The sequence below is a fragment of the Xylocopa sonorina genome, unplaced genomic scaffold (genome assembly GCF_050948175.1).
Source record: "Xylocopa sonorina isolate GNS202 unplaced genomic scaffold, iyXylSono1_principal scaffold0234, whole genome shotgun sequence".
NCBI classification, from domain to species: domain Eukaryota; kingdom Metazoa; phylum Arthropoda; class Insecta; order Hymenoptera; family Apidae; genus Xylocopa; species Xylocopa sonorina.
In genome coordinates this window covers 92,044-164,132 of record NW_027490305.1, presented here as the reverse complement: position 1 = coordinate 164,132, position 72,089 = coordinate 92,044, and the positions used below count along the sequence as shown (strand labels likewise).

General features: G+C 38.1%; 1 protein-coding gene across 1 annotated transcript; it reads right to left on the bottom strand.

Annotated features, from left to right (window-relative positions):
* Nucleotides 1–21,834: 21,834 nt before the first annotated feature.
* Nucleotides 21,835–22,662, bottom strand: LOC143432436 (uncharacterized). Its single transcript, XM_076909110.1, has one exon. The coding sequence runs from the start codon at nucleotides 22,660–22,662 to the stop codon at nucleotides 21,835–21,837; it is 828 nt and encodes a 275-aa protein (XP_076765225.1).
* Between the last annotated feature and the right edge of the window lie 49,427 nt (nucleotides 22,663–72,089).

Below are 72,089 nucleotides of genomic sequence, written 5' to 3'. Positions count from 1 at the left end.
GCTTTATCCGTTTCTTCTAATTTTACACACGCTGCTAAGAGTTCTGTGATTATGTCGTTCAGTGTTGTAAAACATTTGATCAAGGGCTGCTCTCCCTGTAGTTAAACTTAATAATTTTTTTCCAACAGCCAATTGCGTGGCTAAACTCTCCCTTTCATATATGCCATCCAATTTTGTGCAAAATTTCAGCAGCAGTCTTCGCATTATTTGCGAAGCTCAAAAAGGAATCTGCCAAATTTTCAGCAATGACACCTTTTGCAATCCTCTCTGCTTTCTTCCAATCTGCAGTTATTCTTACTGGAATGGGTTCATCAATAATTATTCAATTAGCTTAACTGTGCACCAATTCTCAATTGCCACATACTGTAGCAATCACCATCAAATTGTTTAATGTTTCTCTTGGTCCTTGTACTTTTCATATTTCTCCTTTTTTTTCTTGAAGAAAGGTTTATATTCACTAACAATGTTTCTTCTGCAATTTAATCACTTATTTATACTTCTGATATTACACATATAATCACATAGTCACATACACAAAAGTAATCACTGAAAAGAATATCTACTAAAGTGTTACTACTATTAAAATCCGTAAACTAGGCCCATAACCTATTGAATTATGGGTAAATATAAAAGAAAAGCTGTCCAAAGTTTTTTTATAGTCTGCAACTTTATTCTTAAGGTCTGAAGGTACATCTTTACGTTTTAAAAACTCTAATAATTGTGAGGACTCCACATAGGAAATATAGTGTCCCCCTAAAGAAATACACGACGCAAACTCTGCACGTGCTTTCCTTTCAGGCCACTAGGTATAAACAGTCGTGACCCCTACTCGAACCGACATAACTCTTTCACAGTTTATATACTGGATTCTATTTCCTAACTCAAGATTCATTTTTGTTTCTCCGTTGACATGTGAAACAATCCAACAGCAGTAAGCTGTTATGGATAGCATTATACTCATCTGCCACTACACTTCAAAAGAATGTTAATTCTATATGTTCATGCAACAAGATGGCCCTTCATACAGCCTGCCTGTTGGACCAACAGAGTCTTAATGCTACATAACATGCGGTGACGAATCTCACATCAATGTTTCCGAGTAAGTAAGCTGAAACATTCTATGCATAGGATTACGCTTATCTGCGTATGCACTTCATAAGAATGTGAATTCTACAGTTCCATGCAACAGGAAGGAGCTTCATAATGTCTACGTGTCAAAGCAATGGAGTTCTAATACCCCATTCAATACCGGGGCGAATCTGATTCCAACGTTTCACTCTAAGTAAATTGCAATCCTCCATGCATAGCATTATGCTTATCTGCTTCTATACTTCAAAAGAAAGTGAATTCTACAGTTCTAAGCAACGGGATGGCGCTTCACAGTGTCTACGTGTCAAATGAGGAGAGTCCTAACGCTCCATGCAATGCGATGTCGCACCTCATGTCAACGTTTTAAAGTAAGGTGTAATCGTGTATGCATAGCATTATGCTCATTCTGCTTCTACACTTCATAAGGTTGTGAATTCTACACTTCCATGCAACAGGGTGGCGTTTTATAGTGTCTACTTGTCAAAGCAATGGAGTTCTAATGCTCCATGCAATGCGACTGTGCATTTCATTTGTACGTATCGAATTTAGTAAGCTGCAATCTTTTGTGCATAACGTAGGAAACTCATTAATCAAAGACAATTACGAGGTTTTGTAAATCATTAAATAGTTCCTTTCAACTGAGATATTACACCATAGACTGCTAATGAACAACTGTTTCATCGTTTTAAAACGTACACACGAAATCTCATTTTTTCCGCACATTCGCTCTCGCTCGCATTCTAGAATATTCCACGCACTTAACATTTAAAACTTGAATTATTGATTAGCTTTTAAATTAAGATAATTTCGTTATCCTTCACTTGGCATGCCTATCCTGCATGAACATTCGTCCCGAATGTCTTCATTCATATCGTCTCTGATTTGAGATAAATGTCATAGATTTCTTCGATCCACGATTTCATAGAATCTGCTGACGTAGATGTTTGTAGGGGTCCTTTTCCTTCCCCTACCGTTCGAACTACAAATCGTTGATTGCTTAAAACTCGTGTAACTTCATACGATTCAAAATATTTATGAGCTATTTTTAGACCAGGACTCTGTTGTACATGTTTAATTGCTACTAGATCTCCTTCACGATAAATTCTAGCTTTTCGTCTACTCTTGTTAAAAGTTCGCCTATTCTCTCGTTGGATTCTGGATATATTTTTGCGTGCTTGAGTCGTACTTCATCTCGTTTATCTTGAAAACGTGCGATCCATTCCTTTTCAAGTATGTCTCGGATGCCAAGATGACATTAAGACGTGAATGTGTCCCAGAGAGAAGATGAAATGGTGACGTGCCAATACTTCGATGTATTGTTCATTTCAAACATTTTTGACCTACTTCTAAGTACTTACATCATTCACAGGGCTTAGGTGCAGCTAATTTTGCTGACAACAGTATGAATGTTCTATTATGATGTTCAACTTGACCACTAGCTCTAGGAATTCCTGTTGTAGTTGAAACACGTTTTATATTCTTTTCTTGACAATATTGCTTGAAACCATTTGCTGTGAAAGCCGTACCCCTATCAGAAATTATTCGACGCGGATTACAAAAAATATTCGCTAGCTTTTTTAGGCGTGACAAAACTTAAGCTGTAGTAGTAGGTTTTGTAGTATAAAGCCATGTAAATTTTGCAAAAGCAATTACCACTACAAATATGAACTGATACGTTTTCTTTGCTGATGGCAGCGGTCCAAGATAATCGATATGAAATGTATTAAAAGGAATACTCCCGTTTTCAATCGGATTTAAATGACACTCCTGCTTCCCCTGCATCTTTTCGGCTAAGATGCATGTAACACAATTCTTTACCACCTTTTCCACTTGCTGCCCAAGATTTGGAATCCAATAATCTTTACGTACGATAGCCTCAGTCTTGACTATAGACAAATGTCCACACTCATAAGCTTGCCTTATTTCTTGCTCTGTACAGAAAATTTCCCCGTAGATCATAATCATTCGTCTTGTTTTGAAGTACCTAATCTCGAAGTTTCATAACAGTCTCATCATCTTCCTGTGCTTTCTGCAAACGTTCTGTAAGGCTTGCATCAGATTCATCGATTAAGAAAATCGCAGGAGGTGCATTTCTACTAAGCGCAGCAACATGTATCATGTCCTTCTCTGGACGATGCTGTATCCGGTAATCAAATTCTTCTAACGATAATGTCCATCACGCAACTCACAAACAAAGATCTATCTTATTCATTGTAAGAGTAAAATTTCGGCAATAAGTAACAATAACAAATGAAATACCTAGTAAATAAACTCCTAATTTCTTCAAAGCTTTTACTATTGCTAAAACCTCAAACTCATAGCTACTGCATTTAGATTCAAGAGAAGCTGTCTTACCACTAAAAAATAATATTCGTGGTGAAAAGGTTGATCTTTGTTATTTGTTTGAAATAAAAGTGCTCCGTACCCTAACGCAGGAGCATCTGTATGCAACTCCATCTCTACTTCTACTTGATACAAATTCACTATTCGGTTCTCACTCAGTAAAAATTTAAGTCGTATGAATGCTTCCTTTTCAGTCACTCTAAAACAAAATTTAGTATTCGCTTGCAGAAGGTTAGACAAATGTCGCGTAATTACTGGGTATTCACGTGTAAATTTACGAAAATTCCCGATTAGTCTAAGAAAACTTTGTATGTGTTTAACATTGGAAGTCATCGGATTGCATCAGTTTTAGCGAGGGGCGAACATAACCATTGCTATATATATACATTATATATATAACCATACATGCCCGAGAAATTTGACAGAAGTTTGCACAAAACAATACTTTTCCCAACTGAATATTAAACCGGCTCCGCTTGCTATAATTCAAACTCTTTCAAGATTTTTGATCCTACTTTTAATATCATGTGATGAAGTAATCGAATAATCTATGTATGCTAAAACTATTCTCTCTCGAATAAGATCTCTAAATATAGTATTTATAAACCTTTGAAAAACTGCTGGTGAATTACATAGACCAAAAGGGATTCGTAAGACTTCATAATGACCATCTGATACAATAAATGCTGTATACTTTCGACCTGACTTATCCTGTCACATGTGAAAGAAACCGTTTCTCAAGTCAAGAGTAATAAAAATGCGCGTGCCTTGAAACAAATCTAATTGATCTTCGATCAATTGTAACGGATATCTATCTTTAATAATTTTCTTATTAATTTGTCGATAATCCACACATAATCCAAACGAAACATTTTTCTTCCGAACGAGGAAAACCGGAATCGCATAATCAGAAGTAGGCAACTAGGCGACTCCAGCCACAATCCACTGTTCTATCTGCGCATTAACAATCTCTTTTTGCAACGCTGACAATTGTCTCGCTGATTGATATACAGACTCTTCGCCTTTCAGTATTAATTTCAATGGAATTTCACGTTTAAAGGTTTTACTTGGCTTGTAACTACTAACAAGATTTTCTATCGTCACTCGCTAATTAGGATCTAATACACCAGACACATCAACTTGATTTTCTTCTAACACGTCACTCGTTACATCTATTTAAAATATTTCCGGTACTATATTTTCTCTTTCAACAATTTCGCGCGTTACTTTCGATAATGGACGAATGATTACTTTACCATCTCTAATGCTGACATCGGTTACATTTAAGAAATTCGTTCCTATTAACAGCTTGTGTCGCACAATGGTATCAGAGATTACTTGTATTCAAATCAATATGAGTGCCCATCTACGGAAATTTCTGCTTGAAACTCACCTAATGTTGTACTATTCCTTGAACCTTCGAAATGTAATTCATTGCGTCGTAATTGCGGAGAACCAAGCTTAATGTACTCGTCTGTGCGAATTAAACTAAAATCAGTTCCTGAATCCATTAATGCTTTGATCTCGCATCCGTTAAGTAAAACATTTTTGAGATACTTTCGGTACGATACTCCTAATGTCGCGCAGCTCTCTTCACTCGCTTTAAATTTCTTGGAACGTTTCGACGCAATATGTCCACGTTCTTCACATATAAAAAATTTTACACCGCGATCTTTCGTTGGACAATTCACGCTAATATGATCGTGCTCACCACAATTATAACATCGTACAATATTACCGATAAATTCTTTTATCTCATCCACATTGACAATCTCTTTTCTTTCATTTCTAACGAAACTGTCATTACATATCTCAAACTTTGTTGACCTCTGCACACTCGACATACCTCGATCTCGAAGAATTACCTTTTCAAACGCTTTCGAAAGTTGATTGGTTGTTGTAAACTGTAGAATACGCGCGTGGTTCCGGAGCATTTCATCGGGAATGCCGTCAATCAGATATTCAAGTATTTCATGGTCGTTGATTGGTACTCGATTTCCAAGAATGTTCTTCTCGTGCAAATATTCATGAAGCGTCTCGTTCCTGTTCCATAACCGCACTTCAAATTTCTTCTTCGTTTCAATTTTGCTTTGCGGATGATAAAACAACTCATAATTCTTCCAGCAGTCGGTTGAATGCCATAGTTGTATATTCTGGTTTAGAAAGAAATCATTCAAGTGCTTTTCCCTTCAGTAGCATACCGATAAGTATTCGTGCAACGTCATCTTCCAATTTATATGTCGTCTTGAATAATTTGGTCTGCTTCTCCCAAATTTTATAATCACCAGATTTACTTTAGACTATTAAGAAATTGTCACCGCTACTAACAACATTAAATAGTTCGCCTTCAAAATTACGCATCGATCTTCGTTGCTCATTTTTCGAATTTTACTCAACCTGTAATTTTTGTCGCACCGGATCTAACTCAAGGCGCAACACGGCTAACTCACGTTCTGCTAATACACCAGCACACGACTCCTCATTATCTTCATGAACTTCACGTTCCGTCTGGGTCAACTTCCATCAAACGGGAAATTAATTCAGCTTTCGAACCAGCAGTAAGTAGTTTATGCTCTATTAATACCTCTCTTAGCGCTGTAACTGTAATTAATAAAAATAATTTTACTCAAATCGATCATTGTGAAAATTATTACTCGACACTTGCGTTTAAACTCGAATTGTCTCCACACGAATAATTAATTTTCGTTCTCGCACTATCTCTAAAAACTACACTCGCATCGCTTGAGTATCTTCTCGAACGTTCTAGACCGTCAAGGAATTATCTTGAACGCTCTGTCTTCAAATATTCGATAATACTTCAATCTTTAGAACGTATCCGATTTAATTCTTGAATGTCTTCTTGATAATTACTACGCCCGAGACCCCAAAATTGTAGGAAACTTATTAATAAAAGACAATTATAAGATTTTTTATATCATTAAATAGTTCTTTTCAACTGAGATATTACTCCAAAGACTGCTAATGAACAACTGCTTCATTATTTTAAAACACTCACACGAAAAACTCATTTGCTTCGCACATTCGCTCTCACTCGCATTCTAGAATATTCCACGTACGTAAGATGGACATTAAACCTGAGTTATTGATTAACATTTAAATTAAGATTATTTCATTATCCTTCAATAACATTATGCTTGCCTGCTACTACACATTAAAGGAATGTATACTCTGCAGTTCCTTGAAACGGGATGGTGCTTCACAGTATCTGCGTGTGAAAACCATGAAGTTCTAATGTTCCACACAACGCGATAATACATTTCATTTCAGCTTTTCAAAGTAAGTAACCTGTAATCTTTTAAGCATATCATTATGCTGATCTGCTTATACACTTCTAACGAATGTGAATTCTATAGTTCCATTCATTGGGTTGCGGCATTATAGTGTTCACGTATTATAGCAGCAGAGTTCTACTGCTGCATGCAATGCGATGGCGCATCACATTTCATTATTTCGATGTAAGATGTAACTTTCTATGCTCACGATTATGTTTGCCTGCTCCTACGCTTTAAAAGAATGTAAATTCCACAGTTTCTTGCAAGGAGATGATACTTCATAGTGTCTGTGCATCAATGCAGTAGATTTCTAATGCTACATGCAATGCGATGGAGCATCTCATTTCAACGCTTCGATGTAATTAAGTTGTACTCCTCTATACGTAGCGTTACGCCTTCCTGCTTTTGCACTTCATAAGAATGTGAATACTACAGATCCATGCAATTTCATGGAGCATAAAAGAGTTTAAGTGTCAAAGCAGTAGAGCTCTATTAATCTATACAATGTGATAGCACATCCCATTTCTACCTTTCAAAATAAATAAGCTGTAATCATCTGTACACATCGCTATACTTATTTGTTCCTACATTTCCGAAGAATGGAAATTCTTTAATTCCATGCAACGAAATGGCGCTTCATGATGCTTGCGTGCCAATGCAATGCAGTTCTCATGCTCCATGCATCCTCATTTCACAAATTCTGCAAAATCCCTATTAAACACATAGTAGCAATAAACTCGTAAAGCAACAAGATGTCGTCTCATCGTAAATTTCAAAATCAAGCCTTCGTAGTGATTCTTCAAATTGTGTATACCATGCAGCTGGCCGTTTTATTGTCTTATTTCCCGCTTCTCGCAATTGTCGCAACCAACCTACAACCGTTGATCCCACTCTTCGCGCCTTCTTGTCTCCTCCCAGTTCCAGAGAAAGAAGCAAATCTACAGATTTTCCACCAATAACGTCTCATTGATTTGCCACACCCTTGACCACCCTTCCATACAAATTCACATTAAAACACTCTGACTTCATGACTGATGAGTTTAGTAGAAATTCAGATTCAGACATATCCGAGAACATGAAAAACACTAAAACCTTTTAATTCATTTTAAGTTAAGTATAATTGTTTGTTAAGGAATCGTATCAATTCCAATTATATCTATCTACTTCCCTATTACTGTAACAGGTATTAGAGCGCACGTTGCAACTGTAACGAAAAGATACGTAATGAAGATTTACGTCCTTCGTAGGCTTATCAACCGAAAATGAGCTTCGTCGACTGCGAGTTATAAAAACGAACAGTTAAAATCAGTGACGTGAGTGCCCGAACTACAGTGTCAATCAATCAACATTCAGTGATCGAAGAATCATGCCAGTAATCAAGCCAACGCTCCAGGACAAATTGAGATTCTCAGCAGCAACAAGTCGGACATACCAGGGAATCCAGACATCATGACGGAGCTTAACAAACCTGATATCTTCACATTGAAAAGGTAGACTCGTTTATTCGTCCATTCCTTTCTTATTCATGTTCCACGATGACAACCCGATCGCTCGAAAAAGCTCAGTCCATTCCCCATGAAATTATTCTCAGTTCACAGCGGCGTAAACGTGGTACCACATTCGGTCAAATCACTACCTTCACGCGACTCCTTAACACAGGCAAAACATCAGAACAACCGGATATACGTTTACTACAAACCCATCTTTACGCGTTAACTGAAACGTGGAAACGATTCGATGGCATCCAATTTGACCTCGAAGAATAAAACGAAACAGAAACGTCACGTCTTTACAAAATTCAAAACGACTACTTCTCTATCACAACTCGCTCTGATTCGATATCATAACTCAACGCGATTGAGTTATTGAAAGGTAAATACGACTGTATAAGTCGGGCTGCCACTAAATATTGTGATGCAATCTGGAATATTCTTAAACCGCCAAGGAACACTGCAGAAACACTGGGCAATATCGTCGACACCGTCAACCAACTTCTGCGCGCACTGAAAAATTCCAAAGAAAACATCTCGCAATGGAACACTTCTGCTTTCCATCATTCGAGGAAAGATAAATGCTAATACGTTATTCCAATGGGACTCACAGTAAAGACAACAAGGTGCCGTCTTACACGGATCTTCTAGAGTTTTTGGAGAAACAGGCCAACTGTGTACCAGAGATGAACGCAAGGGCAAGCTCAACCGCAAGTCGGGTCGACGGGAGACTATCGGACCATTCACGTTCCACGAATCAACGTACTACGGAGAAATCAGGTGACATTCTGATGACGATTACACCGAAAGCAGAACAAGCAGGACAACCATAAGAACCCAAAAGTATTCAGTATGCCACGGAGGGCACCGCATCTACACATGTGAAGATTTTCTCTAAGTCTCAACTTATCAAAGTAATTGACATCTAATGCTCCATGCAACATTTCTTTTCAACGATACAAAGTAAGTAAGTTGTAATGTTCCATGCATAGCATAATGCTTATCCACTTCTGCACTTCAGAAGAATATGAATTCCACAATTCCTTACAAGGGGATTGCGCTTCACAGTGTCTAGTTGTCAAGGCAATAAAGTTCTGCGGCTACTTGCAATGTGTTGGCGCATCTCCTTCTTACGTTTTAATGCATGTAAGCTGTAACGTTCTATACATTGCGTTATGCTTATCTGCTTCTGGACTTCAAAGTGATGTGAATTCTACAGTTCCTTGTAGCGTGATGGCTTCTCCTTTCAACGTAAGTAAGTAGTAAGCTTCAATACAAGCCACTATGCATACTTGGTTCTACAATACAATTACATGCAATTTCTACATATCCATGTTACTCTATAGCTCTCCTAAATACCAGCTTGTCAATGTAATTAGCATCCAATGTTCCATGCAACGCGATGGAAATTCTTAGTTCTATGTGTCAAAGTAAGTAAGTTGTAAGGTTCTACACAATACAATCGTGCTTACTAGTTTCTACACTACTGTGTATGTTATTTCTATAGTTCCATGTTACTGTATAGAGCTTCATAATGTCTACTTGTCAAAGTAGTTGAGTTCCAAACGTCCATGCAACGCGATAGTGTTTCTCAGTTCTACAATTAAATGTCTCTGTTGAATTCACACTTCATGATGTTCAAAGTAAAAATTTCAAATTAGTATATATATTCACACTTATCATATATTTTAGTCAAGAGTAAATAGGTAATCCGTCCAATTGCTCCAGTACAATTAAATTCCATATAATTTTGTATCATTTCAGGATGTTTTAAATAAACATTTCTAATTAGTATATATACTTACACTCTCCGCTAAATCTAAGCAGAATAGACACTATAAAAACTCCAGTAGCTGTAATCTTCTATGCACTGCTTCATTCTTATCTGCTTCTACACATTAAACGAATCTGAGCTTCACAGTTCCTTCCAACTGGATTACGCATCATTATGCCTACGTGTCAAAGCAATAGAGTTCTAACACTCCATTCAATGCGGTGACACATCTCATTAAATGTTATAAAGTTAGTAAGTTCTAATGTTCTATACAATGTATTGATTTCATCTCCCTCTATACGTCAAAAGTATATGAAGAACATAGTTACTTGCAACGGGATAGCGCATCATAGTGTCTGCGTGTAAAAGCAATAAAGATGTAATGCTCCTTGCAATGCGGAAGCGCATCCCGTTGCAACGGTTCGAAGAAAGTAAGTTGCAATCTTCTACTCGCAGAAATATTGTTTTCTGCTCCTATACTTCAGAACATTACTATACCTAGAACATTACAACCTACTTACTTTGAAGCGCTGAAATGATATGCGCCCTCGCGATGCACAAAGTAATCTATTGGTTTGAAAAGCAGATACTATGAATTGCCATCCCGATGCAAGCGACTGTAAGATAATCATTCTTTTGAAGCGTAGTAGCAGTTAGGCATAATGTGATACATAAGACATTACAACCTAATTACCTTGAAGCGTTGAAATTATATGCGTCATCGCAATGCATAGTGTATTAGAACTCTATTCGTTCAAAACGCAGACACTGAAACACCATCCCGTTGCAAGGAACTGTAGATTTCACTTTCTTTTGAAATATAGAAGCAGATCGGCATATTGCTGTGCATAGAAGATTGCAACCTACTTATTTCGGAACATTGAAATGAGATGCGCCATTGCATTCCATGGAGCATTAGAATTCTATTGCCTTAAAATGCAGACATTATGAAGCACCATCTCGTTGCTTGAAACTGTAAATTTCACAGTCGTTTGGAATGTAGGAGCAAATAAGCATAATGCAATGCATAGAATGTTACTGCTTACTTACTTTGTAACGTTGAAATAAGATGCGCCATGGTATTTAATGGGGCATAGGAACTCTATTGTTCTGAAACGTAGACACTATGAAGGGCCATTCCGTTGGAGGGAATTGTAGCATTCACATTATTCTGAAATGTAGAAGCAGGTAAGCACAATGCGATGCATAGAACATTACATACTTGCTTTGAAGTGTGAAACTGAGAAGCACCATCTTATAGCACAGAATATTTTTTTATTGCTTACGACGAATTATAGTACTGAGATGCTCCATCTTGTTGCAAGGAATCTTCAAAGCTGCTCATACTGACATGTAGACACTCAGATGCGACATCCCTTTTCGTGGAACTTTGGGAATTACTTTGAAACGCAGGACTGTGAAGCTGCATCGCGTTGTATGAAGATGTAGGAAGTGCTTACTATGAAACGTAGAAGTAAGAAGCGAAATCATGTTGCATAGAACTTTGCATCTTACGTACTCTGAAACGTATAAACTGATAGGGACAATCACTTTACATAGATATATAGAACACACAAAGTTTTAAGCGTTGAACTTAGAATTTGTGAACTTGCTTTGAAACGTTGATAGTGAGGAGCTCCATCGGCTTTCGTAGAACTTTAGAACTCACTTGCTATGTAACGTAGACAGATAAGGGCCATCGCGTTGCTTGAAACTTTAGAACTTGCTTACTTCAACAAAGATTTCTATTGGCTTCGTCCGTTCTTTTAGAAGAGTTCTTGATAAACCACTTAATTTTCACGTTTGCAATATTTTTATATATATGCCAGGTGTAATCGTTTAAGTTTAAAGATGATTATTTAGTGTTGATTATTATTTAGTAACTCGGTTATAAACGTGTCTGCATAAGGCTTAATCAGTATGTTCATAAGCCTAAAATTTATGCAGTTATTTGTTAGTCACTTATTGTTCAAACGGCAAAGATTCTGATCATTTGAAGATGGTTGACTTTCATCAATTTCATCAAAAATTGAAATACGGTCCAACTGCTTGTATTAAAGACTATAATTAAAGTTTTCCAAATATTTTTCCTTTCATAGATGTATCACGTCTGGGGTCGCGGAAAATTAACCGTATGGCGGAGCAGCACGCAGTCTCGAATGGTTCGACTCGCACAATTGGATGGAAGAGCGGGTTCTTTTTGGATCGCGAAACACTGCGCGAAAGTCACGGACGCGAGTATATAAAAAAGGGGACTTACCTTTCGAAGTCTTGGAAGCCGCTAATTACTAACGTCGTTCCAGGTATCGTCCTCGGCGAGGATCATCCTCTGGTATGGTTCCTGTATACGGGCTGTGAGGCGGAATCGACAATGGAACGAGCACCCAGGCAGGCTGATCTCTGGTGCGGATCGGCGACGAAGGCGGCGATGCGGAAAGGCTGTCCGGTCGGCAGACAGTAGGAGATGAGACGGAGCAGTGGTCGACGATGGAGTAGCTGCTTGTATCTACGTATTCGCGCACTGGAGAACGCAGGAAGTTCTTCCTTCCCACGCGTCGAGTTTCATTTATCCATTGCGGAAAGGCGCATTCAAATCGGATTCCAAAACACCAGATACGGATCCACTAGCGGAGAGGGCCGCACTAGTTTGCCGATCCAGAGATATGGAAAACGATGGATATCTTCTCCTTAGTCGAACTGTGGCTTGGTGCAGTTAAGCGGAGGGCCACTTTAACTGGTCGGTAACTAAGCGTGACTAATGGTCAGAACTCCTTGAATGATTTTGGAAGACGCGTGAAATCGTGAAAGACTTCGTATCGTAATGAATTTAATTTAATTTAAGGCAAGGAATGCTGTGGTAATAATGAGAGTTTGTAAATACTGGTAAAAATAAAATATATTCTAAGTAAAACCTAAGCTTACACTTTACTGCACTATGCTAAGAATGGCTAAGTACTAGAATCGTTGATTTAGAATAAAGTTAAAGTTAGAATTGGAAATAGCAACTTGAATTCTGAGTTAGAATAGTAACGAAATAGCAAACATCTTCAAGTGAGGTGGAGCAAGGCCCGGAGGCATGATAGGTACGGTCGCGATGAGCGCTTGGATCGATTTGTACTCATCGAGCGCTGGGCTTGATCTCTTCGTTGACTCGCGGATCCGCGACCTCCTCGGATCGCGCGGGAACGCTAGGACCTGGAATGGGGAGGACTCTCGACACTCGTGGTGGTGCGGACGGTCGTGGTGAAGTGTGCGCGGCCGGCGTGAACTGGCACGGCTCTAATTATGAATAATACGCTTTCTAAAATTATGATTACACATGAAATGACTTATGCTATACTTGTGTGTTGCGTCCTGTTTGTACATAGAGTGCCGTATGCTTAAATACTAGAATTCGCTTGGTTATAGACATGAGCATAATACGAATATGTGTGCGTAACTGCGGGCGACCCTCGTGGTGCGTGAAATGGTCCTCGTGCGGAGGCTGTGGTTGGTGTCTGCTCCAACTGTCTGACGTATGCGCGTCGAGGCGCGATCGTGTGGTTCAACTCCTTGGTGCGAGGGACATACTGTGTTACCGTGTGTCGGTATGCTCGTCTCTGCATTTCTCTGCATCACAGTTGTATTCTGGAATTGAAATTAAATGTTTGATTTTTCTATTTACTGATTAGAACATCTTTCTGTTGGAATGTTCAAGAATTTTTCATATTCTTAATTACTGAAAACGTATTGCTTGGTTCGCTAGCTTAATATTTAAAATTTGCTGAGATATTCTTATCTAATTCTTGTAAATAATTTTTTATCTTAGCGAAGTGTGTATCCATTCTTGTAGTTTTGTAAAGAGTATTTTACTTTACTATTTAAAATGGAATATTAAGATTTGTTTACAATCTAATGGAATTTAATTACCTTTTGATTCAATTTCACAATGATAATCTTTCATAGTTCAACAATTTTGTGAGCTGTCCTGAGGAATCCGCAGCTCAGTACTTATAAAATGGGCGACACAAAGAACAGCCTAACCAAACGTAATCGAACCGATATTTCAATACTAATTTTATCATGTTTAACTTATCCTGCAAATTATTAAAATGCCCTTCGAAAAGTATTTATTGACAGTGAAGTAAACGGTAAACATTACACATTCCACCACTGTTTACAATACGCATGTCTCATTTACTATCAAAGCCGTAAGTATCATCGCCTTACTTTACTTTTTGTAACCTTCAATGGCTTCATGTTGCAGGTCGTTGAACTCGTTTTAAAATGCTCTATCATATTAGGGAAGAATGAACATACCAATTCATTTTAAAAAATGAAAGTAACCGGTCATAGGTTTGCAAACAACCTATGTTTGGCAAACAACGAGCAACGAACGACGCTCGTACCACGGCATTATTAATGCATCGCGATATAGCACACGGGCTACACGGCCGTGTCAATCATACTATCAGCTCACCATAGCTACGCGCGTGGTAGTGGCGCAGGCTGACATTTACTAATGGAGAAGCTATTTCCATAAAAATTATGAACGAATATGAAAAATGACTACACTAAGCAATTTATTTATTTTGATTCCAAAAGAGATACACCGGCACGAAACAAAGATATAAGAACTCGATTTTATTATATTCTATAAACTAGCTCGATACGTCGATTTTTTCCATAAAGTCATTAATTACTTTATTATAAAAATGTATACATTTACTTTATATATATTTTCTTCAATTTATTGTTACAAATTCATGTAATTGAAGGTTATATTAAATACGATGACAGCATGTTATTTAAGAAATTACACAAGGCGAAGTTAGGGACGCAACAGCATGAATTTTTATTTTCTTAGTAATATTTTTTTATAAATAATATTTTTAGTTTATGACGGGTTGAAAGAAATATGTACGACTCTCTCAATAACTATAAATATAGGAAAATGACTATGACACTTCTCAGAAGTGGCAATATAGTGCTGGTATGGTGTCGCCACCATCTTGCAGTTTGTTATCTGGGACGCTTTCTAGAGCATTATTCGGAATTGAATTTGAACACATAGCTACTTAATCGCGAATTTGTATGTACATAATTATACATGACTGCATAAAGGCAATTTCATACACTTTTATAATCAATGCGATATAAGAATATAAGACGAAGAACTATCCACTCGTATCAGGAGCAAAAACAGTGTTTAGTGTGCAAGGTTCGTTGCAAAATACAATTAAGCAGTTAATATATCAAGAGACAACACATAATATATTACTGAAAATATAATGATATGAATAGCAAGAAAAACATATTTATTTGTTAGATGTTTATAAATTCAAATTTAAAAGACCAAGTTACATTTAATATATTATTGTTTAACAAGATGATATAATGTTGTTTCAGATAGGCGTGGAGAACTAGCTGGTACTTCTGTCAATGTAATTTCATTTCTTCTGGATACAGTAAATATACATTTGCAATCTAAGCATGTTTCATTAGATCTGGTGTAATCTCCAAATTTTAAAAAGGGATGATGGCAGTAGTAGTTGGTTCAGCATCAGGTGATAAACATATGCAACAAGCAAAGCGACGTAAACGGATTTAAAATGTTCAAGATTATATAAATTAAACTATTACACTTTTTTAATCCATGTAGCGTTTCTGTCCTTTGTAACTTGCAAAGAGTCTTAAGAATATAACGCAATGTAAAGAAGTTTCGAAACAAAGAAGGCTGGTCTTAATCTCAGATAAAGGAACCTTGGATCTACTGGATATCGTGGTTAACGGCCTGCTGTGTCAAGGGACATGTCATTCAGTTTTAGTGTTCTAAACGAGAACAATTCAAATAAACCTGGAGTCAACACATCCGAAGAAAAATTCTTCCAGTGAAGAATGCTGTCTGCTGTGCAATAGCAGCTTTATATCCACTTGATATTCTACAGAAAATCTTATGCCATTTTTTTAACTATGAAACCTATTATGTGGTATTTCAGCAACTGCTACAGAAATTTAAATACGTCAAAATTGCAGCACGCAGGTGTGTAAATATCACTTCGTGATCTCATTTCATTTTGGCAGTTATACTTGTATGTAAGCAACCATCCAGGCATAAAGCTTGATAATCTTTCAACTATAAGATAATTATGATACATTAGACTTTTTGCTGGAGTTGGTCTATTTTATCATTTTCGGAACTTGTGGAAATGTTGAATATGAATAACTACGTTCATTTTATTATAAATGTATGAGTAAAGTTCAATCTACATAAATAAATATTTTCATACGTAACTTATTTAATTTTTATCATTTAGCGTTACAAAATATATTACAAAAATATATAAAAATATATTTTACTTCAGTTTTTTTTAATATTTTAAATAATTTATATTATCGTATTAAGCTTTTACAAAAAGTAACAAAACTTTTATAAGTAGGAATAATTTTTCCTTAATTAGTTAATATGTCGGTTCTTTTTAAGAAAACGCTATTTAATTTTTCAAAGTAAGTTTCGACTTTAAATTGACCATTAATTTCACTAATTTTATTGCTTTTCGTAGATCACCGCTAATTTTCAACTTTCCCATTACGGCTTTGTCGATGCAAATTTTAATTCTCCGAAAAATATATAATATTATGTTATAAGTAAAATTATTTTGCATTTCTAATTGATTGAACGAAAAAAATATATTTTTTTCATGAGAAAGTATTGCGAGAAAATTTTGAAAATCCATTGTTAATGTTGTACCTAGTGGTTGACTAGGTTCTCCTCTCCCTGCCGCACATTTCCACCATTTTTAAGATCCAAGAATCGTGTAGCTGCTTCGTCACTATTAATGTTTACGAAATTTACATATTGTAAATTTCTGCAAAAGTGACATTAATTAAATCTTTAATTATGTTTGTTCGGGCAATTAATCAGACTGATCTATGATGTGCTGTAATGTACGAGATCTAATAAATTTTTTTTTAACATATAATTTTTTAACAATATAATATTTGAGCTTACAGTCTTGTTAACGAACTCGCTGTTTAAATTAGTTTGGATGACAATTAATATTTGCATGATCTTTTCCTCTGATTTATCTGTATAATTTGTTCGTTCTTTTCAATTGTCTTATTTAATAATCCAAATATATATCGGAAGGTATCAGGCAACAATTTATCTTATCAATAATATTTATATTCTGCAAAATAAATTGATTTGTTTACTAAAATATAAATTATACATTCATGTATTAATTCTAAACCTTCAGTTAATTATTCACACCTGGATTATACGCATAATGGGTAAAATCAGACATTCCTTCAGCTTTTTAATATTGCCTCATCGATTAAAGACTGATTAGTAATAAATTTACTGTCTTTGTAAAATAAAAGCGTACATTGCATCACCCATTATTTCCAGCTTCCCACTATAATTTTGTGATTCTGAACCAACAAACATCTCTATCGCAGCCATATGTATACCTGAAACAACGCGTGCGTAAGGCAATCTCAAAATGAGAGAATTATTTTTCTTAACAATGAAATTAGAAATATATATAATTTACTGCTGTCTTTGACAAGACTGCATTCACAGCAATACCATAATTTTCATATTCATCGGCCCTTTCAAGAGCACACATTAACATTCTAAACTTGGATATTATATAATCGACACAAGTTTGAAACCATATTCGTTTATGTTTTATAATTAGTGGTGGACTGATATTCATTATATGAGGATTTGCACCTTTCTTTAAATATGGTAAGCATACCTTGGACCTGAAAATAAGTATTGTGCCATATTAGTGAATTTTATTTCTACAACTAAAACCTGTTCCTCTAGAATTGATATTATTCACAAGATTATAATTTTTCATACCTATGGATTCCATGCCTGGTTAAAGTAACAGGGCTAGCATTATTAACACTTTCAGGACTGAGTTGTGTGGCAAATGGTTTTGTGAGAACCCATATGTGGCGTTCGTTATTGTGTGGATTAGTCGTTGGCCACAATATTTTCTTCTAATTAACTTTCACGTTGGATGGCTTTTATACAACAATTTTATTTAACAACAACAAGTCTTTACAATTAAGGTAAACTGAAGTAGAAGCTAAGAAATACAAATCTAGATTTGGCAAAGGCAAATTGTGATGTGTACTGTTTGATGGCGAAGAAATAAGTGAATAATTAATTTGAAAAGCGTAGAAATTTGAAAGACGTCGCAAACGAGAGTCTTTTTTTTATAGATGGCGTGCATTAATTTTGAAACAATTTCCTAACGAAAATGTACCCTCCGAGGAGCGGAAGTAGATGGCTGTGAATGTGTCTGCTTAGATGCGGAAGTCGGTAACGTCGGTAACGCCACAATTGTCAGGCCGGTGGAGCCATCTCTGTGAAAATTGCTCAACCTGTTCGCAATTCTGTTTCAGCATTGTTTGAAGAGATGGCGAAACGAGTCAATATATTGTGGCGGTTCGTCAAGTGTGGGAGAGCTTGTATAACAAGGAAACCACGTGTATTTCGCGAGAACAACTTTTATTCGTTTTTTACGTTACGTCTACACACCCCTAAGGCTCCAAACGGAATAGGCCGCTGCTTTTTATATTTTTTCTTACATCGTACTTAGACTAAGTTCTACCAACTATCTTATTCTAGAGTTACTAGCTAAGGACTAGATTTTTCTTATTCTAATACTATGCTATCTTAAAAACTATCCTTAAGTTATCTTACTCTAGTTTACTTATTCTAACTTAGTCTAGATGTCACCCTATGTGACTTCCGTTTGCTGGTTGCCACATCACTCCCCTCCGAGTGAGCTTGTTTACAAGCTCGCGAATCTGACTGTCTTTTTATTAATATATGTTTTCGGCGTTCCTTGGGTTTCTTGGCTTTGTTCGTGCTCCTGGAACGCTGGTTTTAACCGTTCTGTAGAAGTATTTACTAATCTTCCATTGTGGTTAATTTTGTAGACTTTGTCTGATGTTCGTTCTATTATCTCGAAGGGTCCTTCATAGGGCGGCTCCAATGGCTTCTTGGTGGAGTCGATCCGGACAAATACATGTGTACATGTGTGTAATGTCTTGTGTACGAATGTTCTGTGTTTACTGTGGTGTGCTATTGGTTGTGGCTTAATATGTCTAATGTGTTCTCGAAATTTATTTAGGAAATGGTGTGTATCTGTGGAGTCTTCGGTGTTTGTGAAGAATTCTCCAGGTAACCGTAAGGCTGTACCGTACACCATCTCTGCAGCTGAGGCCTTGATGTCTTCTTTGTAACTGGTTCGGAGTCCCAGCAATACTGTGGGTAGAATCTCAACCCAGTTTTTGTTCTGATGACACATTATTGAAGTTTTAAGTGTGCGATGCCATCTCTCAATGATACCATTTGACTGCGGGTGATAACCAGTGGTTCGGGTTTTTTCTGCTCCTACTATTGTGGTCAACGTCTTAAATAGTTGTGACTCAAACTGTGGTCCTTGATCTGTGGTCACAGTTGCTGGAGCTCCGAACCTAGCTATCCACCCTGAATATAACGCGTTTGCGACTTTTTCTGCAGAGATGTCTGTGAGCGGCACTGCTTCTGGCCACCTGGAGAACCTATCTATTATTGTTAGGCAGTACCTGTAATTATTTACTGTTGGTAGTGGTCCGATGATGTCTACATGTATGTGTTCGAACCGACCCTGTGGTACTACTATTTTCTCCGGGGCTGGCTTGTTGTGACGATTTATCTTGCCACGCTGACAAGCAAGGCAAGTGCGAGCCCACTCGGTGACATCTCTATTCATAAACGGCCAGACAAAGCTTTTGCTTATCAACTTCCTAGTTACTCTTCCACTAGGATGTGATAGGCCGTGTACTTTATTGAAGATCTGTCTTCTTATGATTTGTGGCACGTATGGCCTGAATCTACCTTTTAACATGTCTCCAAATAGGTATTTATCTGAACTGTCCAAAAATTTCTTTTGAAAGTTCCACCTGTTGGAGTTTTCTGTTAATATTTTCTCCAGCTCTTCATCGTTTTTCTGCGCTGTCACTAACTCGTCTGTCGAGATAATGACAGGCATTTCGATGGGCTCTATTCTCGAAAATGCGTCTGCTATAGTATTATCTTTTCCTTCTATGTATCTAATTTTTGTAGAAAATTGGCTGATATAATCTAATTGTCTCAACTGTCGCGGGCTGGCTTTGTCAGCTTTTTGCAGGAATGCATATACCAAAGGCTTGTGATCCGTTTGGATAAGCAATTCCCTGCCTTCTACAAAATGTCTAAAGAATTTGAGACTTTTGTAGATGGCCAAAAGCTCTCTATCGTACACACTGTACCTTGTCTGGGCCTTTTCTAATTTCCTAGAGAAGAAACCGAGTGGTTCCCACTTACCTTGGTGCAGTTGTTCCAAAACGGCTCCGATTGCTACATCAGAGGCGTCTGTACGAAGAGCTAGTGGCGCATTCTCTCTTGGATGACAGAGGAGCGCAGCTGCTGCTATTTGCTTCTTCGCTTCGTCAAAAGCGTGGTTTGACTCCTCGTCCCAACTTACCAGCCTCTTGTCTTTTTTCCTAGCCCCTTTTGTGAGGTTGTTCAATGGGGCAAGCCAATGCGCTGCCCTTGGGAGGAATCTTCTATAAAAACCTAAAATTCCCAAGAAACGCCGAAGTTCGCTTATTGTTTTGGGTTTTGGATATTCCTGTAAGGCGGTTATCCTCTCCTTGATTGGTGAAATACCTGTCTCTGTAACCAGATAACCTAAATATTGCACTTTCTGTTTCGCAAAAACGCATTTTTCTGTATTTATTTTTATTCCGTTTTCTGCTAGTTTCTGTAGGACGGTGCGCAGGTGCTTCTGGTGTGACTCCATATCGGGGGATGCTACAATGATGTCATCTACGTAGCAGTAACAAAAGTCTAATCCCCTCAATATGGAGTCCATGAGCCTCTGGAATGTTTGGGCTGCGTTACACAGACCGAATGGCATAACCAGAAACTCGAATAACCCAAATGGTGTTATTACAGCAGTTTTAGGGATGTCGGGCTCCGCCATGGGGATTTGGTGATATGCTCTGTGCAGATCTAAGACTGAGAATACCCGACATCCATCAAATTGATGTGCCACATCATGGATGTGTGGCACTGGGTACTTATCTGGTTTGGTGATACCATTTAGCCTGCGATAATCTCCACATCGTCTCCAACCACCCGTTTTCTTGGGTACCATGTGGAGAGGACTGGCCCATTGGCTCTTTGATGGGCGACAAATGTTTTCCCTTATCATCTGTTCAAATTCTGCCCGGGCCAGCTTTAGCTTTTCTGGAGGTAGGCGGCGTGCCCTCTCTGCTATTGGAGGGCCTGTGGTCTGGATTTGATGTTCGATTGAGTATTGAATGTTCTTCCTGGCGGTTGGATTTGTCACGTCTTTGAACTCTGTTAGTAAGTCCTTGAATTCGCTGTTTATGTCTATTGTCGTGACTGTCGGCATGTCTATGTCTTTACTTACTGTCGTGCTTTTATATATTAACGTATTTCCGTCCAATAGTCTTTTATGTCTTAAATCTACGATTAAATTGAAAAAGTGGAGGAAATCTGCGCCTATTATCGGTCTAGATACGTCCGCTATGATAAACCGCCAGGAGAATTCGCGACGTAAGCCTAGATTGAGCCCGATTAATTTTGTACCGTATGTATTAATTTGTTGCCCGTTCGCGGTATATAATTTCGGTGCGCCTACCTCCAGGTTCTTACCTTCCAGAGACCGTGGCACCACGGAAACATCTGCGCCCGTATCTATTAAATATTCTATGCCTGTTCGCATGTCCCTGATATTGAGGCGATGCTTCCGGGGCGCGTCCTCGATTGCCTCTGCTCGTGACGCGGCTCTTAGTTTTCCGGAGTCCTTTTGTCCGGCGCGGTCCATGTGCAGGGCGGTCGGCATCTATTGCTATTTCCTTTGAATCTATTATGGTAATAACAAAAACCATTTTTCCTCTCCTGTGACCTGGAGTTGCTTCTCTGCCTGTACCATCGCCGTGCATGCTCGTATCGCTGTGGGCTGCGGTGTCGTCTCGCTAATTGAGTCTCGATCCGCGCCAAACGTTTTGTAATGGCGGCGAGGTCGCCATCTTGCGCGCTGGGGGTAGCTTCCTTCCGGGGTTGCGTGGCGTCGGAAATGGCGGCCACTTGTGGTGGCTCCGACCATTCTCTTGATTTGTCAGCGATTTTCGCCATCTTTTCCAGCGGAGTCTCTTCTAACAAAGCTAGAATTTCTTGTGTCCTTGTGGGTAATCGTTGTATCCACATGGTCCGCATTGCGCTCTCTGTTACGCTTTTCCCGGCTAGCTGTTTCATTTCCCTTAACAGCTCCGATGGCTTCCTATTTCCTAGCTCTATGCCAGAGAGGAGTTTCCGTAGATTGGCTTCTTCCGACCTGGCCATCCGCTCTATCAGAGCCTGCTTGATGTCCTCGTACGTTGATTGTTCCGGGGGTGCTTCTATCACGTCTAATATAATTTTCATTGTGGCCTGATCCAGGTTCCTCACTACCGCTGAACTCTTTACCGCGTCCGCTTTTATATTGTATGCGGCAAATTCCCGCTCTAGCATGGTAAACCATAGTCGCGGTTCTTCCTTCCAAAATGTGGGTAGTTTTACGTTCCTAAATTCACTTGCCTGAATCTCTTGCGTTGCTTCTGCTACTTTCTTAGCCATATTTCTTCTTTTTCTTTATAACACGGGTTTCGGCACCAAAATGTGGCGGTTCGTCAAGTGTGGGAGAGCTTGTATAACAAGGAAACCACGTGTATTTCGCGAGAACAACTTTTATTCGTTTTTTACGTTACGTCTACACACCCCTAAGGCTCCAAACGGAATAGGCCGCTGCTTTTTATATTTTTTCTTACATCGTACTTAGACTAAGTTCTACCAACTATCTTATTCTAGAGTTACTAGCTAAGGACTAGATTTTTCTTATTCTAATACTATGCTATCTTAAAAACTATCCTTAAGTTATCTTACTCTAGTTTACTTATTCTAACTTAGTCTAGATGTCACCCTATGTGACTTCCGTTTGCTGGTTGCCACAATATGCCTACGGATGGATGTTCCCATTAAGAATAACTTATAAGTTACCGATGGATGGTGCTGTTGGCGGTCGGTTACTCACATCCGACCGACGGCTGGTGCTACTTGTGCTTAATAATCTATAAATTATCGACGACTGATGTGACCATCAACCGATAAAGCATGTTTTCAGATACAGCTGGTGCAACCAATAGTAGGTAATTCAAAATTTATCAACAACTGGTGTTGCCTGCGGTCCGTAACTCACGATATAACGACAGTAGGTAATCCCCGCGGTAGATAACTTATGATATAATAACGGCTAGTATGCGAATAGTCTGGAATTCAAGATCAACGGATGGCATTGCCAGCGATCGGTAATACATCTCTTATGTGGCTTAATTTAATCTAACATCCTCTAAACTTAATTTAAACCTAGCTAACATCAGTTACACATAATCTGACTTAACCTGCCTTCACTCAATTCTAACCCAATCTAACACAATGTAACATTACCTTTCTTAAACATTAAGAAATCAAAACTACGCTTTCTTAAATCTAACACAACATAATATTATAATCGACGGGTTCAAACAGAGTGGGGCCGCATTGAATACAGTAGCGCCTTCGGTTAAATGAAAACGAACAGTCGGAGAAGAATAAAACATTACTAACAAATCGTATGGAAATCAGATATTTCGACGCGTGTCCAATATACATCTAACTAAACCGTAATTCGAAGAATACAGAGGATAAGTGGAAATATTCTCCAATATGTGACATATACAAATCAGCGGATGCAAGGGAGAACACTCGATCTCGGAGTAGCGAGACCGGGGCGCCATCATGAAGTAATCGTATAACGCTGGTTCCGGGATGGCGCAGGGAGGAAATGTGGAGGATAGAAAGCATAAAATAACAACAACATAACTAAAGAGGAAGAAAAAGAAAATCTGTGGAAACATTGCATTTATTAAGGGGAAATCCTACAAATATCAAACAACTGATTATATACCATACCGTCAAGCAAGGTACAACGAAATAGACCATATCGTGAGATAAAATAACAAAATCGAGAAACTTAAAAAGAAAATAATACTTCAGACTGAACGAATCACTGATTCTGGCAAGCTTAATGGAAACCACGACTACGAATCGGTTATAGTATAAGATAGATGTTGGTCGCGGTTTAAGTGGACCGGGGGGTCCCTCGCCCGCATCAGGGCAGGAAGTAGGATGCTGGAGGGCTTGCAGACCCCCACCCCCCTCCAACCATCACCGCCAGCGTGAGCGAGGCTGCTATGCATATGCTGCTGAAAGGTGCTGCTGGCTCGCGATTCGGAATCAGCCTCATCGAGTCCTCGCAGAAGATTAAAGGTTGGGCGGGCGGTTTGGAGCCCCCTGTCGATGACACAAAAGGATAGGAAAATAGAGAAGAATACGAAATGCGTATATAAAGAAGAAGAAGAAAGCCTCGGGTAGCACAGACATAAAAAGAGAAGCATTAGGAGCCGAAGTAAGGGAACCAAAAAGAAGAGCAGGATAATGGAAAAGCTACTGATAAGAATAACGTCCTCACTTTCAAATAGAAGAGTAGGCAGCCACATATCAGACGTAATGATAGATATTATGAGCGAGAATACGACGAAGGTAATGACATATTAGAAAACGTTAATGGGAGACATGAGGCATATAAAAAGAACTGGGATCGAACACTTGATGGAACTAGTGGCGAACGGTACAGAGAAAAATGAAGCAATTAAAGGAGCAGTAAGCATTCGAGGACAAACAATGGGATGAGGAAAAGCAGGAGAAATGACAGAAATACGAAAAGATGACGCAAGAAAATCGAGAGCGGGAGATATAATCCTGGAATTTAACAAGAAAAAAGGTGTAGAAAACATAATAAAGGAGATAAAAGGAACTCTAACAAAAGAATTCGAAGAGAAACGTACGAGTGCGAGTATAATGCTCCAACTAAGGGACATATACCCGTTAGGTGACCAGAGAAGGAATGAATGATTACATAAAACGAACACTAAAAATAATCGAAGGAAAGGAGAGCGGTATAAACGTCAAGTTGTTGAAACAAATGTGGAGAGGCTACCGAGTCGCGTTAGTTGAATTTGGACAGGAATGCAGTAAAAAGCTGGAGAAGGTCCAACGACTCAGAATAGCATTAACACCTTGTCTCTGCAAAGTGCTACCGACAATAGAGAGATGCTTCAAATGTCATAAACTGGGACATATCGGCAGATATTGCGAAGAAGTCAAAGATAATAAGGGAATCTGCAGAAGATGCGGATCTGAGATTTATACGATGATCGGTTGCATCGCGAATAAACCGAAGTGTATCATGTGCAGCAAGGCAGGAAAAAGGAATCCGTACATTAGACACGTTATCGGACTTTTAATGGTCCGGCCTACAGAAAGGCGTTGATAGAAAAGAACGGGAAACGAATATGGAATTGAAAGTCCTACAAATCTATCTGAACCTATTCCGAATCTCGTAAAATATCATGCAGCAAATGCGAATGATTCAAGAGACAGACGTGGTAATAATATCGGAAGCACACAAGTTGGAAGAATACTGACTGCAAAAGGAGAACCGTGACGCTGCGACATGGATAACCGGTATTAATCGAAAATGTTTCACATATGGCACCACATATTCCTCGACCGGAATCGTTCATGCAATGGTCGAAGGAACAAAAGCTATAAGCTGCTACTTCTCACTGAACAGGAACAGAAAGAAATCGAAGAATATATAAATCAAGCTGGGGTTAACATAGAAAAGGGAGAGAAAGCAAACAGAATACTAATCGCGGGTGACCTGAACGAAAAATCAGTAATCTTGAGTAGTAAGGAGAACAACCATAGAGAGGAAAAGATCATCAAAATGGCTCCAAGAAACGATCTAATCGCGACCAATCCGAAAGAAGACTATACATACTTTAAGAACCGAAACAAATAAAAAATAGACATAATGTTGACAGGAAGTTGCATATACGCTAAGTTGAGTACAGCAGAAGTGTTTCAGATATTTTTAGCGTCGGACCATCAGTACGTACTACATACCTTCTAAAGTACGAATTACAGGAATAACAAAGAGGGATTTGCATACCTCGATGGAAAGAAAGCGAACTGTGACGATGCAAATAAATGATCGACTTATATAATATATAGATATTTATTTTTATTTAGAGGGGATGGTCTATTTTTAAGTAACTAAAATATATTATAAGTGTAATTATATAAACCAATTTCAAATATTTAATTAAAACATCATGAAATAATATGAAATTAGATACGATTTTAGATGTAATGGAGTATCTTAAGGAGATATTGTATTTAGAATTAACTAATATATCCAGCGAATGGGCGATTAACGGATCGTTGCGAGGAGCATGCGGTGCAGCGAGTGGGGACTCGCGTCTCATGGTGGTACCAGCGGCGCGTCTTTCGTGTTTAACTTATGAAATATTATAATGATGTAAGTATAGCATGAACTTACAATTACGCGTGTGTTGTTCGTGTCTTGGATTCTTAATGTGTATAACTTGGATTTATGGATTCTTATATGCAGCAGTACATTAGTCCGGATATAGTATATATATGTATGTAAGGATCTTAAAAGTAGAATACAGGTTCTGGTAAAGTCGGATCCCTGAATTGGAAGAATCCCCATTGCGGTGATGGGCTGCAACTGCGCACTTTAGCAGGACGAAATCACTGGTGCGAGGTAGACAAGGGTATTCGTCTTTGGTCCGAACGAGGCAGATATACTCGACAGTGGGAGCCAGACAGTAGTGCTCGCCGGTGGGACTGAAACAACGATGCCTGGTGTCATTTACTGTTAATCCTATACCATAATCCTATACCTCGCCCGAGCGGGCATATGCCAATAGGTTTGCCCTCTACGAACTAGTTCTTCTATGTCACTGAAAGGGGCGATGGAAAAATCCAGATGTACCGCGGCGCCTATCCAGCGGGTCAGTCCTTTAGCTACTCCGTCGGGGGGGACGAATTCCAACCGCTGGAGTACCCACGGAGAACCTCGGGGAGGCGAACTCAATACGTGTACGCGAACACGCTCACTCTATCCCTTTTTGAATTAGGATGGATTAGTTTGGTCAAATTTTTGATGTTCCAGACTACCAGCCTCAGTCTTATTCAATTTTGCTCTACGAAAGTGTCTCAGACTAGCTTGGGCAAATTAATAATGCACCAAACCTCCGAGTCCCAGTTTAATTCGATAGCCCCGTTCCAGAGCCCCGTTAGCCATCGGGCAAGCCTGACGCCTACGTTCCATCACGAGGAGGTTGGGATGGGTACTTTCTGGACACCCAGGTTCTGGAACGCATGTCTGGTGTGAGTTATTGTCTGCCCTACACCAGAACGGTGGTCGGACGTGGTTCCTCACCCATACGGGTATACCCAGACGGATCTACCCATCTACCAACCAGTTACACCCACGTCACTGAAAGGGGCGATGGAAAAATCCAGATGTGCCGGGGCGCCTTTCCCACCGGGCGAGTCCTTCAGCTACTCCGTCGGAGAGGACGAATCCTAACCGCCGGAGTACCCACGGGGAACCTCGGGGAGGCGAACTCGCTACGTGTACGCGAACACGCTCACTCTGACCCTTTTTGAATTATTAAGCATCAGTTTGGCCAAATTTATAGATGCTCCAGACTGCCTGCTCAGTCATTCATGTTTGCTCTACGAAAGTGTCTCGGACTAGCTTGGGCAAATCGATAATGCACCAAACCTCCGAGTCCCAGTTTTATTCGATGAACCCCAGAGCCCCGTTAGCCACCGGGCAAGCCCGGCGCCCAGGTTCCACCACGAGGAGGTGGGGATGGGTACTTCCTGGACACCCAGGTTCTGGAACCCGCATGTCTGGTGTGAACGAGCCATGTACACCGGTCGGTTCGAGTGACATAGCGGTACTTGGTGCGTGTAAGCGCGTGCAGGTGTGCGCGCGCGAACGCTGCCGGTTGCCGGTGCTGTAGGCGAGCGCGGCAGATTGCCTGAGTCCAGGGGTTGATGATCGAAGTGCGAGAAGGCTCATGTGTGGAATGGGTGGCAGGCGCTACGCACGACGTTACTTGAATTTGTTGCATGAATTTGTAGAACTCACATTCCTTTCAAGAGCAGAAGCAGATAAGCAGAATGCAATGCAGAGAACATTACAAATAACTTACATTGAAACGTTAAAATGAGATGGGCTATCGGGTTGTATGAAGCATTAGAACTCTCATGCATTGGCACGTAGACACTATAAACCGCCATTACATTGCATGCAACCGTAGGATTCATAGAATTCGTAAGTATGGAAGAAATAGAGTTCTAACGTTTCATGTATCGCAATGACACATTTTATTCCAACGTTTCAAAGCAAGTAAGATTGCAATGTCCAATGCAATGCAATATGCTCGTCTGCTAGTCCTCTTCAGAAGAATCAGATTACGAGGAAAATGACAAAGGAAGTTACTACATACTGTAAAATGTACAAATCGCAGTCACATCTTTGTTTAAAATGTTTTAATAAACTTCATTAAATATTAGTATAAATTTGTTAATTGTCATTAATAATTTAACCCTTTACAATGCCAGTCTGATGCACCGATGTCGACCAAACAAGAAGTTCGCTGTCAGTCCCTAGAATCCACGTTATCCAAACGAAAAGTCGATTGTCAGTCCCTGGGGACTGACGCCGCTTGAACGGAAAGTTCACTGTTAGTTCCTGGGGACTGACGTAGCACTCAACGTGTTAAGCCCGGTAAAAATATTGTAATCGACGAAATCATGGTTCCATGACGAGGACGCTACAGTTTTTGTCAATATATCCCAGGAAAGCGGCATATACATGGTATAAAACATTGTAAACTGTGCCTTCCGGAAGGATACGCACATAATATTCTTATTTATGCCGGAAATAATGCAACCAGAATAGCGAAAGCACATGCGCATGCTGTAGTTATGACGTTGGAGGGTGAATTATTATTTGAAAGCCGCATATTACAGGAAAATAGTTTATATATTTGTGTCCCTTTGGCCGAGAAACTTCTGCAAAAAGTAACATTTATTTATGGTACAGTAAAAGTTAATACACAATTTCTTCCGCTGTAGGCTAAACGGAAATTGCAACGGGGTAGCTTCATGTATTTTCAAAATCGGAGCGGCTTTAAGTTTTTAAAGTGGACGTATAAGAAGCCGGTATGCATGCTAGCCACTTCTGAAAACCGCAAATGTGTTATTGTCCAGTGTAGAAATAATAAGTTAAAGCCGGATACAATGTTCCTTTATAACAATGCTAAGAAGTGATTTGACCATCCGACCAGATGTCTTCTTATCACAGTTGATTACGCAGAACAGTAAAGTGGTATAGGAAAATAGATATCGAATTAGTATGCGGGACTTCTCTCGTCAATGTCTATTATATGCATAGAAAATGGAGTACCAAAGGTATGAAAATATTAAACTTCCGCGAAAAAATTATTGATTATCTCCTCAGTACAGTGGATCATCACGGTGAACAAACGTCATCTGAAACTAAAGCAGTGCCCAAGAAGCGTACACATTTTCTGCGGTCATTCCAAGGACGCGCGAGAAAAACTAGACGTGTAAAGAATGTTATAAACGTATGTCTAGAATAAATGGTAAACAGTATGCCGCGAGTAAGGCGATAAACGTAAAAATCTGTTGTAACTGATGTAAGGGCCAACCGGAACTCTACCCAACATGATTTCAAAAATTAAATAATTAAGTTAGGTTTATAATATTAGTTTGTTATGTTTTAAATATAGAATGTCTGTTTATTATGCTGAGAATTGAAAAATAAACCTATTTTGTACTATCTACTTTGTGAAATATAAGTTCGACCCATCGTGATGCACGCCGGCCCACGAAATAGACGCGTGTGACCCACCGGAGATGTACACTGCCTCACGGAACAGACACGTGTGACTCACATGTGATGCACGCCGGCGTCAACGTGCTAAACGTAGAAATTAAATGTGCCATCGCATTGCGTGGAGCATTAGATCACTACAGCTTTGGCAAGCAGACAATACGAAACCCCAGCCCCGTGCAAGCAACAGTCGAATTTCCATTCGTTTGAAGTGTAGAGGTAGGTAAGGATAATGCGATACAGAGAACATTACAACATTCTTGCTTTCGAACGTTGAAATGAGACAGCCCACCACACAGCATGTAGCATTAGAACTCTATTGCTTATACATGTAGACACCATGAAACGGCATCCCGATGCATTTATCTGTAGAATTCGCATTCTTCTGAAATGTAGAAACAGATCAACAAAATGCAAAGCGTACAAAGTTACAGCTAACTTACTATGAATCGTTGAAATGATTTGCGCTATCGCATTGCATAAAGCATTAGAACTCTATTGCATTGACACGAAGACACAATCATGAATCGTACAGTCGCTTGTAACTACATTACGATTCACATTCATTTGACGCATAGAAGCTTATATGGATAATAAGATATATAGAACATTACACACATACTTTCGAACGTTGAAAAGAGATGAGCCAACACCATACATATAGCACTAGAACTGCATTGCTTTGACACGCCGAAGCTATGAAGCAGCTTCCCGTTACATGGAACTGTAGAAGTCATATTCTTTTGAAGTGTATAAACAGATAGGTATTAGAAGAAGCATTGAGAGTTACAGGTAACATACATTGAAATTTTGAAATGCGACGAACGCTCGTGATGCACATAAGATTTTGAACTCCATTGCTTTTACAGGTAGACAATATGAAGCACTAACCAGTGGCAAGGAAATTTGGAATTGCTATTATTTTTAAGTGTAAAAGCTGATAAGTATAATGCGATGTAGAGATCCTTAAAACTTACTTAGTTTGAATCGCTGAAATGAGTCGCGCCATTGAGACACATGGAGCATTTAGATCTCAATAGCTTTAACATGAAGACACAATGTAGCGAGATCCCATAGCAAGGAACTGTAGAGTTCACATTCTTTTCAAGTGTACAAACAGACAAGAATAATGCTACGCACAAAAGATTACAGTCTCGTTGGATTGAACCATTGAAATGAAAAGCGCCATCAGATTGCATGGATCATCAGGCATCAATTACTTTGACACGCAGGCAATACGAACCACCATCCCGTTGCTTGGAACTGAAGAATTCACATTCTTATGATGCGCTGAATCAGATAAACATAATGCTAATCATATAAATTAATAGCTTACTAACTTTGAAACGTTGAATTGAAATGCGCCATTGCATTACTTGGAGCAGTAGATCTCTATTGCAATGAGACACAGATATTATGAAGCGCCATCTGGTTGCAGCGAACTGCAAATTCATATTCTTCTGAATCGTACAAAGCGATAAGTTTCAGAGTATGAAAGCTGTACCGTTCTGTGCATCGCATTATACTTATCTGTTTCTGCACTTCAAAAGAATGTGAATTCTACAATTCCTTGAAACGAAATGGCGCTTTATAGTGTTTACGTGTCAGAGCAAGAGAGTTCCGATGCTCCATGCAATGCGTTGGCGCAACGCATTTCAACGTTTCAATGTAAGCAAGCTGTAATCCCCTATGCATAGCATTATGCTTAACTGCTTCTAGTCATCAAATGAATGTGAATTATACAGCTTCATGCAACGGGATGGCGCTTCGTATTGTCTACGTGTCAAAGCAGTATAGTGCTAGTTTTACATGCAATGCGATGGTATTTCTCATTTCAACGTTTTAAAGTGAGAAAGCTATAGCCTTCAATGCATAGCATTATGCTTATCTGCTGGAGCTCTTCAAAAGAATGAGAAATATACAATTCAAGATGGCGCTCCATATTATCTGCATGCCAATGAAATATACTTCTACTGCTCCATTCAACGCAATGTTGCGTCTCATTACAAAGTTTCATGGTAGGATGTAATTTCAATGCAACGCGTTATGTCTATCTGCTTCTAAACGTGAACAGAATGTGAATCCTAAACTGACCTTTAACGGAATAGCGTTTCTAGATGTCTACGTGTCGAAGCAATAGAGTTTAAATGCTTCATTCAACGCGATCTCGCATCTCACTTCGATGTTTCATAATAAGGTGTAATACTCAATGCATAGCGTTATGTTTATCTGCCACTACACTTCAAGAAAATGTGAATCCTACACTTCCTGGCAACGCGATAGCATTTCTAGATGTCTACTTGTCGAAGAAATGGAGTTCCAATACTTCATTCAACGCAATGTCGCATCTCATTTCAGTGATTCATGACAAGTTGTAATATTCAATGCAACGCATTATGTTTATCTGCTTTCAGACTTCAAAAGATTGTGGATCATAAACTGATTTGCAAAGGTATGGCATTTCTAGACGTCTACGTGTGGAAGCAATGGATTTCTAATACTTCATTCAAAGCGGTGTCGCAGCTCATTCCAATGTGTCATGATATGATGTAATATTCAGTGCAACGCGATATGTTTATTAGCTTCTACACTTCAAAAGAATGTGAATACATACTACATTACAATGTGTGTAATTTATACGGACTCGTGTATCTACATAGCGCTTATTGTGTCAAGTTGACACTTAGAAGCACTATACAGTTACATTGGTCTGTACAAATTACGTGCCTTATAACGTACAACCAAAATAAGCATATTTGCTTCGTATAAAACCTTTAAAATTACTTACCTTGTAACGTAAATCTAAGAAGAGTCATCGCGTTGCACGTAGCTTTGGAATTCAATTGCTTTGATAAGATGCCACTTAGAAACAATGTCCTGTTACATGGATCTGTAGAAATTGCATACTTTGTAACGTGAATCACAGTGTGCATAATTAAGTTGTATACAAACTAACAACTCATTTCCTTCAAACGCAGGACTGAGAAGCACCATTGCGTTGCATAAAATTTTGGAATTCAATTGCTTTGACATGTTCAAAAGAATGTACATTTTACAGTTCCATGCATTGGGATGACGCATCTCATATCAGCATTTCAAAGTAAGTAAGGTCCTAGCAACAGGATAACGCATATCATTTCATCGTTTCAAAGTATGTAGGTTGTAATGTTCTACTCATCACATTATTATGATCTGCTTCTAAGCTTGAAAAAAATGTTAATCCTACGTTTGCTTGCAACAAGATGGCGCTCCATTGTCTCTACATGTAAAAGCAATGGTTTTCTGATGCTACATGCAATGCGAAGGCGCACATCATTTCAACGTTTCAAAGTAAGTAAGCTGTAATGATCTACGCATAGCATTATGCTTATCTTCTTCCACATTTCTAAAGAATCTGAAATCTACAGTTCAATTCAACGAGATGGCGCTTAACAGTGTCTGCGTGGCAATACAGTTGAATCCTTCTGGTACATGCAATACGAAGTCACATCTCATTCTAACGCTTCAAATTAGATAAGCTGTAATCTTCTATACAAAGCATAATGTTTATCCTCTTCTACATTTCAAAAGTATGTGAATTCTACAGTACTATGCAACGAAATGTCTCCTCTGCAGTATATGCGTCAAAGCAGTAAAATTCTAATGCTCCGTGCAATGCGATGGCTCATTTCATTTCAATGTTTCCACGTAAGGATACTGTAATCATCAATGCACTGCATTTTGCTTATCTGCTTCAACTCTACAAAAAATGTGAATTATACGGTTCCATGCAGCAGGATAGTGTTTCATAGTGTCTGCGTGTCAAAACAAATTCCCAACGTTCAACGCAATGCGATGGCGCATACTATTTTAACATCTCAAAGTAAGTGAGCTGTAACCTTCTGTGCACAGCACTATACTTACCCGCAAGGAACTGTAAAATTCACATTCGTTTGAAGTGAATGAGCAGATGAGCATAATGATATGCTTAGAAGATTACAGGTTACTTACTCTGAAACGTTGAAATGAGATGTATTATTGCGTTGCGCGGAGCATTAGAACTTCATGGTTTTCACACGCAGATACTGTGAAGCACCATCCCGTTCCAAGGAACTGCAGAGTTTACATTCCTTTAAAGAAGTAAAAGAGATCTAATGCTTCTTGAAACGCGATATTGCATCTCATTTTTATGTTCCATGATAAGATATAATATTCATTGCGAAGTGTAATGTATAACTCGACTACACTTCAAAAGAATGTAAATGCGACACTTCCTTGCTAGGAAATAGCGTCTCCAGATATCTACGTATCGTAGCAATAAAGTACTAATGCTTCTTAAAGCGCGATATCGCGTCTCATTTCAATGTTTCATGATAAGATATAATATTCATTGCGAAGTTTCATTTATACCTCGCATATACCTCAAATGAATGTAAATGCGACACTTCCTTGCTAGGAAATAGCGTTTGCAGATCTCTACGCATCGAAGCAATAGAGTTCTAATGCTTCTTAGAACGGGATATCGCATCTCGTTTCTATGTCTCATGATAAGATATCATATTCATTGCGAAGTGTCATGTATACCTCGTATCCACTTCAAAAGAATGTAAATGCCACACTTGTTTGGTAGGAAATGAGTTTCCAAATATCTACAAATCGAAGTAATATAGTTCTAACGCTTCTTAGAACGGGATATCGCTTCTCATGTCTATGTTTCATGATATGATATATTATACATTGCGAAGTGTTATGTATGCCTCGACTACACTTCAAAAGAATGTAAATGCCACACTTCCTTGCTAGGAAATGCGTTTCCAGATGTCTACGTATCGAAGCAATATAGTTGTAATACTTCTTAAAATGCGATGTCGCACCTCATTTCTATGTTTCATGATAAGATATAATATTCATTGCGAAGTGTAATGATTACCACGTCTACACTTCAAAAGAATGTAAATGCCACTCTTCTTTGCTATGAAATAGCGTTTCCAGATGTCTACGTATCGAAGCTCTAGTGTTGTAATGCTTCTTAAAACGCGATATCGCAGCTCTTTTCTATGTTTGATGGTAAGATATAATATTCATTACGAAGTGTTATGTATACCTCTTCTACACTTCAAAAGAATGTAAATGCCACACTTCCTTGCGACGGACTATCGTTTCTAGATCTGAAGGTTTAGAAGCAATAGAGTTCTAATGCTTCGTAAAACGCAGCTGCGCATCTTACTTCTATATTTCATGATAAGATGTAATATTCATAGCATCGCATTATGCTTATATGCTTCTGTGCTTTGTAATGCTCTGGGATGTGAGAAGGTCCTCAACCATCCTTAACCCCCTAAAGAGAAGTCAAAAGTCCAGCGGCCCTGCAGGTGGGCCATGGGAGCGCGGCGCACGAGGCGCTATGCAATTTAAATGATCACGATGATCCCCTCAGGGACACCCAGCGAATTCAAGGAACCTGAAGAAGAGAACGTGAGTGCTTATTCGCTAAAGCGTCCCATTTCTTGTGTCGCATATTGTATATTGTATCTTATATCGTGAAGCGAGTTATGATACGCGGTAATTCGGGGTGTGTTGCGTAGTTTCCCGTAGCCCTTGTTAGTTAAACCCAGGTCGAGACCATAAATAAACATGCCGCGACTTCAGTATCGCGCGACCTGAGTGTGTACTTGGGTAGGCGTAGTCGAGAGGAGGAGCATTTCGATGTTTCAAGGGTTGTTCCGCCCCAGGGTTCCCAGGGTCGTGTAGTCTATCGCTTTGCTACTTTCTGAGCATCTGGTGCTCAGGAAAAGTTGTACGTGAGCGGATACCTTGGAACGATAGATCGCTTTAGATTAAAGTTCGTTTTACACCTTAAAGCATTTAGATAATTATCCCCTTCGAGCTTCCCTGACTTACTATATATAGGTTTCCGTCACAACTAATAGGAACCATCACTTTACATAGATATATAGAACACACATAGTCTTAAGCGTAGAACTGAGAATTTGAGAACTTACTTTGAAACATTAGTAGTGAGGAATTCCATCGGATTTCATAGAAATTCAGAACTTACTTGCTATGAAACATAGGCAGATAAGGGCCATCGCGTTGCTTAGAACTTTAGAACTTGCTTACTTCAACAAAGATTTCTATTGGCTTCGTCCGTTCTTTTAGAAGAGTTTTTGATAAACCACATACTTTTCACGCTTCTGATATCTTTGAAAGTTCGCGAGATGTAATCATTTAAGTTTTAAAATGATTACTTAGTGTGGATTATTATTTAGTAACTCGCTCATAAACGAGTCTGCATAGGATTTAATCCATAAGTTTTTAAGCCTGGAATTTATGCAGTTATTTGTTATTCACTTATTGCTCAAACGACAAAGATTCTGACCACTTCAAAATGGTTGACTTTCATCAATTTTCTTAAAAATTGAAATACTGCCCAACTGCTTGCATTAAAGACTGTAATTAAAGCTTTCAAAACATTTTACCTCTTATAGATGAATTCTGGAATTGAAATTGAATATTTAACTTTTCTAACTCCTGTTTAGACATCTTTCTATTGGAATGTTCAAGTATTTTTCATATTCGTAATTATTAAAAATGTTTTACTTGATTCTTTAATTTAATATTTGGAATTTTCTGAGAAACATTTTTTATCGCAATGAACTATATAATTGCAATTATAATTCTTTATGAAATAATAATAACAGAAAGGTATGTATCCATTCTTGTAGTTTTGTAAAGAGTATCTAATCTTACTATCTAAAATGAAACATTGAGATCTGTTTACTATTTAATGGAATTTAATTACCTTTTGATTCAAATTCACAATGATAATCTTCCATAGTTCAACAATTTTGTGAGCTGTTCTCAGAAATCCGCAGCTTAGTACTTATAAAATGAACGACACAAAGGACAGCCTAACCAAACGTATTCGAACCGATTTTTCAATACTAATCTTATCATGTTTAACTTATGCTGCAAACTATTGGAATGCCCTTCGAAAAGTGTTTATTCACAGTGAAGTAAACGGTAAGTATTACGCCTTCCACCACTGTTTATAATACGTATGTTTTAATTACTATCAAATCCGTGAGTATTATCGCCTTTCTTTACTTTTTGTAACCTTCAATGCCTTCATGTTACAGATCGTTAAACTTGCTTTAAAATGCTCTATCGTATTACGGAAGAATGGACATACCAATTCATTTTAAAAAATGAAGGTAACCTTCATATGTCCAACATAACTCCACTTACAAAAAAACTATTTTTATCAACGGATGGGCCCTTTGTACTATGCAATTTTATATTGGCAAAAACTTCTATGAAACTTACAGTTTCGTGGATATCTGAGGTGCTAATTATTACTGCCCCAACCTGTATATTGTTATGGATGTGTCCAACAAGGCAACGATGAACAGAGTTAAATTTAATATTATGATGTTTATTATTTTACTTATAATATATTTGTTTTTCTGAAATTTTGCCAAAAAACAATGTTCACGATGTCGACAGATGAATATATTTGCCTTAGAATTACAAGAGCCAACAATTTCGAAAGTAGAATATTTCTTTACTTCGCTAACCGAATCATTGCAAACGTTAAGTAAAGTGCGTGCCTTTCAAAACAGTCAGATGCAAATTACGATACAACGTTTCCAAGAAATGGTACGTGCCACTGTTTTTTAATTTCCGTTTATTTAATCAAAGGAAATTTAATTGAAATATCCGCAAAATTTGAGGACAAAAAGTTATTGTAATTTTACGCAACATATATGATGATGATAAAGGATAAGTATACGGAACTGAAAATGGAAAGTAGCGAGCAGAAAACGAAACTGATGGAGCTACAAAGTAGATTGATACATCCGTCAAATGATGATTCTAGGTTAATAAAATCTGTTAATCAAAGAACTATTGCAAAAATCAAGTATAATCAATATTACTTCTGCTCAAAGGCTATAATAGAATTGGACCGAAATGGGTACAAAACAGGCAATTATATCTATACGTTCTATTCTATGCAAAGGCAAATATTTCGAAGAGAAAAGATGTGTTACTTACAAATTACTTATGTTCCTAGATATCTCACTAATTCAGGCTTCTTGTCTTGCAGAACTAATCATTCATTTAACATGTAAAGGGGTCGAAGAATAGTAAAAGATTTTTATATTTCATAGCCTCACTCGATACGTCGATTGGATCACGTAAAATATCGGACATTAATTGCATCTACATCTTCAGACCTTAAATATATAATTGCAACAACATATTTAATATCGTTTTAATAACATTTTTCTAATTGTTTATATCTATGTCTAATAAATATATATTAATCGAATAAGTTGCTTTACCAAAGAATAAAAGTCTCTGAGGCTTACAAATCGGAGCATTACATAACAAACGTGCATCACATATATAATATTACATGTAAGAAAAGATGAAGACCAAAAAGATCGTACATAAGTTGAATCCACAATGCGGTCATAGAGATACAGAAACGGCAAAAATTGCAAACAATAATTTAAAAAATTCAAAACGTGGGGAGTGAAAGTCCATCTCCTTGACGATGATAAGAAACAAGTCTGCCTCATGCACTACAATATCCCAAACAGCCAGCGATTGGCACGCCAATGACAACGGATGGAACGAATTCCGTGACAGAACTGTGCTAACAAAGTGCTCCTACTCAGCTTTCGAAATGGCATACTGTTAGTACTGGGGCGGCATTCGTATCACGGCACTATTAAAGCACCGAGATATAGCACACGGGCTACACGGCCGTGACAATGACACTATCAGCTCACCATAGCTACACGCGTGGTTGTGGCGTAGGCTGACATTTACTAATGGGGAAGCTGTTTCCATAAAAATTATAAGCAAATATGAAAAATGACTAAACTGTGTAATTTATTTATTTTGATTCCAATATAGATACACCGGCACAAAACAAAGATATAAGAACTCGATTTTATTATTTTCTATAAACTAGCTCGATAGGGCGATTTTTTCCATAAAGTCGATAATTACTTTGTCATAAAAATATACACACTTATTTTATATATATTTTCTTCAATTTATTGTTACAAATTCATGCAATTGAGGGTTACATTAAATACGATGACAGCATGTTATTTCAAAAATTACACAAGGCGAAGTTAGGGACGCAACAGCATGAATTTTTATTTTATAAGTAATATTTTTTTTATAAATAATATTTTTAGTCTATGATGGATTGAAAGAAATATATACGACTCGCTCAATAACTATAAATATAGGAAAACGACCATCAAAATGTCTATCAATACTCATATGCTGAACATCTACTGACATCTAACGGTTCTAATTTGTATGAAAGCACAGGTTCCCCATTGCCAAATGTGATCCTGCGTCATTGCTGAGGAAATTCATGAATGGAGCGATAATACGCGTGTCACCATGGTGCTGGTTCTGCGCGATTCGCTTGTCAAGAACGCGCTGGTAACACGTTCTGGCATTTTAGTCAACGAATCTGGTCACAGATGACTACGAATCAGTTGACACTCCTCGGAAGTGGCAATATAGTGCCGGCATGGTGTCGCTACCATCTTGCCGTTTGTCGTCTGGGATGCTTTTTAGTGCATTATTCGGAATTGAATTTGAACACATAGCTACTTAATCGCTAATTTGTATGTACTGTGACGTGGTGAAGTCACAAGGCTCGCTCACCCCCCCCCCCCTGCTTCGGTTAGACTAGCTCACAGATCACCACCCATGCGAGAAGATCGACACGGACCATCGCGATAGCTGTATTTGCGAGGAGCGTGAAATACACGATGGTAGAACCTCGCCCCCCCCCCTCCCTCCCGACCACCGTTCGTTTCTCTCTCTACGTTCTACGGATTAGACTGGCGAGCTGATGGAAGAAGCGACCCATAAGACGCCTCCTCGGCGGATAACAAGACAGCAGGTTCGCGGAAGGGCTGTGCACCGAGGTAGCGTGACGTGCTCGACGGAGGAGGAGTCGGGAAGTGAGCAAGAGGAGACCCTGAAGCCCGAAGGATAGGATCCAGAGCTCTGCAACAATAAGACCGCTGCCATAGTCCATGGAGACAAACAGGATGGTTCTCGGGTGTGAGAAGGACCTTTACCCCTGCCCATTAGAACTCTATTGCTTCGATACGTAGACATCTGGAAACGCTATTCCCTAGCAAGGAAGTGTTGCATTTACATTCTTTTGACGTGTAGACGAGAATACATGACTCTTCACAATGAATATTATATCTTATCATGAAACATACAAGTGAGATGCGATATCGCGTTTTAAGAAGCATTAGAACCCTATTCCCTCGATGCGCAGATATCTGCAAACGCTATTTCCTTGCATGGAAGTGTCGCATTTACATTCTTTTGAAGTGAATTCGAGGTATACATGTCACTTCGGAATGAATATTATAACTTATCACGAAACATAGAAATGAGATGCGACATCGCGATCTAAGAAGCATTAGAACTCTATTGCTAGGATACGTAGGGATCTGCAAACGCTATTTCCTAGCAAGGAAGATTCGCATTTAAATTCTTTTGAAGTCAATACGAGGTATACATTGCACTTCGCAAAGAACATTATATCTTATCGTGAAACCTAGGAGTGAAATGCGATATCGCGTTTTAAGAAGCATTAGAACTCTATTGCCTCGACGCGTAGAGATCGGCAGACGCTATTTCCTAGCATGGAAGTGTCACATTTACATTCGCTTGGAGTGAATAGGAGGTATACATGACACTTCGCAATGAATATTATATCTTATCACGAAACATAGAAATGAAATGCGACATCTCGTTTTAAGAAGCATTAGGACTCTATTGCTACGATACGTAGACATGTGCGAACGCTATTTCCTAGGATGGAAGCGTCGCATTTGCATTCTTTTGAAGTGAATACGAGGTATACATGACACTTCGCAATGAACATTATATCTTATCATGAAACATAAAAGTGAAATGCGATATCGCGTCTTAAGAAGCATTAGAACCATACTGCCTCGATACGGAGATATCTGCAAACGCTATTTCCTAGCATGGAAGTTTCGCACTTACATTCTTTTGAAGTGAATACGAGGTATACATGACACTTCGCAATGAATATTATATCTTATCACGAAACATATAAATGAAATGCGATATCGCGAAATAAGTAGCATTAGAACTCTATTGCTACGATACGTAGCGTAGACATCTGCAAACGCTATTTCCTAGCAAGGAATAGTCGCATTTACATTCTTTTGAAGTGAATACGAGGTATACATGACTCTTCACAATGAATATTATATCTTATCATGAAACATACAAGTGAGATGCGATATCGCGTATTAAGAAGCATTAGAACCATACCGCCTCGATGCGGAGATATCTGCAAACGCTATTTCCTAGCATGGAATTGTCGCACTTACATTCTTTTGAAGTGAATTCGAGGTATACATGACACTTCGGATTGAATATTATAACTTATCACGAGACATAGAAATGAGATGCGATATCGCGATATAAGAAGCATTAGAACTCTATTGCTACGATACGTAGCCATCTGCAAACGCTATTTCCTAGCAAGGAATAGTCGCATTTACATTCTTTTGAAGTGAATACGAGGTATACATGACACTTCGCAATGAATATTATATCCTATCATGAAGCATAGAAATGAGATGCGATATCGCGCTTTGAGAAGCATTAGAACTCCATTGCTACGATACGTAGACATCTGCAAACGCTATTTCCTAGCTAGCAATAGTCGCATTTACATTCTTTCGAAGTGAATACGAGGTATACATGACACTTCGCAATGAATATTATATCTTATCATGAAACATAAGAGTGAGATGCGACATCGCGTTTTGAGAAGCATTAGAACTCTATTGCCTCGACGTGTATACATCTGCCGACGCTATTTCCTAGCATGGAAGTGTCGCACTTACATTCTTTTGAAGTGAATACGAGGTATACATAACACTTCGCAATGAATATTATATCTTATCACGAAACATATAAATGAGATGCGATATCGCGATTTAAGTAGCACTAGAACGCTATTGCTACGATACGTAGACATCTGCTAACGCTATTTGCTAGCAAGCAATAGTTGCATTTACATTCTTTTGAAGTGAATACGAGGTATACATGACACATCGCAATGAATATTATGTCTTATCATGAAGCATAGAAATGAGATGCGATATCGCGTTTTGAGTAGCATTAGAACCCTATTGCCTCGATGCGGAGATATCTGTCAACGCTATTTCCTAGCAAGGATGTGTCGCAATTACTTTCATTTGACGTGAATTCGAGGTATACATAACTCTCCACAATGAATATTATATCTTATCACGAAACATAGAAATGACATGCGAAATCGCGATTTAAAAAGCATTAGAACTCTCTTGCTTCGATATGTAGACATCTGCAAACGCTATTTCCTAGCAAGCAATAGTCGCATTTACCTTCTTTTGAATTGAATACGAGGTGTACATGACACTTCGCAATGAATATTATATCTTATCACGAAACATAGAAATGAGATGCGATATCGCGATTTAAGTAGCATTAGAACCCTTTGCTACAATACGTAGACATCTGCAGACGCTATTTCCTAGCAAGGAAGTGACGCATTTACATTCGGTTGGAGAGAATACGAGGTATAGATGACACTTCGCAATGAATATTATATCTTATCATGAAACATAGAAGAGAGATGCAATATCGCGTTTTAAGAAGCATTAGAACTCTATGGCCTCGATGCGGAGACATCTACAAACGCTACTTCCTAGTATGGAAGTGTCGCCAGTTACATTCGTTTGGAGAGAATACGAGGTATACATGACACTTCGCAATGAATATTATATCTTATCATGACACATAGAAATGAGATGCAATATCGCGTATTAGAAAGAAGCATTAGAACTATATTGCTACGATACGCAGACATCTGGAAACGCTATTTCCTAGAAAGGAAGTGTCGCAGTTACGATCATTTCAAGTGAATACGAGGTATATATGACACATCGCAACGAATATTATATCTTATCATGACACATAGAAATGAGAAGCGATATCGGGTTTTAAGAAGCAGTAGAACTCTATTGCTTCGATGCGTAGACATCTGTCAACGCTATTTCCTAGCAAGGATGTGTCGCAATTACTTTCATTTGACGTGAATTCGAGGTATACATAACTCTGCACAATGAATATTATATCTTATCACGAAACATAGAAATGACATGCGAAATCGCGATTTAAAAAGCATTAGAACTCTCTTGCTTCGATATGTAGATATCTGCAAACGCTACGTCCTAGCAAGGAAGTGTTGCATTTACATTCTTTTGAAGTGAATACGAGGTATACATGACACTTACCAATGAATATTATATATTATAATGAAACATAGAAATGAGATGCGATATCTCATTTTAATAAGCATTAGAACTATATTGATTCGATACGTAGATATCTGCAAACGCTATTTCCTAGCAAGCATGTGTCGCAATTACATTCATTTGATGTGTATTCGCGGTATACATAACACTTCACAATGAATATTATATCTAATCGCGAAACATAGAAATGACATGCAAAATCGCGATTTAAAAAGCATTAGAATTCTCTTGCTTCGACACGTATACATCTGCAAACGCTACGTCCTAGCAAGGAAGTGTCGCAATTACATTCTTAGACGTGAATACGAGGTATACATGACACTTCGCAATGAATATTATATCTTATAATGAAACATAGAAATGAAATGCGATATCTCGTTTTAAGAAGCATTAGAGCTCTATTTCTTCGATACGTAGACATCTGCAAACGCTACTTCCTGGCAAGGAAGTGTCGCATTTACATTCTTTAGAAGTGAATATGAGGTATACATGACACTTCGCAATGAATATTATATCTTATAATGAAACATAGAAATGTGATGCGATATCTCATTTTAAGAAGCATTAGAGCTCTATTGCTTCGATGCGTAGACATCTGCAAACGCTACGTCCTAGCAAGGAAGTGTCGCATTTACATTCTTTTGAAGTGAATACGAGGTATACATGACACATCGCAATGAATATTATGTCTTATCGTGAAACATAGAAATGCGCTGCGATATCTCGTTTTAAGAAGCATTAGAACACTATTGGTTGGATGCGTAGACATCTGTCAACGCTATTTCCTTGCAAGGAAGTGCCGCATTTACATTCATCTGAAGCGAATACGAGGTATACATCACACACCACAATGCATTTTATATCTTATCATGACCCATAGAAATGAGATGCGATATCGCGATTTAAGAAGCATTAGTACTCTATTACTACGATACGTAGACATCTGGAAACGCTATCTCCTAGAAAGGAAGTGTCGCAGTTACATTCTTTTGAACTGAAAACGAGGTATACATGACACTTCGCAATGAATATTATATCTTATCATGAAACATAGAAATTAGGAGCGATATCGCTATTTAAGAAGCATTAGAATCCTATTGCTTCGATACGTGGACATCTGCATACGCTACTTCCTGGCAAGGAAGTGTCGCATTTACATTCTTTTGATGTGAATACGAGGTATACATGACACTTCGCAATGAATATTATATCTTATCATGAAACATAGAAATTAGGAGCGATATCGCTATTTAAGAAGCATTAGAATCCTATTGCTTCGATACGTGGACATCCGCATACGCTACTTCCTGGCAAGGAAGTGTCGCATTTACATTCTTTTGATGTGAATACGAGGTATACATGACACTTCGCAATGAATATTGTATCTTATCATGAAACATAGAAAAGAGATGCGACATCTCGCTTTGAGAAGCATTAGAAATCTATTGCTTCGATATATAGATATCTGCCAACGCTACTTCCTAGCAAGGAAGTGTCGCATTTGCATTCTTTTGAAGTGAATACTAGGTATATATGACACTTCCCAACGAATATTATATCTTATCATGACACATAGAAATGAGATGCAATATCGCGTTTTAAGAAGCAATAGAACTCTATTGCTACGATACGTAGACATCTGCAAACGACATTTTCTAGCTAGGAAATGTCGCATTTACATTCTTTTGAACTGAAAACGTGGTATACATGGCACTTCGCAATGAATATTATATCTTATCATGAAACATAGAAATTAGGAGCGATATCGCTATTTAAGAAGCATTAGAATCCTATTGCTTCGATACGTGGACATCTGCATACGCTACTTCCTGGCAAGGAAGTGTCGCATTTACATTCTTTTGATGTGAATACGAGGTATACATGACACTTCGCAATGAATATTATATCTTATCATGAAACATAGAGATTAGGAGCGATATCGCTATTTAAGAAGCATTAGAATCCTATTGCTTCGATACGTGGACATCTGCATACGCTACTTCCTGGCAAGGAAGTGTCGCATTTACATTCTTTTGATGTGAATACGAGGTATACATGACACTTCGCAATGAATATTATATCTTATCATGAAACATAGAAAAGAGATGCGACATCTCGCTTTGAGAAGCATTAGAAATCTATTGCTTCGATATATAGATATCTGCCAACGCTACTTCCTAGCAAGGAAGTGTCGCATTTACATTCATTTGAAGTGTAGACTAGGAATACACAACATTTCGCAATGAATACTGTATCTTATCATGAAACATAGAAATGAGGTGCGATATCGCGTTTTAAGAAGCACTAGAACTCTATTGCTTCGATACTTAGACATTTGCAAACGCTATTTCCTAGCAAGGAAGGTGTCGCATTTACATTCATTTGAAGTGTGTCCGAGGTATACATGACACATCGCAATAAATATTATATCTTATCATGAAATATAGAAATGAGGTGCGATATCGCTATATAAGATGCATTAGAACCCTATTGCTTCGATACGTAAACATCTGCAAGCGCTATTTCCTAGCAAGGAAGAGCCGTATTTACATTCATTGGAAGTGCAGACGAGGAGTACATAGCACTTCGCAACGAATATTATATCTTATCATGAATCATAGAAAAGAGATGCAATATCTCGTTTTAAGAAGCATTAGGACGCTATTGCTTCGATACGTAGACATCTGAAAACTCTGTTTTCTAGCAGGGAAGTGTCGCATTTACATTCATTGGAAGTGTAGACGAGGAGTACATGGCACTTCGCAACGAATATTATATCTTGTCATGAAACATAGAAATGAGATGCGCTATCGCGATATAAGAAGCATTAGAACTCTATTGCTTCGATACCTAGACATCTGCAAACGCTACATCCTTGCAAGGAAGTGTCGCATTTACATTCATTTGAAGTGTATCCGAGGTATACATATCAATTCGCAATGAATATCATATCGTATCATGAAACATAGAAAATGAGATATGATATCCCGTTTTAAGAAGCATTATAACTCTATTGCAACGATACGTAGACATCTGCAAACGTTATTTCCTAGCAAGCAATGGTCGCATTTACATTCATTTGAAGTGAATACGAGGTATACATGTCACTTCGCAATGAATATTATATCTTATCATGAAACATAGAAGAGAGATGCGATATCGCGTTTTAAGAAGCATTAGTACTCTATGCCCTCGATGCGGAGACATCTGCAAACGCTATTTCCTAGCATGGAAGTTTCGCACTTACATTCTTTTGAAGTGAATACGAGGTATTCATGACACTTCGCAATGAATATTATGTCTTATCACGAAACATAGAAATGAGATGCGATATCGCGATTTAAGTAGCACTTCAACTCTATTTCTACGATACGTAGACATCTGAATACGCTATTTCCTAGCAAGGAAGTGTCGCATTTGCATTCTTTTGAAGTGAATACTATGGTATATATGACACTCCCAACGAATATTATATCTTATCATGACACATAGAAATGAGATGCAATATCGCGTCTTAAGAAGCAATAGAACTCTATTGCTACGATACGTAGACATCTGCAAACGATATTTTCTAGCAAGGAAATGTCGCATTTACATTCTTTTGAACTGAAAACGAGGTATACATGACACTTCGCAATGAATATTATTTCATATCATGAAACATAGAAATTAGGAGCGATATCGCTATTTAAGAAGCATTAGAATCCTATTGCTTCGATACGTGGACATCTGCATACGCTACTTCCTGGCAAGGAAGTGTCGCATTTACATTCTTTTGATGTGAATACGAGGTATACATGACACTTCGCAATGAATATTATATCTTATCATGAAACATAGGAAAGAGATGCGACATCTCGCTTTGAGAAGCATTAGAAATCTGTTGCTTCGATATATAGATATCTGCCAACGCTAATTCCTAGCAAGGAAGTGTCGCATTTACATTCATTTGAAGTGTAGACTAGGAATACACAACATTTCGAAATGAATATTGTATCTTATCATGAAACATAGAAATGAGGTGCGATATCGCGTTTTAAGAAGCACTAGAACTCTATTGCTTCGATACTTAGACATTTGCAAACGCTATTTCCTAGCAAGGAAGTGTCGCATTTACATTCATTTGAAGTGTGTCCGAGGTATACATGACACATCGCAATAAATATTATATCTTATCATGAAATATAGAAATGAGGTGCGATATCGCTATATAAGATGCATTAGAACCCTATTGCTTCGATACGTAAACATCTGCAAGCGCTATTTCCTAGCAAGGAAGAGCCGTATTTACATTCATTGGAAAGTGTAGACGAGGAGTGCATAGCACTTCGCAACGAATATTATATCTTATCATGAATCATAGAAAAGAGATGTGACATCTCGCTTTGAGAAGCATTAGAAATCTGTTGCTTCGATATATAGATATCTGCCAACGCTAATTCCTAGCAAGGAAGTGTCGCATTTACATTCATTTGAAGTGTAGACTAGGAATACACAACATTTCGCAATGAATATTGTATCTTATCATGAAACATAGAAATGAGGTGCGATATCGCGTTTTAAGAAGCACTAGAACTCTATTGCTTCGATACTTAGACATTTGCAAACGCTATTTCCTAGCAAGGAAGTGTCGCATTTACATTCATTTGAAGTGTGCCCGAGGTATACATGACACATCGCAATAAATATTATATCTTATCATGAAATATAGAAATGAGGTGCGATATCGCTATATAAGATGCATTAGAACCCTATTGCTTCGATACGTAAACATCTGCAAGCGCTATTTCCTAGCAAGGAAGAGCCGTATTTACATTCATTGGAAGTGTAGACGAGGAGTGCATAGCACTTCGCAACGAATATTATATCTTATCATGAATCATAGAAAAGAGATGCAATATCTCGTTTTAAGAAGCATTAGGACGCTATTGCTTCGATACGTAGACATCTGAAAACTCTGTTTTCTAGCAAGGAAGTGTCGCATTTACATTCATCGGAAGTGTAGACGAGGAGTACATGGCACTTCGCAACGAATATTATATCTTGTCATGAAACATAGAAATGAGATGCGATATCGCGATATAAGAAGCATTAGAACTCTATTGCTTCGATACCTAGACATCTGCAAACGCTACATCCTTGCAAGGAAGTGTCGCATTTACATTCATTTGAAGTGTATCCGAGGTATACATATCAATTCGCAATGAATATTATATCTTATCATGAAACATAGAAGAGAGATGCGATATCGCGTTTTAAGAAGCATTAGTACTCTATGCCCTCGATGCAGAGACATCTGCAAACGCTATTTCCTAGCATGGAAGTTTTGCACTTTCATTCTTTTGAAGTGAATACGAGGTATTCATGACACTTCGCAATGAATATTATGTCTTACCACGAAACATAGAAATGAGATGCGATATCGCGATTTAAGTAGCACTACAACTCTATTTCTACGATACGTAGACATCTGAATACGCTATTTCCTAGCAAGGAAGTGTCGCATTTACATTCGTTTGGAGTGAATACGAGGTATACATGACACTTCGCAATGAATATTATGTCTTATCATGAAGCATAGAAATGAGATGCGATATCGCGTTTTGAGAAGCATTAGAGCTCTATTGCTACGATACATAGGCATCTGCAAACGCTATTTCCTAGCAAGGAATAGTCGCATTTACATTCTTTTGAAGTGAATACGAGGTATACATGACACTTCGCAATGAATATTATATCTTATCACGAACATATAAATGAAATGCGATATCGCGAAATAAGTAGCATTAGAACTCTATTGCTACGATACGTAGCGTAGACATCTGCAAACGCTATTTCCTAGCAAGGAATAGTCGCATTTACATTCTTTTGAAGTGAATACGAGGTATACATGACACTTCGCTATGAATATTATATCTTATCATGAAACACAGAAGAGAGATGCGATATCGCGTTTGAAGAAGCATTAGACCCCAATGGCCTCGATGCGGAGACATCTGCAAACGCTATTTCCTAGCATGGAAGTTTCGCACTTACATTCTTTTGAAGTGAATACGAGGTATACATGACACTTCGCAATGAATATTATATCTTATCACCAAACATTTAAATGAGATGCGATATCGCGATTTAAGTAGCATTAGAACTCTATTGCTACGATACGTAGACATCTGAATACGCTATTTCTTAGCAAGGAAGTGTCGCATTTACATTCTTTTGAAGTGAATACGAGGTATACATGACATTTCGCAATGGATATTATGTCTTATCAGGAAGCATAGAAATAAGATGCGACTTCTCGTTTTAAGAAGCATTAGGACTCTATTGCTACGATACGTAGACATCTGCAAACTCTATTTCCTAGAAAGGAAGTGTCGCATTTACATTCATTTGAAGTGAATTCGAGGTTTGCATAACACTTCGGAATGAATATTATAACTTATCAAGAAACATAGAAATGAGATGCGATATCGCGATCTAAGAAGCATTAGAACTCTATTGCTACGATACGCAGGCATTTGCAAACGCTATTTCCTTGCAAGGAATAGTCGCATTTACATTCGTTTGGAGTGAATACGAGGTATACATGACACTTCGCAATGAACATTATATCTTATCATGTAACATAAAAGTGAAATGCGATATCGCGTCTTAAGAAGCATTAGAACCCTATTGCCTCGATGCGGAGTTATCTGCAAACGCTAGTTCCTAGCACGGAAGTGTCGCATTTACATTCTTTTGAAGTGAATACGAGGTGTACATGACACTTCGCAATGAATATTATATCTAATCACGAAACATAGAAATGAGATGCGATATCGCGATTTAAGTAGCATTAGAATTCTATTGCTACGATACGTACACATCTGAATACGCTATTTCCTAGCAAGGAAGTGTCGCATTTACATTCGTTTGGAGTGAATGCGAGGTATACATGACACTTCGCAATGAACATTATATCTTATCATGTAACATAAAAGTGAACTGCGATATCGCGTTTAAGAAGCATTAGAACCCTATTGCCTCGATGCGGAGTTATCTGCAAACGCTATTTCCTAGCATGGAAGTGTCGCACTTACATTCTTTTGAAGTGAATACGAGGTATACATGACACTTCGCAATGAATATTATATCTTATCACGAAACATAGAAGTGAGATGCGATATCGCGTTTTAAGAAGCATTAGAACTCTATAGCCTCGACGCGTAGACATCTGCATACGCTCTGTCCTAGCATGGAAGTGTCGCATATACATTCTTTTGGAGTGAATACGAGGTGTACATGACACTTCGCAATGAATATTATGACTTATCACGAAACATAGAAATGAGATTCGATATCGTGATTTAAGTAGCATTAGAACTCGATGGCCTCGATGCGGAGACATCTGCAAACGCTATTTCCTAGCATGGAAGTGTCGCTCTTACATTCTTTTGAAGTGAGTACGCGGTATACATGACACTTTGCAATGAATATTATATCTTATCAGGAATCATATAAATGAGATGCGATACCGCGATTTAAGTAGCATTAGAACTCCATTGCTACAATACGTATATATCTTCAATCACTACTTCCTAGCAAGCAATAGTCGCATTTACATTCTTTTGAAGTGAATACGAGGTATACATGACACTTCGCAATGATCATTATATCCTATCATGTAACATAGAAATGAGATGCGATATCGCGATCTAAGAAGCATTAGAACTCTATTGCTACGATACGTAGGCATCTGCAAACGCTATGCCCTAGCAAGGAATAGTCGCATTTGCATTCTTTTGAAGTGAATACGAGGTATACATGACACTTCGCAATGAATATTATATCTTATCAGGAAACATATAAATGAGATGCGATATCGCGATTTAAGTAGCATTAGAATTCTATTGCTACGATATGTAGGCAACCGCAAACGCTATTTCCTAGAATAGAATAGTCGGATTTACATTCATTTGAAGTGAATACGAGGTATACATGGCACTTCGCAATGAGTGTTATATCTTATCACGAAACATATAAATGAGATGCGATATCGCGTTTTAAGAAGCATTAGAGCTCTATTGCCTCGATGCGGAGACATCTGCAAACGCTAGTTCCTAGCATGGAAATGTCGCATTTACATTCATTTGAAGTGAATTCGAGGTTTGCATAACACTTCGGAATGAATATTATAACTTATCAAGAAACATAGAAATGAGATGCGATATCGCGATCTAAGAAGCATTAGAACTCTATTGCTACGATACGCAGGCATTTGCAAACGCTATTTCCTTGCATGGAATAGTCGCATTTACATTCGTTTGGAGTGAATACGAGGTATACATGACACTTCGCAATGAACATTATATCTTATCATGTAACATAAAAGTGAAATGCGATATCGCGTCTTAAGAAGCATTAGAACCCTATTGCCTCGATGCGGAGTTATCTGCAAACGCTAGTTCCTAGCACGGAAGTGTCGCATTTACATTCTTTTGAAGTGAATACGAGGTGTACATGACACTTCGCAATGAATATTATATCTAATCACGAAACATAGAAATGAGATGCGATATCGCGATTTAAGTAGCATTAGAATTCTATTGCTACGATACGTACACATCTGAATACGCTATTTCCTAGCAAGGAAGTGTCGCATTTACATTCGTTTGGAGTGAATGCGAGGTATACATGACACTTCGCAATGAACATTATATCTTATCATGTAACATAAAAGTGAACTGCGATATCGCGTCTTAAGAAGCATTAGAACCCTATTGCCTCGATGCGGAGTTATCTGCAAACGCTATTTCCTAGCATGGAAGTGTCGCACTTACATTCTTTTGAAGTGAATACGAGGTATACATGACACTTCGCAATGAATATTATATCTTATCACGAAACATAGAAGTGAGATGCGATATCGCGTTTTAAGAAGCATTAGAACTCTATAGCCTCGACGCGTAGACATCTGCATACGCTCTTTCCTAGCATGGAAGTGTCGCATATACATTCTTTTGGAGTGAATACGAGGTGTACATGACACTTCGCAATGAATATTATGACTTATCACGAAACATAGAAATGAGATTCGATATCGTGATATAAGTAGCATTAGAACTCGATGGCCTCGATGCGGAGACATCTGCAAACGCTATTTCCTAGCATGGAAATGTCGCTCTTACATTCTTTTGAAGTGAGTACGCGGTATACATGACACTTTGCAATGAATATTATATCTTATCAGGAATCATATAAATGAGATGCGATACCGCGATTTAAGTAGCATTAGAACTCCATTGCTACAATACGTATATATCTTCAATCACTACTTCCTAGCAAGCAATAGTCGCATTTACATTCTTTTGAAGTGAATACGAGGTATACATGACACTTCGCAATGATCATTATATCCTATCATGTAACATAGAAATGAGATGCGATATCGCGATCTAAGAAGCATTAGAACTCTATTGCTACGATACGTAGGCATCTGCAAACGCTATGCCCTAGCAAGGAATAGTCGCATTTGCATTCTTTTGAAGTGAATACGAGGTATACATGACACTTCGCAATGAATATTATATCTTATCAGGAAACATATAAATGAGATGCGATATCGCGATTTAAGTAGCATTAGAATTCTATTGCTACGATATGTAGGCAACCGCAAACTCTATTTCCTAGAATAGAATAGTCGGATTTACATTCATTTGAAGTGAATACGAGGTATACATGACACTTCGCAATGAGTGTTATATCTTATCACGAAACATATAAATGAGATGCGATATCGCGTTTTAAGAAGCATTAGAGCTCTATTGCCTCGATGCGGAGACATCTGCAAACGCTAGTTCCTAGCATGGAAATGTCGCATTTACATTCATTTGAAGTGAATTCGAGGTTTGCATAACACTTCGGAATGAATATTATAACTTATCAAGAAACATAGAAATGAGATGCGATATCGCGATCTAAGAAGCATTAGAACTCTATTGCTACGATACGCAGGCATTTGCAAACGCTATTTCCTTGCAAGGAATAGTCGCATTTACATTCGTTTGGAGTGAATACGAGGTATACATGACACTTCGCAATGAACATTATATCTTATCATGTAACATAAAAGTGAAATGCGATATCGCGTCTTAAGAAGCATTAGAACCCTATTGCCTCGATGCGGAGTTATCTGCAAACGCTAGTTCCTAGCACTGAAGTGTCGCATTTACATTCTTTTGAAGTGAATACGAGGTGTACATGACACTTCGCAATGAATATTATATCTAATCACGAAACATAGAAATGAGATGCGATATCGCGATTTAAGTAGCATTAGAATTCTATTGCTACGATACGTACACATCTGAATACGCTATTTCCTAGCAAGGAAGTGTCGCATTTACATTCGTTTGGAGTGAATGCGAGGTATACATGACACTTCGCAATGAACATTATATCTTATCATGTAACATAAAAGTGAACTGCGATATCGCGTCTTAAGAAGCATTAGAACCCTATTGCCTCGATGCGGAGTTATCTGCAAACGCTATTTCCTAGCAAGGAAGTGTCGCACTTACATTCTTTTGAAGTGAATACGAGGTATACATGACACTTCGCAATGAATATTATATCTTATCACGAAACATAGAAGCGAGATGCGATATCGCGTTTTAAGAAGCATTAGAACTCTATAGCCTCGACGCGTAGACATCTGCATATGCTCTTTCCTAGCATGGAAGTGTCGCATATACATTCTTTTGGAGTGAATACGAGGTGTACATGACACTTCGCAATGAATATTATGACTTATCACGAAACATAGAAATGAGATTCGATATCGTGATTTAAGTAGCATTAGAACTCCATTGCTACGATACGCAGGCATTTGCAAACGCTATTTCCTTGCAAGGAATAGTCGCATTTACATTCGTTTGGAGTGAATACGAGGTATACATGACACTTCGCAATGAACATTATATCTTATCATGTAACATAAAAGTGAAATGCGATATCGCGTCTTAAGAAGCATTAGAACCCTATTGCCTCGATGCGGAGTTATCTGCAAACGCTAGTTCCTAGCACGGAAGTGTCGCATTTACATTCTTTTGAAGTGAATACGAGGTGTACATGACACTTCGCAATGAATATTATATCTAATCACGAAACATAGAAATGAGATGCGATATCGCGATTTAAGTAGCATTAGAATTCTATTGCTACGATACGTACACATCTGAATACGCTATTTCCTAGCAAGGAAGTGTCGCATTTACATTCGTTTGGAGTGAATGCGAGGTATACATGACACTTCGCAATGAACATTATATCTTATCATGTAACATAAAAGTGAACTGCGATATCGCGTCTTAAGAAGCATTAGAACCCTATTGCCTCGATGCGGAGTTATCTGCAAACGCTATTTCCTAGCATGGAAGTGTCGCACTTACATTCTTTTGAAGTGAATACGAGGTATACATGACACTTCGCAATGAATATTATATCTTATCACGAAACATAGAAGTGAGATGCGATATCGCGTTTTAAGAAGCATTAGAACTCTATAGCCTCGACGCGTAGACATCTGCATATGCTCTTTCCTAGCATGGAAGTGTCGCATATACATTCTTTTGGAGTGAATACGAGGTGTACATGACACTTCGCAATGAATATTATGACTTATCACGAAACATAGAAATGAGATTCGATATCGTGATTTAAGTAGCATTAGAACTCCATTGCTACGATACGCAGGCATTTGCAAACGCTATTTCCTTGCAAGGAATAGTCGCATTTACATTCGTTTGGAGTGAATACGAGGTATACATGACACTTCGCAATGAACATTATATCTTATCATGTAACATAAAAGTGAAATGCGATATCGCGTCTTAAGAAGCATTAGAACCCTATTGCCTCGATGCGGAGTTATCTGCAAACGCTAGTTCCTAGCACGGAAGTGTCGCATTTACATTCTTTTGAAGTGAATACGAGGTGTACATGACACTTCGCAATGAATATTATATCTAATCACGAAACATAGAAATGAGATGCGATATCGCGATTTAAGTAGCATTAGAATTCTATTGCTACGATACGTACACATCTGAATACGCTATTTCCTAGCAAGGAAGTGTCGCATTTACATTCGTTTGGAGTGAATGCGAGGTATACATGACACTTCGCAATGAACATTATATCTTATCATGTAACATAAAAGTGAACTGCGATATCGCGTCTTAAGAAGCATTAGAACCCTATTGCCTCGATGCGGAGTTATCTGCAAACGCTATTTCCTAGCATGGAAGTGTCGCACTTACATTCTTTTGAAGTGAATACGAGGTATACATGACACTTCGCAATGAATATTATATCTTATCACGAAACATAGAAGTGAGATGCGATATCGCGTTTTAAGAAGCATTAGAACTCTATAGCCTCGACGCGTAGACATCTGCATATGCTCTTTCCTAGCATGGAAGTGTCGCATATACATTCTTTTGGAGTGAATACGAGGTGTACATGACACTTCGCAATGAATACTATGACTTATCACGAAACATAGAAATGAGATTCGATATCGTGATTTAAGTAGCATTAGAACTCCATTGCTACGATGCGGAGACATCTGCAAACGCTATTTCCTAGCATGGAAGTGTCGCTCTTACATTCTTTTGAAGTGAGTACGCGGTATACATGACACTTTGCAATGAATATTATATCTTATCAGGAATCATATAAATGAGATGCGATACCGCGATTTAAGTAGCATTAGAACTCCATTGCTACGATACGTATATATCTTCAATCACTACTTCCTAGCAAGCAATAGTCGCATTTACATTCTTTTGAAGTGAATACGAGGTATACATGACACTTCGCAATGTATATTATATCTTATCATGAAACATAGAAGTGAGATGCGATATCGCGTTTTAAGAAGCATTAGAACTCTATTGCTACGATACGTAGGCATCTGCAAACGCTATGCCCTAGCAAGGAATAGTCGCATTTAAATTCTTTTGAAGTGAATACGAGGTATACATGACACTTCGCAATGAATATTATATCTTATCATGAAACATAGATATGAGATGCGATATCGCGTTTTAAGAAACATTAGAACTCTATGGCCTCGATGCGGAAACATCTGCAAACGCTATTTCCTAGCATGGAAGTGTCGCACTTGCATTCTTTTGAAGTGAATACGAGGTATACATGACACTTCGCAATGAATATTATATCTCATCACAACACATATAGGTGAGATGCGATATCGCGATTTAAGTAACATTAGAACTCTATTGCTACGATACGTGGACATCTGCAAACGCTATTTCCTAGCAAGCAATAGTCGCATTTACTTTCTTTTGAATTGAATACGAGGTGTACATGACACTTCGCAATGAATATTGTACCTTATCATGAAACATAGAAGTGAGATGCGACATCTCGTTTTAAGAAGCATTAGAACTCTCTTGCTACGATTCGTAGACATCTGCAAACATGATTTCCTAGCATGGAAGTGTCGCATTTACATTCTTTTGTAGTGAATGCAAGGTGTACATGACACTTCGCAATGAATATTATGTCTTTTCACGAAACATAGAAATGAGATGCGATATCGCATTTAAAGAAGCATTAGAACTCTATGGCCTCGATGCGGAGATATCAGCAAACGCTATTTCCTAGCATGGAAGTGTCGCACTTACATTCTTTTGAAGTGAATACGAGGTATACATGACACTTCGCAATGAGTGTTATATCTTATCACGAAACATATAAATGAGATGCGATATCGCGTTTTAAGAAGCATTAGAGCTCTATTGCCTCGATGCGGAGACATCTGCAAACGCTAGTTCCTAGCATGGAAATGTCGCATTTACATTCATTTGTAGTGAATTCGAGGTTTACATAACACTTCGGAATGAATATTATAACTTATCAAGAAACATAGAAATGAGATGCGATATCGCGATCTAAGAAGCATTAGAACTCTATTGCTACGATACGCAGGCATTTGCAAACGCTATTTCCTTGCAAGGAAGAGTCGCATTTACATTCGTTTGGAGTGAATACGAGGTATACATGACACTTCGCAATGAACATTATATCTTATCATGTAACATAAAAGTGAAATGCGATATCGCGTCTTAAGGAGCATAAGAACCCTATTGCCTCGATGCGGAGTTATCTGCAAACGCTAGTTCCTAGCATGGAAATGTCGCATTTACATTCATTTGAAGTGAATACGAGGTGTACATGACACTTCGCTATGAATATTATATCTAATCACGAAACATAGAAATGGGATGCGATATCGCGATTTAAGTAGCATTAGAGCTCTATTGCTACGATACGTACACACATCTGAATACGCTATTTCCTAGCAAGCAATAGTCGCATTTACATTCTTTTGAAGTGTATTCGAGGTTTGCATGACACTTCGGAATGGGTATTATAACTTATCACGAAACATAGAAATGAGATGCGATATCGCGATCTAAGAAGCATTAGAACTCTATTGCTACGATACGTAGGCATCTGCAAACGCTATGCCCTAGCAAGGAATAGTCGCACTTACATTCTTTTGAAGTGAATACGAGGTATACATGACACTTCGCAATGAATATTATACCTTATCATGTAACATAAAAGTGAAATGCGATATCGCGTCTAAAGAAGCATTAGAACCCTATTGCCTCGACGCGTAGACATCTGCAGACGCTATTTCCTAGCATAGAAGTGTCGCATTTACATTCTTTTGAAGTGAATTCGAGGTGTACATGACACTTCGCAATGAATATTATATCTAATCACGAAACATAGAAATGAGATGCGATATCGCGATTTAAGTAGCATTAGAATTCTATTGCTACGATACGTACACATCTGAATACGCTATTTCCTAGCAAGGAAGTGTCGCATTTACATTCGTTTGGAGTGAATACAAGGTATACATGACACTTCGCAATGAACATTATATCTTATCATGTAACATAAAAGTGAAATGCGGTATCGCGTCTTAAGAAGCATTAGAACCCTATTGCCTCGATGCTGAGTTATCTGCAAACGCTATTTCCTAGCATGGAAGTGTCGCACTTACAGTCTTTTGTAGTGAATACGAGGTATACATGACACTTCGCAATGAACATTATATCCTATCATGTAACATAGAAATGAGATGCGATATCGCGATCTAAGAAGCATTAGAACTCTATTGCTACGATACGTAGGCATCTGCAAACGCTATGCCCTAGCAAGGAATAGTCGCATTTACATTCTTTTGAAGTGAATACGAGGTATACATGACACTTCGCAATGAAAATTATATCTTATCACGAAACATAGAAGTGAGATGCGATATCGCGTTTTAAGAAGCATTAGAACTCTATTGCCTCGACGCGTAGACATCTGCATACGCTCTTTCCTAGCATGGAAGTGTCGCATATACATTCTTTTGGAGTGAATACGAGGTGTACATGACACTTCGCAATGAATATTACATCTTATCACGAAACATATAAATGAGATTCGATATCGTGATTTAAGTAGCATTGGAACTCGATGGCCTCGATGCGGAGACATCTGCAAACGCTATTTCCTAGCATGGAAGTGTCGCTCTTACATTCTTTTGAAGTGAATACGCGGTATACATGACACTTCGCAATGAATATTATATCTTATCAGGAAACATATAAATGAGATGCGATACCGCGATTTAAGTAGCATTAGAACTCCATTGCTACGATACGTATATATCTTCAAACACTACCTCCTAGCAAGCAATAGTCGCATTTACATTCTTTTGAAGTGAATACGAGGTATACATGACACTTCGCAATGAATATTATATCTTATCATGAAACATAGAAGTGAGATGCGATATCGCGTTTTAAGAAGCATTAGAACTCTATTGCTACGATACGTAGGCATCTGCAAACGCTATGCCCTAGCATGGAATAGTCGCATTTAAATTCTTTTGAAGTGAATACGAGGTATACATGACACTTCGCAATGAATATTATATCTTATCATGAAACATAGATATCAGATGCGATATCGCGTTTTAAGAAACATTAGAACTCTATGGCCTCGATGCGGAAACATCTGCAAACGCTATTTCCTAGCATGGAAGTGTCGCACTTGCATTCTTTTGAAGTGAATACGAGGTATACATGACACTTCGCAATGAATATTATATCTCATCACAACACATATAGGTGAGATGCGATATCGCGATTTAAGTAACATTAGAACTCTATTGCTACGATACGTGGACATCTGCAAACGCTATTTCCTAGCAAGCAATAGTCGCATTTACTTTCTTTTGAATTGAATACGAGGTGTACATGACACTTCGCAATGAATATTGTACCTTATCATGAAACATAGAAGTGAGATGCGACATCTCGTTTTAAGAAGCATTAGAACTCTCTTGCTACGATTCGCAGACATCTGCAAACATGATTTCCTAGCATGGAAGTGTCGCATTTACATTCTTTTGTAGTGAATGCAAGGTGTACATGACACTTCGCAATGAATATTATGTCTTTTCACGAAACATAGAAATGAGATGCGATATCGCATTTAAAGAAGCATTAGAACTCTATGGCCTCGATGCGGAGATATCAGCAAACGCTATTTCCTAGCATGGAAGTGTCGCACTTACATTCTTTTGAAGTGAATACGAGGTATACATGACACTTCGCAATGAGTGTTATATCTTATCACGAAACATATAAATGAGATGCGATATCGCGTTTTAAGAAGCATTAGAGCTCTATTGCCTCGATGCGGAGACATCTGCAAACGCTAGTTCCTAGCATGGAAATGTCGCATTTACATTCATTTGTAGTGAATTCGAGGTTTACATAACACTTCGGAATGAATATTATAACTTATCAAGAAACATAGAAATGAGATGCGATATCGCGATCTAAGAAGCATTAGAACTCTATTGCTACGATACGCTGGCATTTGCAAACGCTATTTCCTTGCAAGGAATAGTCGCATTTACATTCGATTGGAGTGAATACGAGGTATACATGACACTTCGCAATGAATATTATATCTTATCACAACACATATAGGTGAGATGCGATATCGCGATTTATGTAGCATTAGAACTTTATTGCTACAATACGTAGACATTTGCAAACGCTATTTCCTAGCAAGGAAGATTCGCATTTACATACTTTGAAGTGAATACGAGGTGTACATGACACTTCGCAATGAATATTATATCTTATCACGAAACATATAAATGAGATGCTATATCGCGATATAAGTAACATTAGAACTCTATTGCTACGATACGTGGACATCTGCAAACGCTATTTTCTAGCAAGCAATAGTCGCATTTACTTTCTTTTGAATTGAATACGAGGTGTACATGACACTTCGCAATGAATATTATATCTTATCACGAAACATAGAAATGAGATGCGATATCGCGACTTAAGTAGCATTAGAACCCTTTTTCTACGATACGTAGACATCTGCAAATGCTACTTCCTAGCAAGCAATAGTCGCATTTACATTCTTTTGAAGCGAATACGAGGTATACATGACACTTCGCAATGAATATTATATCTTATCACGAAACATAGAAATGAAATGCGATATCGCGATTTAAGTAGCATTAGAACTCTATTGCTACGATACGTAGACATCTGAAAACGCTATTTCCTAGCATGCAATAGTCGCATTTACATTCTTTTGAACTGAATAGGAGGTATACATGACACTTCGCAATGAATATTATATCTTATCGTGAAACATAGGTATGAGATGCGATATCGCGTTTTAAGAAGCATTAGAACTCTATGGCCTCGATGCAGAGACATCTGCAAACGCTATTTCCTAGCATGGAAGTGTCGCACTTTCATTCCTTTGAAGTGAATACGAGGTATACATGACACTTCGCAATGAATATTATATCTTATCACAACACATATAGGTGAGATGCGATATCGCGATTTAAGTAGCACTAGAACTTTATTGCTACAATACGTAGACATTTGCAAACGCTATTTCCTAGCAAGGAAGATTCGCATTTACATACTTTGAAGTGAATACGAGGTGTACATGACACTTCGCAGTGAATATTATATCTTATCACGAAACATAGAAGTGAGATGCGATATCGCGTTTTAAGAAGCATTAGAACTCTATTGCCTCGACGCGTAGACATCTGCAAACGCTATTTCCTAGCAAGGAAGTGTCGCATTTACATTCTTTTGAAGTGAATACGAGGTATACATGACATTTCGCAATGGATATTATGTCTTATCAGGAAACATAGAAATAAGATGCGACTTCTCGTTTTAAGAAGCATTAGGACTCTGTTGCTACGATACGTTGACATCTGCAAACTCTATTTCCTAGAAAGGAAGTGTCGCATTTACTTTCTTTTGAAGTGAAGAGGAGGTGTACATGACACTTCGCAATGAATATTATATCTAATCACGAAACATAGAAATGAGATGCTATATCGCGATCTAAGAAGCATTAGAACCCTATTGCTACGATACGTAGCCATCTGCAAACGCTATGCCCTAGCAAGGAATAGTCGCATTTACATTCTTTTGATGTGAATACGAGGTATACATGACACTTCGCAATGAATATTATATCTTATAATGAAACATAGGAGTGAGATGCGATATCGCGTTTTAAGAAGCATTAGAAATCTATTGCCCCGACACATAGACATCTGCAGACGCAATTTCCTAGCATGGAAGTGTCGCACTTACATTCTTTTGAAGTGAATACGAAGTATACATGACACTTCGCAATGTATATTATATCTTATCATGAAACATAGAAGAGAGAAGCGATATCGCGTTTTAAGAAGCATTAGAACTCTATGGCATCGGTGAGGAAACATCTGCAAACGCTATTTCCTAGCATGGAAGTGTCGCACTTACATTCTTTTGAAGTGAATACGAGGTATACATGACACTTCGCAATGATCATTATATCCTATCATGTAACATAGAAATGAGATGCGATATCGCGATCTAAGAAGCATTAGAACTCTATTGCTACGATACGCAGGCATCTGCAAACGCTATGCCCTAGCAAGGAATAGTCGCATTTGCATTCTTTTGAAGTGAATACGAGGTATACATGACACTTCGCAATGAATATTATATCTTATCACGAAACATATAAATGAGATGCGATATCGCGATTTAAGTAGCATTAGAATTCTATTGCTACGATATGTAGGCAACCGCAAACGCTATTTCCTAGAATAGAATAGTCGGATTTACATTCATTTGAAGTGAATACGAGGTATACATGACACTTCGCAATGAGTGTTATATCTTATCACGAAACATATAAATGAGATGCGATATCGCGTTTTAAGAAGCATTAGAGCTCTATTGCCTCGATGCGGAGACATCTGCAAACGCTAGTTCCTAGCATGGAAATGTCGCATTTACATTCATTTGAAGTGAATTCGAGGTTTGCATAACACTTCGGAATGAATATTATAACTTATCAAGAAACATAGAAATGAGATGCGATATCGCGATCTAAGAAGCATTAGAACTCTATTGCTACGATACGCAGGCATTTGCAAACGCTATTTCCTTGCAAGGAATAGTCGCATTTACATTCGTTTGGAGTGAATACGAGGTATACATGACACTTCGCAATGAACATTATATCTTATCATGTAACATAAAAGTGAAATGCGATATCGCGTCTTAAGAAGCATTAGAACCCTATTGCCTCGATGCGGAGTTATCTGCAAACGCTAGTTCCTAGCATGGAAATGTCGCATTTACATTCATTTGAAGTGAATACGAGGTGTACATGACACTTCGCTATGAATATTATATCTAATCACGAAACATAGAAATGAGATGCGATATCGCGATTTAAGTAGCATTAGAATTCTATTGCTACGATACGTACACATCTGAATACGCTATTTCCTAGCAAGGAAGTGTCGCATTTACATTCGTTTGGAGTGAATGCGAGGTATACATGACACTTCGCAATGAATATTATATCTTATCACGAAACATAGAAGTGAGATGCGATATCGCGTTTTAAGAAGCATTAGAATTCTATAGCCTCGACGCGTAGACATCTGCATACGCTCTTTCCTAGCATGGAAGTGTCGCATATACATTCTTTTGGAGTGAATACGAGGTGTACATGACACTTCGCAATGAATATTATGACTTATCACGAAAAATAGAAATGAGATTCGATATCGTGATTTAAGTAGCATTAGAACTCGATGGCCTCGATGCGGAGACATCTGCAAACGCTATTTCCTAGCATGGAAGTGTCGCTCTTACATTCTTTTGAAGTGAGTACGCGGTATACATGACACTTTGCAATGAATATTATATCTTATCAGGAATCATATAAATGAGATGCGATACCGCGATTTAAGTAGCATTAGAACTCCATTGCTACGATACGTATATATCTTCAATCACTACTTCCTAGCAAGCAATAGTCGCATTTACATTCTTTTGTAGTGAATACGATGTATACATGACACTTCGCAATGAATACTATATTTTATCATGAAACATAGAAGTGAGATGCGATATCGCGTTTTAAGAAGCATTAGAACTCTATTGCTACGATACGTAGGCATCTGCAAACGCTATGCCCTAGCAAGGAATAGTCGCATTTAAATTCTTTTGAAGTGAATACGAGGTATACATGACACTTCGCAATGAATATTATATCTTACCATGAAACATAGATATGAGATGCGATATCGCGTTTTAAGAAACATTAGAACTCTATGGCCTCGATGCGGAGACATCTGCGAACGCTATTTCCTAGCATGGAAGTGTCGCACTTGCATTCTTTTGAAGTGAATACGAGGTATACATGACACTTCGCAATGAATATTATATCTTATCACAACACATATAGGTGAGATGCGATATCGCGATTTAAGTAACATTAGAACTCTATTGCTACGATACGTGGACATCTGCAAACGCTATTTCCTAGCAAGCAATAGTCGCATTTACTTTCTTTTGAATTGAATACGAGGTGTACATGACACTTCGCAATGAATATTGTACCTTATCATGAAACATAGAAGTGAGATGCGACATCTCGTTTTAAGAAGCATTAGAACTCTCTTGCTACGATTCGTAGACATCTGCAAACATCATTTCCCAGCATGGAAGTGTCGCATTTACATTCTTTTGTAGCGAATGCAAGGTGTACATGACACTTCGCAATGAATATTATGTCTTTTCACGAAACATAGAAATGAGATGCGATATCGCATTTAAAGAAGCATTAGAACTCTATGGCCTCGATGCGGAGATATCAGCAAACGCTATTTCCTAGCATGGAAGTGTCGCACTTACATTCTTTTGAAGTGAATACGAGGTATACATGACACTTCGCAATGAGTGTTATATCTTATCACGAAACATATAAATGAGATGCGATATCGCGTTTTAAGAAGCATTAGAGCTCTATTGCCTCGATGCGGAGACATCTGCAAACGCTAGTTCCTAGCATGGAAATGTCGCATTTACATTCATTTGTAGTGAATTCGAGGTTTACATAACACTTCGGAATGAATATTATAACTTATCAAGAAACATAGAAATGAGATGCGATATCGCGATCTAAGAAGCATTAGAACTCTATTGCTACGATACGCAGGCATTTGCAAACGCTATTTCCTTGCAAGGAAGGGTCGCATTTACATTCGTTTGGAGTGAATACGAGGTATACATGACACTTCGCAATGAACATTATATCTTATCATGTAACATAAAAGTGAAATGCGATATCGCGTCTTAAGGAGCATAAGAACCCTATTGCCTCGATGCGGAGTTATCTGCAAACGCTAGTTCCTAGCATGGAAATGTCGCATTTACATTCATTTGAAGTGAATACGAGGTGTACATGACACTTCGCTATGAATATTATATCTAATCACGAAACATAGAAATGGGATGCGATATCGCGATTTAAGTAGCATTAGAGCTCTATTGCTACGATACGTACACACATCTGAATACGCTATTTCCTAGCAAGCAATAGTCGCATTTACATTCTTTTGAAGTGTATTCGAGGTTTGCATGACACTTCGGAATGAGTATTATAACTTATCACGAAACATAGAAATGAGATGCGATATCGCGATCTAAGAAGCATTAGAACTCTATTGCTACGATACGTAGGCATCTGCAAACGCTATGCCCTAGCAAGGAATAGTCGCACTTACATTCTTTTGAAGTGAATACGAGGTATACATGACACTTCGCAATGAATATTATACCTTATCATGTAACATAAAAGTGAAATGCGATATCGCGTCTAAAGAAGCATTAGAACCCAATTGCCTCGACGCGTAGACATCTGCAGACGCTATTTCCTAGCATAGAAGTGTCGCATTTACATTCTTTTGAAGTGAATTCGAGGTGTACATGACACTTCGCAATGAATATTATATCTAATCACGAAACATAGAAATGAGATGCGATATCGCGATTTAAGTAGCATTAGAATTCTATTGCTACGATACGTACACATCTGAATACGCTATTTCCTAGCAAGGAAGTGTCGCATTTACATTCGTTTGGAGTGAATACAAGGTATACATGACACTTCGCAATGAACATTATATCTTATCATGTAACATAAAAGTGAAATGCGGTATCGCGTCTTAAGAAGCATTAGAACCCTATTGCCTCGATGCTGAGTTATCTGCAAACGCTATTTCCTAGCATGGAAGTGTCGCACTTACAGTCTTTTGTAGTGAATACGAGGTATACATGACACTTCGCAATGAACATTATATCCTATCATGTAACATAGAAATGAGATGCGATATCGCGATCTAAGAAGCATTAGAACTCTATTGCTACGATACGTAGGCATCTGCAAACGCTATGCCCTAGCAAGGAATAGTCGCATTTACATTCTTTTGAAGTGAATACGAGGTATACATGACACTTCGCAATGAAAATTATATCTTATCACGAAACATAGAAGTGAGATGCGATATCGCGTTTTAAGAAGCATTAGAACTCTATTGCCTCGACGCGTAGACATCTGCATACGCTCTTTCCTAGCATGGAAGTGTCGCATATACATTCTTTTGGAGTGAATACGAGGTGTACATGACACTTCGCAATGAATATTACATCTTATCACGAAACATATAAATGAGATTCGATATCGTGATTTAAGTAGCATTGGAACTCGATGGCCTCGATGCGGAGACATCTGCAAACGCTATTTCCTAGCATGGAAGTGTCGCTCTTACATTCTTTTGAAGTGAATACGCGGTATACATGACACTTCGCAATGAATATTATATCTTATCAGGAAACATATAAATGAGATGCGATACCGCGATTTAAGTAGCATTAGAACTCCATTGCTACGATACGTATATATCTTCAAACACTACTTCCTAGCAAGCAATAGTCGCATTTACATTCTTTTGAAGTGAATACGAGGTATACATGACACTTCGCAATGAATATTATATCTTATCATGAAACATAGAAGTGAGATGCGATATCGCGTTTTAAGAAGCATTAGAACTCTATTGCTACGATACGTAGGCATCTGCAAACGCTATGCCCTAGCATGGAATAGTCGCATTTAAATTCTTTTGAAGTGAATACGAGGTATACATGACACTTCGCAATGAATATTATATCTTATCATGAAACATAGATATCAGATGCGATATCGCGTTTTAAGAAACATTAGAACTCTATGGCCTCGATGCGGAAACATCTGCAAACGCTATTTCCTAGCATGGAAGTGTCGCACTTGCATTCTTTTGAAGTGAATACGAGGTATACATGACACTTCGCAATGAATATTATATCTCATCACAACACATATAGGTGAGATGCGATATCGCGATTTAAGTAACATTAGAACTCTATTGCTACGATACGTGGACATCTGCAAACGCTATTTCCTAGCAAGCAATAGTCGCATTTACTTTCTTTTGAATTGAATACGAGGTGTACATGACACTTCGCAATGAATATTGTACCTTATCATGAAACATAGAAGTGAGATGCGACATCTCGTTTTAAGAAGCATTAGAACTCTCTTGCTACGATTCGCAGACATCTGCAAACATGATTTCCTAGCATGGAAGTGTCGCATTTACATTCTTTTGTAGTGAATGCAAGGTGTACATGACACTTCGCAATGAATATTATGTCTTTTCACGAAACATAGAAATGAGATGCGATATCGCATTTAAAGAAGCATTAGAACTCTATGGCCTCGATGCGGAGATATCAGCAAACGCTATTTCCTAGCATGGAAGTGTCGCACTTACATTCTTTTGAAGTGAATACGAGGTATACATGACACTTCGCAATGAGTGTTATATCTTATCACGAAACATATAAATGAGATGCGATATCGCGTTTTAAGAAGCATTAGAGCTCTATTGCCTCGATGCTGAGACATCTGCAAACGCTAGTTCCTAGCATGGAAATGTCGCATTTACATTCATTTGTAGTGAATTCGAGGTTTACATAACACTTCGGAATGAATATTATAACTTATCAAGAAACATAGAAATGAGATGCGATATCGCGATCTAAGAAGCATTAGAACTCTATTGCTACGATACGCAGGCATTTGCAAACGCTATTTCCTTGCAAGGAATAGTCGCATTTACATTCGATTGGAGTGAATACGAGGTATACATGACACTTCGCAATGAATATTATATCTTATCACAACACATATAGGTGAGATGCGATATCGCGATTTAAGTAGCATTAGAACTTTATTGCTACAATACGTAGACATTTGCAAACGCTATTTCCTAGCAAGGAAGATTCGCATTTACATACTTTGAAGTGAATACGAGGTGTACATGACACTTCGCAATGAATATTATATCTTATCACGAAACATATAAATGAGATGCTATATCGCGATATAAGTAGCATTAGAACTCTATTGCTACGATACGTGGACATCTGCAAACGCTATTTTCTAGCAAGCAATAGTCGCATTTACTTTCTTTTGAATTGAATACGAGGTGTACATGACACTTCGCAATGAATATTATATCTTATCACGAAACATAGAAATGAGATGCGATATCGCGACTTAAGTAGCATTAGAACCCTTTTTCTACGATACGTAGACATCTGCAAATGCTACTTCCTAGCATGCAATAGTCGCATTTACATTCTTTTGAACTGAATAGGAGGTATACATGACACTTCGCAATGAATATTATATCTTATCGTGAAACATAGGTATGAGATGCGATATCGCGTTTTAAGAAGCATTAGAACTCTATGGCCTCGATGCGGAGACATCTGCAAACGCTATTTCCTAGCATGGAAGTGTCGCACTTTCATTCCTTTGCAGTGAATACGAGGTATACATGACACTTCGCAATGAATATTATATCTTATCACAACACATATAGGTGAGATGCGATATCGCGATTTAAGTAGCACTAGAACTTTATTGCTACAATACGTAGACATTTGCAAACGCTATTTCCTAGCAAGGAAGATTCGCATTTACATACTTTGAAGTGAATACGAGGTGTACATGACACTTCGCAGTGAATATTATATCTTATCACGAAACATAGAAGTGAGATGCGATATCGCGTTTTAAGAAGCATTAGAACTCTATTGCCTCGACGCGTAGACATCTGCAAACGCTATTTCCTAGCAAGGAAGTGTCGCATTTACATTCTTTTGAAGTGAATACGAGGTATACATGACATTTCGCAATGGATATTATGTCTTATCAGGAAACATAGAAATAAGATGCGACTTCTCGTTTTAAGAAGCATTAGGACTCTGTTGCTACGATACGTTGACATCTGCAAACTCTATTTCCTAGAAAGGAAGTGTCGCATTTACTTTCTTTTGAAGTGAAGAGGAGGTGTACATGACACTTCGCAATGAATATTATATCTAATCACGAAACATAGAAATGAGATGCTATATCGCGATCTAAGAAGCATTAGAACCCTATTGCTACGATACGTAGCCATCTGCAAACGCTATGCCCTAGCAAGGAATAGTCGCATTTACATTCTTTTGATGTGAATACGAGGTATACATGACACTTCGCAATGAATATTATATCTTATAATGAAACATAGGAGTGAGATGCGATATCGCGTTTTAAGAAGCATTAGAAATCTATTGCCCCGACACATAGACATCTGCAGACGCAATTTCCTAGCATGGAAGTGTCGCACTTACATTCTTTTGAAGTGAATACGACGTATACATGACACTTCGCAATGTATATTATATCTTATCATGAAACATAGAAGAGAGAAGCGATATCGCGTTTTAAGAAGCATTAGAACTCTATGGCATCGGTGAGGAAACATCTGCAAACGCTATTTCCTAGCATGGAAGTGTCGCACTTACATTCTTTTGAAGTGAATACGAGGTATACATGACACTTCGCAATGATCATTATATCCTATCATGTAACATAGAAATGAGATGCGATATCGCGATCTAAGAAGCATTAGAACTCTATTGCTACGATACGCAGGCATCTGCAAACGCTATGCCCTAGCAAGGAATAGTCGCATTTGCATTCTTTTGAAGTGAATACGAGGTATACATGACACTTCGCAATGAATATTATATCTTATCACGAAACATATAAATGAGATGCGATATCGCGATTTAAGTAGCATTAGAATTCTATTGCTACGATATGTAGGCAACCGCAAACGCTATTTCCTAGAATAGAATAGTCGGATTTACATTCATTTGAAGTGAATACGAGGTATACATGACACTTCGCAATGAGTGTTATATCTTATCACGAAACATATAAATGAGATGCGATGTCGCGTTTTAAGAAGCATTAGAGCTCTATTGCCTCGATGCGGAGACATCTGCAAACGCTAGTTCCTAGCATGGAAATGTCGCATTTACATTCATTTGAAGTGAATTCGAGGTTTGCATAACACTTCGGAATGAATATTATAACTTATCAAGAAACATAGAAATGAGATGCGATATCGCGATCTAAGAAGCATTAGAACTCTATTGCTACGATACGCAGGCATTTGCAAACGCTATTTCCTTGCAAGGAATAGTCGCATTTACATTCGTTTGGAGTGAATACGAGGTATACATGACACTTCGCAATGAACATTATATCTTATCATGTAACATAAAAGTGAAATGCGATATCGCGTCTTAAGAAGCATTAGAACCCTATTGCCTCGATGCGGAGTTATCTGCAAACGCTAGTTCCTAGCATGGAAATGTCGCATTTACATTCATTTGAAGTGAATACGAGGTGTACATGACACTTCCCTATGAATATTATATCTAATCACGAAACATAGAAATGGGATGCGATATCGCGATTTAAGTAGCATTACAGCTCTATTGCTACGATACGTACACATCTGAATACGCTATTTCCTAGCAAGCAATAGTCGCATTTACATTCTTTTGAAGTGAATTCGAGGTTTGCATGACACTTCGGAATGAGTATTATAACTTATCACGAAACATAGAAATGAGATGCGATATCGCGATCTAAGAAGCATTAGAACTCTATTGCTACGATACGTAGGCATCTGCAAACGCAATGCCCTAGCAAGGAATAGTCGCACTTACATTCTTTTGAAGTGAATACGAGGTATACATGACACTTCGCAATGAATATTATTCCTTATCATGTAACATAAAAGTGAAATGCGATATCGCGTCTAAAGAAGCATTAGAACCCTATTGCCTCGACGCGTAGACATCTGCAGACGCTATTTCCTAGCATGGAAGTGTCGCATTTACATTCTTTTGAAGTGAATACGAGGTGTACATGACACTTCGCAATGAATATTATATCTAATCACGAAACATAGAAATGAGATGCGATATCGCGATTTAAGTAGCATTAGAATTCTATTGCTACGATACGTACACATCTGAATACGCTATTTCCTAGCAAGGAAGTGTCGCATTTACATTCGTTTGGAGCGAATGCGAGGTATACATGACACTTCGCAATGAATATTATATCTTATCACGAAACATAGAAGTGAGATGCGATATCGCGTTTTAAGAAGCATTAGAACTCTATAGCCTCGACGCGTAGACATCTGCATACGCTCTTTCCTAGCATGGAAGTGTCGCATATACATTCTTTTGGAGTGAATACGAGGTGTACATGACACTTCGCAATGAATATTATGACTTATCACGAAAAATAGAAATGAGATTCGATATCGTGATTTAAGTAGCATTAGAACTCGATGGCCTCGATGCGGAGACATCTGCAAACGCTATTTCCTAGCATGGAAGTGTCGCTCTTACATTCTTTTGAAGTGAGTACGCGGTATACATGACACTTTGCAATGAATATTATATCTTATCAGGAATCATATAAATGAGATGCGATACCGCGATTTAAGTAGCATTAGAACTCCATTGCTACGATACGTATATATCTTCAATCACTACTTCCTAGCAAGCAATAGTCGCATTTACATTCTTTTGAAGTGAATACGAGGTATACATGACACTTCGCTATGAATATTATATCTTAGCATAAAACACAGAAGAGAGATGCGATATCGCGTTTTACGAAGCATTAGAACCCAATGGCCTCGATGCGGAGACATCTGCAAACGCTATTTCCTAGCATGGAAGTTTCGCACTTACATTCTTTTGAAGCGAATACGAGGTATACATGACACTTCGCAATGAATATTATATCTTATCACGAAACATATATATGAGATGCGATATTGCGATTTAAGTAGCATTGGAACTCTATTGCTACGATAC

What these genes read in the sequence shown, in the direction of transcription:
- LOC143432436 (XM_076909110.1), bottom strand. Translation starts at nt 22,662, where the DNA reads ATGGCTAAGAAAGTAGCAGAAGCAACGCAAGAGATTCAGGCAAGTGAA.